Source organism: Panthera pardus, unplaced genomic scaffold (assembly GCF_024362965.1).
Source record: "Panthera pardus isolate Hobbes unplaced genomic scaffold, ASM2436296v1 HiC_scaffold_21, whole genome shotgun sequence".
Classification (NCBI taxonomy): Eukaryota; Metazoa; Chordata; class Mammalia; order Carnivora; family Felidae; genus Panthera; species Panthera pardus.
Genome location: NW_026526777.1, coordinates 36,278,363 through 36,350,451, shown reverse-complemented (window position 1 = coordinate 36,350,451; position 72,089 = coordinate 36,278,363). Strand labels below are relative to the sequence as shown.

The 72,089-nt window shown below is 44.0% G+C and overlaps 1 protein-coding gene and 2 long non-coding RNA genes across 3 annotated transcripts; 2 read left to right on the top strand and 1 right to left on the bottom strand.

The window, feature by feature from the left end:
* The first annotated feature begins 18,274 nt into the window (after positions 1–18,274).
* LOC128778840 (uncharacterized) lies at positions 18,275–19,549 on the top strand. The gene is made up of 3 exons (XR_008424625.1): positions 18,275–18,350; positions 18,744–18,976; positions 19,073–19,549. It is a non-coding gene; the product is annotated as an uncharacterized LOC128778840 (long non-coding RNA).
* Positions 19,550–43,195: 23,646 nt separating this feature from the next.
* On the bottom strand, positions 43,196–54,444 carry SERTAD4 (SERTA domain containing 4). Its single transcript, XM_019429373.2, is given in 7 exon segments — positions 43,196–45,312; positions 45,315–45,494; positions 45,497–45,589; positions 45,592–45,700; positions 47,788–47,903; positions 49,101–49,292; positions 54,330–54,444. Coding segments are annotated over 6 exon segments (1,083 nt in total). The 5' UTR covers positions 49,276–49,292; positions 54,330–54,444; the 3' UTR covers positions 43,196–44,902.
* On the top strand, positions 54,414–55,827 carry LOC109255010 (uncharacterized). Its single transcript, XR_002075060.2, has 2 exons — positions 54,414–54,645; positions 55,599–55,827. It is a non-coding gene; the product is annotated as an uncharacterized LOC109255010 (long non-coding RNA).
* Positions 55,828–72,089: the final 16,262 nt, after the last annotated feature.

Below are 72,089 nucleotides of genomic sequence, written 5' to 3'. Positions count from 1 at the left end.
ACGCACCTGCAGACCTACATTCTATGTGCAAATAACCAGAGATGAGAACATCTGGACCTGGTCACTCCTCAGGGGACACACTTCCAAATGTTCCCTACGTTCCTGTTTCATGGGGACTTAGTAGACAGGAAGGCAGGGCCAACGATCCCAGCTTCACACTCTTGCCTGGGACAGTCCTTTTCAACCCCGCCTATCCCCTCACACTTCACTTTCAGCAAAAATAAAAACAATAAAACACTTCTATGCTCAAGGAACCAGATAAATCCTGGTAATTGATCTCGGGAGAGGGATTATTAAGGGGCTAAGTGCAATGCTTTCCAGAACAGGGGGTGTAATAAGCATGAAGCCCAACAAATGCACAATTTGTTATCTGTATTTCATCACTTGATGCATTGCAAGCAACTGGATTGAAAATGGCTTTTCTCTAGGAAGGGAGAAGGCGCTAAAATAGCTGTAACACATCCAATGACAGTTATGGTCTGTTGCTGAAAAATGTCTGCGCGCTCCATGTCTCACACAGGCAGGCACACTCAGGAAGGTCAGAATGTTCCCACTTGCCTTTTTAAGGGACGGATTCTCCTCCACTTGATGCCAATGTACAATGCAAAAAGAGAAAATTCTTTCGAGGTCTTCCCCTCTCTTACATTCTGCCCGTGAGGAAACAACAACCAGCAAGGGCATCCAAAGTGTCCTGGATCTGTAGATGAGAAAGCCTTTTCCTATTCAGATAAAGAACAGTTAAGAAGGAAAGCTATCTACCAGTTCAGTTAAATGGGACCAAAAACAATCACGACATCCAAAATAATAGCTAATACTTATTGACAGCTTATTATATGCGAGGGACTGTCCTATCTGCACACATACCTTGTGTCATCCAATCCTAAGAATACCCAATAAGGTAAGTGCATTACAATTATGTCCCCAGTTTTTAAATGAAGAAACTGGTTTTCAGGAATGCTGAGTCATCTGCCAAAATGCTGCCAAAGCAGCAGAGCCAACATTCAGAAGTAAGTCTGTCCGATTCCAAAGTCTGTTTCAAACAACCTCTTACACTTGATCTAAGCCAAAGGGCCAAGAAGCAAGCAGCCTCTTGATTTACCCTGATGGATCACGAAAGTGTATCCTGAATCGTGGGCAAATCTGAACTGTGTCATCCTTTCAGCAAAACTTTTTTTCAGGCAGAACGCAGAGTCTTAAAGTCCAGAATAAATTAACAAAATGCTGTCCTGTAGAAGTTAACGGCACAGATGAAACTAGGAATGGAGGAAGCTACTAGGGACCAGGAATCAAATCTTGGCTCTGAGCCCTGGCTTTAGCTCTTACTGGCCATGAAATCAAAGCAATTAGTCTTGGCTTCAGTTTCTGTACCTTTAAGATTGACATGATGATACTTGCCCTATTTGTGAAGATTATGTGAAATAATGACTATCCAAATTTTCATCAAGCACAGAGTAGTTAGCTGTGTGATCTTAGGCACCTTCCTTTACTTTTCTGATCCTCATTTGTCTCAACTGTGAAACTATGTGATTGAATGAAACAACATGTATCGTGATTCACCTTCAGTGCTGAAACTGTAGATTTCAAGGATTCCTTGTGGCATAGTTCAAAGGAGCAGAAGCCAGGAAACGCAAGGAATGTCTTCCAAGAGAGAATAGTTGAATAAAATTATTGCCCATCCACACCTTGAAACAGTATGTAAGCAATGAACAATGAAAAATCAGAGCTATGCCAGATAGCGTGGCGGAATTTCTATGCAGTGTTGTTGGAGACGAAAAATGTGGAAAAAGGTGTACAAGTGATCTCACATTTGTAAAACAACAAATGGCACTCCCTCCAATGTGTGTATGTGCATGTATTCTACATAGAATTATCTGAGCAAAGAGAAAAATATGAGAATATGTACTTTTTATTAAAGGCGTTAAAGGGGGAAAGCGCCTGGGTGGCTCAGTCGGTTGATTGTCTGGCTTCAGCTTAGGTCATGGTCTCCTGGTTCGTGAGTTCCAGCCCCGCGTCGGGCTGTGTGCTGACAGCTCGGAGCCTGGAGCCTGCTTCGGATTCTGTGTCTCCCTCTCTCTCTGCCCCTCCCGTGCTAACACTCTGTGTGTGTGTGTCTCTCTCAAAAATAAATAAACATTAAAAAAATTTTTTTTAAGGCATTAAAGGGAATACAAAACAGGGATAGGGCTGACCATAAAAAAAAATGGGAAAGAAGACTGGATTTAAAAACAATGGGGTACCTGGGTGGCTCAGTTGGTTAAGCATCCAGCTCTTGGTTTTAGCTCAGGTCATAATCTCACAGTTCGTGAGTTTGAGCCCTGTGCACTGTCAGTGCAGAGCCTGCTTGGAATTCTCTCTCTCTCTCTCTCTCTCTCTCTCTCTCTTTCTTTCTCTCTCTCTTAAAGTAAATAAACTTTAATAAATAAATTAATTTAATTAAATTAATGAAAGAGCGTGTATACGCTCAAATCCATGCATTTGTGTGAAGATATATATTTGTGGATATGTGTTATTTTAAGAAGATGAGTCAGTCATAAGTTATTTTAAATAAATAAAATGTGGAGTGCCTGGGTGGCTCAGTTGGTTAAACATCTAAATTTGGCTCAGGTCATGATCTCACAGTTTGTGGGTTTGAGCCCCATGTCGGCCTGTGCTGACAGCGTGGAGCCTGCTTGGGATTCTCTCTCTTTCCCTCTCTCTCTGCCCCTCCCCCGCTGGCGCTTTCTCTCTCTCTCTCAAAAATAAAAAAATAGGGGCACCTGGGTGGCTCAGTCGGTTTAGCGGCTGACTTCGGCTCAGGTCATGATCTCGCGGTCCGTGAGTTCAAGCCCCGCGTCGGGCTCTGTGCTGACAGCTCAGAGCCTGGAGCCCGTTTCAGATTCTGTGTCTCCCTCTCTCTGACCCTCCCCCGTTCATGCTCTGTCTCTCTCTGTCTCAAAAATAAATAAACGTTAAAAAAAATTTTTTTAATAAAAATAAATAAATAAATAAATAAACTTTAAATAAATAAATAAGTAAAGAAATAAAGAAAATGTTTCATTTAAACTCGTATCAACATGCAAGAGATTTTTCCCATACAAGTTCGTACCCACCTAAGGTGCTTCAATCACAAGTTGGTTGTATGTCACTGGGTATTTAAAATACAAAGTTCCCTAAAGTAGTCTGAATATTCCCCCTGCCCCTTAATCATGTCTATACTACAAATTTGCATAATAAAATGTCTTCACACATGAAGAAAACCTTCCCAGCACTTCCACAAGTGCTTCATTTGTGTTAAAGGAAGACCTGCTGAGGTTCTCTGTGCAGGTACCAGTGGAGGGGCCATGATGTAGCAGAGAGCAAAGCCAAGCCCCTGCCCTCATGGAGTTTACCTCCTAGTGGGAGAGACAGATGATAAATACAAGTAAATAAAACCTAGAACAGGGAGTGATACCGACTATGAATAAAAACAAAGCAGAGAAAGAGATGGAGACAGAAGAGGAGTATCTGGCACCAAATTCAAGGTGTTGAGAAGAGACCTCCAAGGAGGTGATATTCGGACAGAGATCTGGATGAAATGAGGCAGTGAGTAAAGCACAGTCCAGCTGGAGGAATTAGACCGGAGGACGTGAGTTTGGCACATCTCAGAAGGAGCAAATTTGCAAGCAGAAGGGAGACCATCAGATTTGTCTCATTCCCTCCACAGCTACCAGCCTGGTCCAAGCCACCACTGTCTCCCACCTGGTCCGCCCGTATAACCTCTAGCTGGTCTCCCAGATTCTGTTTCTTGTTTTCTATGGTCAATTTTCCACACTTGCAGCCCGAGTGATCCCTTTAAAATGCAAATCAGATCATGTTACAACATGGTGCAAAAGCCTCCGGGAGTTTCCCATCGCCTAAAACAACCCTCAAAGTCTTTGCCTTGGCTGATGAGCTCCCCAGGATCTGGTTCCAATACCTCTCTGACCTCAGCTCACCATGTTCCCCTTTGCTCACTCACTGGCCTCCTTGTTCTTCCTTAACAGGCCAAGCACACACCTGCCTAGGCTTGGAGTTCCCATAAACGGACCATGAATCATCCAGTTGCTCCGGCCATGGGTTTAAGAGTCACTCTTGACTCCTTTCGTTTCTCACACTCCGCAGCCAATCCATTAGCAAGTTCTGACAGGTTTACATCTAAAGAGATCCCAAATCAGACTACTTATTATCACTTCCATCAACAACCCTAATCCCAGCCACCACCACCTCTCATCTGGATTACCACATCAACCTGCTAACAGTCGTCCTGATTTCCATCTTGTCCCCCACAGCCTATCCTTTACCCAGTAGCCAGAGGATCCTTTCCCAACAATTATTCAACATTCAAAAAGTATTTATTGAGCCCAGCTATGTGCTAGAGTGTGTTTTAGTGGCTGGGTATTCAGCCCTAAACAAGATTTAAATTTAAAAGCTTCCTGCCCTCCAGGAGGGAAGATGTAAAGAAAAAAATGAAAAAGAGTTTTGTTTTGTGCATGTTAAAACAAGCAATCGGTGTAACTGATTAATATTATCAAAAACGTTTGGATATGTGGATACAGCATGAGCCAGTGGCACTTTATTGTTGTTTCTTAAAATTTTAGTTTAACAAATTCAGCACTCAGGATGCTCTATTTTTTCCAGAATTGGAATGTTTTGCACCCAGCTGGTGGTAGATGCCTTGATATCACATTCCAACTTCAGTGTATGTGTTGTACCTAAGATCTAGTTTGGAATGATAAAATTTTCAGACATTTAAAAAATGAAAAATAGAATTCTCTGCTAAAGCATATGAACCCAGGCATTTCATTTGGATAAGATACTCAGGAAGCAAGCTTTTCAATAAAGCACATAGGCAAGGATATCTATCTACCGACTTGTGTCAGTTCCAAAAAGGATTTGGGGGAAAAAAAACATACAGAATTGATTAATTTTGACTGTCATCAATCGCAATTTAAGCTTGGTCTTATTCTCAAACTTTTATTAAAATGCTTCTTCCAAATTACCTTTAACTTTTTTTTTTTAATTAGGATATTTGCCCCAGGTACCTGGAGGGCAAAGATTATCAGTTTATTCTCCATTTGACCCCAGTGTCTGATATGATCCCTGGTGCAGAATAAATGTTTGTTGAATGAATGAATTAAACTTTCCTAGGGCAAGCTTTAAGTCTAAGTCCTCTATCCAAATTGGAATAAATACTGGCATAAGGAAATACCTTTTCAGCTTTTTATGAACATTTCAGCAAGAAGAATATTATGACTGCCGTTTTCCACTGGCAAATTCTAAAAAAAAATAATAAAAAATAAATAAAAATTTAAAAAAATTCCATGTTTTTCAGCTCTTTTTCTTCCAAAGCCCCTTGTTTCAAGAGGGTTTAGCTGTAAGGAACAGAAACCATTATAACCATGCTAAATACAAATGTTTAGGCATTAAGTACCTGAAAAATTATTGCAGGAGGTGAAGCAGCAGATTGTAGAAGGTCTCCTGGAATGACTCCCAGAACAACACCCCGGAAATGGCCTGCTGAGAGAGCTGCCAGATGGGTGAATCTGAAGCTGATGAATTTAAAAACCCACATGCCATTGCTAGATTCAGGGATTGGTAATCTGTCACCAAAGCTACCACAGCCACTACCTCTCGACATCTACAAAGCTAGTGACAAAACACTGAAGGATGTTGTAGAAAAACACAGTGTCTCCACAGTCATGCTTACGGCTGGTTCCAGATGACTCTGGGCAAGACCCTGGGGTAGGATAAGCTGGGATGCTTGGTTCTCAGGTGGTTGCTTAACAACCACAGCTGCAAGAAGAGAGCCTTTGCCTACCTGCATCGAGTACATCTCATCGGCAGAACCTAATCCTCATCCAGAACCTTAGCTGCAAGGGAGTCGGAAACAATTCAGTTTACCAGCCTGCAGTATAACAAATCGTAGTGGGGAGTGTGGAATAGATACTGAGTGCCAAGCAACCATAACCAGTCCTTTCCCCCATTTGGAAGAATAACAATACAGCTAACATATGGCATTTACTCTATGCCAGTTTAAAGAAGAACCAACTATCTGTGGCATCCCTAGTATGAGAGTGTTAAACTCCATGAACAAACAACTACCCACTTTAATGGGAAGAGGAATTTCAACCCAGTTAATGTGAAGGCAAACACCATCCTTGTTGAAGCTGGCAGAGGGAGCAAGGAACAGTGAGACATTTTAGATGGTAAAAGGAAGAATGAGGGAGGGAGAAGAGTTGCCCATTTTGAATACATATCTTTGATTTCATACTCACTTCCCTGTGGATATACTGAATGTCTTTCAGCAGGTCAGTGTGTGGGGTGGGGAAGAGACACAACTGTCCCCAGGCTGAGGGGAGAGACCCAGTTCTTCCTTCTAGGGTCCCCTGGGGGTCTGGCTTGGTTCTAATAATACACAAAGCTTAATGTGGTTCTAATTAAACACAAAGCTTGACAAAGAAAAAAAATGAGATAAAATGGAGAGGGCCTGAGGGTGGGATTTGGAAGATTCTGGGGGGCCACTGAAGAGAACAACAATGGAACAATGAGTATTTTGGTGCCAGGGAGAGAAGACAGTGCAGAGGAGTGTGTAAGTAACAGCAGAACCCTGACAGTAGTGGAGCAGCTCCTTAAGAACCAGAAGCATAGGAAGAGGCCCCCAAGCTACTCAGCTTGTTTCCACACCCCCATTAGGGTTCTACCCAGAGCCATCCCTGGCACCAGAACAAGCTAGTCTCTGGATGCCTCTCCCCTGGTTAGAGCTGGTGAATCAATGGCAGGACTCCCTTGTTGGAGTAAGCCCACCTATTGAGTTAAGAGCCACTCAAGAACACTGCCCAAAGACCTGGTCCTTGGAGAGTAAGACCGATTTGGTCAATGACCAAATGAGGTCTAGCCAGGAGGAGCTATGGAGATGGTGATAAGAGAGAAAAGGGTGGGGGTGGTAATAAATGGAATTGCACATTGAGGAAAGTCCACCTGGAGGACCCTTTAGCTTGTCCTATAAAGCTCAAGAGCCTGGAATAACAAGAAGAGACAACCAGGACTCTGCTTCTTTACCTTGTGCTGTTCCTCTGAAGCAGCTTGGACAAGAGGCTGCCCTCTGCTGGTAGGCTTGCAGGGCCATCAGAGAAGAGCCAGCAGCTGCCCCTGGGACCTTCCTGGTCACATGCAGCCTGACTCTCATACTCTTCAGTGACCTCAAGGATTTCTCTTTCCTTGCTTATGTCTGCTCAGGATTTCTAGAGTTAGGATCCCTGTCAGATTAGTGGTAAGAGCATTCCCTTGCCTCTCTGTACCTCAGATTCCTCATCTCTAAAATAGAGGGAATAAAACTACTCACCTCAAAGTGTTGTTGAAAGGTTAAATGGAAATCTAATTTGTTTAGACATTACATTAACATGCAATTAGTTTCTAACAGAAACTGGCTCATCGTAAGCGCTGAGTAACCATTGTCAGCATTTGTTGTCTTATTCCAATGGGTTCTTTCCAGAAGTTGGAGATCCCAGATTATTTAGAGACAGCCCATGGTGGAGAAGGTGAGAATGGACGGGAAGGAGGTTGGGTGGGGAAGCGATGCAAGCTGCAGCAAGGGACAGTGACTGAGGAAACTCTGGCAATGGATCAGAGGTTGACCAGTAAGATGGAATGGAGCATCCAAGAGAATAAAAGTAACTAGGACCAGGAAGAAACTTGGCCGAGGCCGATATGGGTTAGAATACATATGTGGCTGTTCTACTAGAGGCCAAATAATGATGTCTCTAAAAAAGTATATTTCTTACATAAAAATCAGGGTAGATAATTCAGGACTGAGAGGGGTGGTTCTGTGGTGTTTGGAGATCCAGGTTTCTCTCTTATTGGAGAGGAAGGTTTCTTCTATCTTGTGACACGTGACTCTACCTCCTCCTCTAGGATGAGTGCTTCAGTCCCTGCCACAACTTCTACCTTCCAGCCAGTGGAAAGGGAAGAAGAGGTGATGGTGGGCACGTCCATTTCCTAAAAGAGTGATCTAGAAGAACTACATGTCACTTCTGCTTACATCACATTAGTCAAGACTCAGTCATGTGTACATACTGAAATGCAAGAGGCTAGAAATCTGGGCTTTTGCCAAGTAGTCATGTGCCCAGCTAAATTTTGTGATTTTTTTCTTAAAGAAAGGAAGGGAAAATGGCTACTGGGGAGTGACCAGTACTGTTGGCTACCGGACTTGTGCATATTTTGGGATTCTGATAGAATTTTTATTCCTAATGATTTCTGAAAACACCGGCAAACTTATGCCATATTCAAAAGGCCAACCTGTACATGGAGTTCAAAACTGGAAGCTTCCTACAGTGACCCTCACTACCACCTGAGTACCAAAGCCACTTCTTTTACCACTGTCGATGGAAAAAGACTTGAATTGTCCAATTCCTTTCCCAGAAAATGTTTAGAAGATGAAGTCAAATGAGTATTAAATAAACTCTTCCTCTTGAGTGATTCCATCCATTGCCACCGAGATTTATTAAGCAGCTTACCTTTTTCTGGGAAAGGATTATTAAAGGACAGAACATGCCAAGCTTTTTAAGTTTGACAAAAATACTCACTTAGATTATTATTAGATTTTGAGATAGGCTCGGAAGGTGATGAAGGAGCTTTTTGGAATAGAGCCAAATGCTAATGCTGATTTCAACAGCTGAGCAAGATCTGTGCAAGCACTCCAAGATCACTCCCATGTTCTCTGTCCTGCTGTTAAATGTCTAAGACACAGCTTTGCATACGTTCACATGTTTTTATTTGCCCCAAGGCCTTTCTGGAGGGAACTGGGATACAAATAAACCACAGGATGGATACCTTCCCAACTAGAAAGTGGGAATGATCCAGCTCCTTTGTTTCTCTCCATTACTCTCCTGATAGGGATGCATCATTTTTAAACAAACATCAAAAGTATGCTATGAAAAGGGATCAGTGTTAGCATCAGGGGGCTTTTTTTGTTGTCTTGCAATTGCCCGGCTATGAAAACTGAGAAAGGAGATAAAAGAGAAGACAAGAGAGGAGAGAGAGGCACTTAACCTTTTGATTTGTTTTCCTACCATAGACTATTTTGACAGACTAGTGAAGCCAGTGGACCCCCTTCTCCATGATAGTGTTTTCAAATACATAAAATAAATACATAGCATTACCCAGGAAAGCAATTATGTTGTGATAGAGTTCTACTCAGGGAAGTCTAATTTAGAGGTCTGTGGACCCATTGGAAGGACTCTCTTGGTTTCCTCCCATGCCTAGATCGTCAACTTTCTTCAAATCAAGCCCAAGTCTCAACTATTCAGGCTTTAAATGCCTTAGCTGAGCATTTAAACGCACCCCTTCACATGAAGTCACTACAAAATAGGTCCACACTCTTTCCCAGACATATAGTCACTTGTGTCCTGTGGACACGTACCTGGCATTTGAAGGCTGTTGCCATAAAGCTCAAAGCACAGGTGTCTTTACTACAGGTCAGCTTGGCCCCATAGGAACAGATCGCTAGGGGCTCTGCCAAGATGCCCCTTCCTGTCTTATAGCACTGAGCAGAGATTCAATATTGGGATCCATTCCCCAAAAGTAAAAACTTCATGATAAATATATGAGTTGTACTCTTGATAACATATTCAGTGAGCAGGGCTATTTTCATAATAGCAGAAGCTTCTGGCCTTTGAAAGAACTCTTTGGGGAAAGAGAGGCAGAGGAGAGATAGACTGATAGGGAAGGATGGGAGGGGGTCAACCTCTCACCCCTCGGTTAATTCTACCTCAACAATGGATCTAGACTAGGGGAACTACAAAGGCCAGATACACCTCAACTTTGGTCTTTGGGTGCTTCCTCACACAGACAAACTTAGAATAGGGTAGATGATACTGGCTAGGGCCCTGAGACTGCTATCAGTCCAGAATCTCAGAAGCCTTATTGATAACTACAGTGGTACCTTGTCATGTGTCCTCAGGAATCCCCAGGAGACAATCCTTTCTTAGGTTGCCTTCACTGGGACCCTACATCTGAGGGGAGCTATTTTAATGGCTCAAAAGGAGACTCAGCTGATAAAAATCTTAGGAACCCAGGCCCTTCTCTACCCATCATCAGGGACTATGGTGGGGGAAGAGCCATCTACAAATTCCACCCTGAGATACAAGATCCCCTCTGAATTACCACTTAGAATAGGGTTATTTTAATTATTTCCACTGTGGATGAACCAAAAGAATCCTTCATCTATTTAAACCCCATATGAGACCCCCACCATTGGACTGCACTTAGCGTATGTCTGGTTACTGCTCACAAAGTGCTTGGGCCACTTAGGGAGAATCTGCTGTTTCCCTACCTCTAGGAACACTTGAACCCCTGTCCCACAAAAGAGAGAGAACTCATCCCAGGAGTGCAATGTTTTTTGGAATTTCTCATGTTGTGGATTTCGTGCTTTCCTAGAACTATACACTACTAAAAAAGTCAAATTTACTATATGTACAGTTAAACAATATTTATTATTATTTACTATTGTCCTAAGTTACCATAAGACAAAATTAGAGCTAAGTGTTAATAGTGATTTGTTTCCAGGTGGTGGGATTGGTGGTGAATTTTAGTTTCTTCTTTAGGCTTGCATATATTTTCAAAATTGTCTTCAATAAGCTGGTATTGCTGTTGTAATCAGAAGAAAAAAAGAAAACATACCTTGTGGGCAACTACTGCATTGAAGCCAGAGGCAGTTACTGAATCTTAACCACTTCAAGGCAAAGACAAAGGGAAAGATGTTTGTGTTTGTTAAAACAAGGGGTCTTTCACAACTGAGGTGACATGGACGAAATTCACTGAAAGATACAAATTATAAAAATAGATAAAAGAGGGGCGCCTGGGTGGCTCAGTTTGTTAAGCATCCAACTCTTGATTTTGGCTCAGGTCATGAACTCACAGTGGATTCAAGCCCCTGTGTAGGGCTCTGTGCTGACAGTGTGGAGCCTGCTTGGGATTCTCTCTCTCCCTTTCTCTCTCTCTCTCTCTTTCTGCCCCTCCCCCGATCTCTCTCTCTCTCTCAAAATAAATAAATAAACATTTTAAAGTAAATACAAGAAGGAATAGAAAAATCTTAGTAGTCTTATCTCTTTTGAAGAATTCAAATTCATAACTTAAAATCTTTCAAAAAACAGCAACAGCAAAACAAACCTCTAGGCCCAGATAGCTTCTTTAGTAAATTCTGTAAAACACTTAAGGAAGAAATAATGCCAACGTTACCAAAGCTCTTTCAAAAACTAAATGAGGGGCAGATATTGCCCAACTGATAGTATAAAACTACTTTATAACTAAAACCAAAATTAGACAAAGACAAGGACATTACAAGAAAAGAAACCTGTAGACCAATATCTCTCATAAACAAAGATACAAAAATTTTTAATACAATATTGGCAAACGGAATCCACAAAACATAGAAAAGGAATAGTCTTCCTTTTCAGGACTATTCTAGCTATTCTAGGTCCTTGGCATTTTCATATAAAGTTTTGAATCACCTTGTCTAGCTCTACAAAAAAAGAAAAAAAAAAAGCTTGTTAATCTTAGAATGTAGTTAAGAAAGTGAATAGACAAGCCATGAATTTGCAGAAATATTTGATATAAATGCACGTGCATGCACGCATGCACATATACTCTGGTAGACATACAGTGGGTCTCCCAAAGATGTCTATATCTTACCCCCTGGTATCTGTGACTTCATTACTTTAAATGGGAGAAGGGAATTTGCAGAAACGACTAAATTAAGAGTCTTGAGTGCCTCGGTGGCTCAATCAGTTAAGCGTCCGATTTGGTTTTGGCTCAGGTCATGATCTTGAGGCTTCATGAGTTCAAGACCCACATTGGGCTCTGCACTGACAGTGTGGAGCCTGCTCGGGATTTTCTCTCTCTCCCTCTTTCTGCGCCCCCCCCCCCAACTCATGTTGTCTCTGTCTCACTCAAATAAATACACTTAAAAAAAAGAATCTTGAAATGGGGAGGTTACCTTGGATAATTCAAGTGGGTTCCATGTAGTCACAATGGTCCTCATAAGAGGGAGGGACAAGGGTGAGAGTCACAGAGAGGAGATGTGAGGACAGAGGCAGAGGATGCAGTGAAGCATTGCCAACATGGAGGAAGTCACTCTGCAGGTAGTCTCTAGAAGCTGAAACAGGAATGGAAAGGGACTCTCTCCTAGCTTCTGGAGGAAGAATGGCCCTGCCAACATTTTTATTTCAGCACAGTGAAACCCATTTGGATTTCTGACCTCCATAACTATAATATAACAAACTTGTATTGTTTTAAGCCACTAAGCTTTTTGGTAATTTGTTACAGCAGCAGTAGGAAACTAATACTAAAGTCACCCACACAAAAACTTATACTCCTATATCAGCAAAGGATTATTATTTTAACAGCATGATTGAGATATAATTCACATACCACATAGTATATTTGCAGATATGTAAAACTACCACCACAAGCAATTTTAAAACATTTTTATCACCTCAACTAAACAAAACAAAACAAAACAAAACCCTGTACTCTTTAGCTATCACTCCCTGTCCTCTAAACCACCGAGCCCTAAGCAAACAAGATTTCACTATTCTGGATTATTTAATACAAATATATGCATGCAACATATGATCATATAATACATAATATATGCCTAGCTTCTTTCACTTAGTATAGAGTTTTCAAATTTCATCTATGTTGTACTTCTCTCCCTTTTATGGCTAAATAATGTTCCATTGTATGGATATACCACCTTCTGTTTATCTATTTGTCAGTCAATGAACATTTGGGTTGTTTCAATCTTTTAGCTATTATGAGTAAAGGTATAAACATTTGTGTACAAGTTTTTATGTTAGCATATGTCATCATTGCTCTTGGATAGGATTCTTATGTTACTGCCAGACTACTTTCCAAAGTGTTGCACCAGTTGACTTTCCCACCAGCAATATAGGAGGGTTCCAATTTATCTACATCTTCAACAACCCTTGTTATACATAACTTTCTGGTTGATTCATGCCATCCCAGAGGGTATAAACTAGTATCTCATTGTGGTTTTGATTTATATTTCCTTGATGACAAATGATGTCCAGCAACTTTTCATGTACTTATGGGCCATTAGTTTATTTTCCTCGGAGAAATGTTCATTCAGATCCTTTGCCCATTTTTAAATTGAATCATTTGTTGTAACCTGAGTTGTAAGAATTCTTATGTTCTAGATACAATTCCCTTTCAGATCTATGATTTGCAAGTATTTTTTCCTGTTCTATGGGTTGTCTTTTTACTTTCTCAAGGGTGTCATTTGAATTAGGAAGTTTTTCATTTTGATGGAGTCCAAATTATCTAATTTTTGTTTTGTTACGGATGGTTTTGGTATCATACATAAGACTCCTTTGCCAAGTCCAAGGTTATGAATGCTATTCTATTTTTTTTTTTCCAAAAGTTTTATACTCTGAGGTCTTACCTATGGATCACTGATCCATTTTGAGTGAATTTTTGTATATGTTGTGAAATAAGGATCCAACTTCCTTCTTTTGCACGTACCTATTCACATTTCAACTCTTTGTTGAAAAGACTATTATGTCCTTATTAAATGGTGTTGGCACCTTTGTCAAAAATTAGTTGACCATAGACAGATGGTTTTTGTTTCCGGACTCTCAATTGTATTCTGTTGATTATGTCTTTCCTGTGCCAGTACAACAATGTTTACTGTTGCTTTTTGGTAAGTTTTTAAATTGAAAATTTGAGTACTAGTTTGTCTTTTTTTTTTTTTCAAAATTGTTTTGAATATTCTAGGTCCACTGAAAATTCATATGAATTTTTGAATCAGCTTATCAATTTCTATGAAAAACTAGTGGTTCAAATACCACAGACTGTCACTTTCATTTTTACTAGATATTTGTAGATTTTCTTCAATAAATATTTCTCTTTTTTTAATTCTCTAAATTTTTTTAACTCTTATTTATTTTGAGAGAGAGAAGCGGTGCAAGAGCAGGAGAGGGGCAGAGACAGAGGGAGACATACAATCCAAAACAGGCTCCAGGCTCTGAGCTGTCAGCACAGAGCCCAACACAGGGCTCAGACCCACAAACTGTGAGATCCTGATCACAGCTGAAATCAGAAGCTTAACTTATTGGGCAACCCAGGCACCCCTTCAATAAATATTTCTTTGTTTGTTATATGTCCTTATTCCCAGCGTCCGACTTTGGCTCAGATCATTATCTCGTGGTTTATGAGTTCGAGCCTCACATCAGGCTCTGTGCTGACAGCTCAGAGCCTGGAGCCTGCTTTGGATCCTGTATCTCCCTCTCTCTCTCCCCTCCCCTGCTCGTGCTCTGTCTGTCTGTCTCACTTTCTCTCTCAAAAATAAATAAAACATTTAAAAATGTATATGTCCTTACTCCCATTTCCAGAGCCTTTAAGTATCGTGTTTTTTAAAAAATGCTTTTCACCAATTTCACTGGGGGGTGGTTCTGCAGAGCTCCTCACACCATCATGCCAGAAACCAACCTCTCAAACATAAGATTTATATTAAAAACCCCAACAACTCAATATCAAAGAGACAACCCCATGTGGATGCAGATATCATACAATCAAAAGTCTCATTCATCGCTGGTGGGGTATAAAAGAGTACAAAAACTACTGGAAAATAGTTTGGCACTTTCTTATAAAACTCAGCATTCCACATACCCTATTACTCATCAGTTCTGCTCCTAGATATTTAGCAAAGAGAATTTGGAGCTTATGTCCACACAAAGACTTGCATGAGAATGCTCATGGTGGCTTTATTCATAATAACCTGGAGACAACACAGATGTCCATCAATGAGAAAATGGATAAAAAAACACTGATATATGCATTCAATGAAATACTGCTCAAGAATAGAAGGGAATGGGGCACCTGGGCGGCTCAGCCGGTTGAGCGTCTGACTTTGGCTCAGGTCATGAGCTCACAGTTCGTGAGTTCGAGCCCCGCGTCAGGCTCTGTGCTGACAGCTCGGAGCCTGGAGCCTGCTTCGGATTCTGTGTCTCCCTCTCTCTCTGCTCTTCCCCTGCTCACATGCTGTCTCTCTCTCAAAAATAAATAAAGATTTTTAAAAAAAAAGAATAGAAGGGAATAAACTATGGACACAAGCAGCAATGTGGCTGAATCTCGAAAACATCAGGCTGAGCCAAAGAAACCAGGCAGACAGAAATGTATATTCCTTTTATATGAAATTCTAGAAAAGTCAAAAAAAAATTGATGAAAATTGGTGGAAAAAGTTGGGACAACAGTTGCCTGGGGGTCAGGGTAGGGATGGAAATAGGATTGGCAAGGAAGGAGCATGGGAAAACTTTTTAGAGTGATGGAAGTGGCCTGTGTCTTGACCAAAGTATGACTTATACCAGTGTGTGTCAAAATTCATAGAGCTTTTACCCTTAAAATCTGTGTATTTCACTAAATGTGAGTCAAGCCAATATTAGAAAATGAAGGAAAAACCAGACAAAGTGCATAATGCAAGGACAGAAGACAGCCTGGATCCTCTTAAAGGAAGAGACCAGGGGAGACAACCAACCGTGTCAGTGGGATAAATATATACAAACAGCATAAGTAGAGAAAGACATGGACTTAGAAGGGGAAAAAAAGGACCAAGATAAGAAGAAATGTCTTATTTGTGGAGGAGTGTCAAGAATCTAATCAGATGTCTGAAGATTGGATAGGATATAGAGAACATAAAAGAATACTCTGCAAAACTTAATGAAAGTCAATGTGGGTGATTCTTCCTCATCTGAGAAATATGTTTAGCCAAACAACCCCTTGCCTACTTACTTCAGTGACTACGGTTGTCCTGGGTCTGCCCTGTGGCCACTGCAGACCTACAGCTTGGTGGTCAGTTGTTGAAACTCAGTCTCATGGGGCAGGGCCTGTCCCTGTGGGGCTGTGGCTAAAGCGGTCCTGGGAAAGCCCTCCTCTGTCTCAGCAGTTGTTCTCTCGGGACCTGGTGACTTTTTTCGGGCACTTAGGATGAAACCTGTTCTTCTGAGAGGACACTTAAGTAAGGGAGAGGAGGGAGAAGCTGGGGGTGAGAAGGACTGAAAGAGGTAGTGTGCAGTGGGCTACAAGACAATTCCTAATGGGTAGGGCAGTCAGTGGAGGAGACAGCATCCTTCTTTTGAAAGTTATCACATTTCTAGTGGCCAAAGAAATGGCCAAGCTGGTGTTTAGTTATTACTTTAAAGATTGTCCATAGAGAAGCCTTTAATTATAAAGCTCCCTGAAACTATTATCTTTGATTTTCTTTTTTCTTTTTTTTTTTTTAACGTTTATTTATTTTTGAGACAGAGAGAGACAAAGCATGAACGGGGGAGGGTCAGAGAGAGGGAGACACAGAATCTGAAACAGGCTCCACGCTCTGAGCTGTCAGCACAGAGCCCGACGCGGGGCTCGAACTCACGGACCGCGAGATCATGACCTGAGCCGAAGTCGGCCGCCCAACCGACTGAGCCACCCAGGCGCCCCTATTATCTTTGATTTTCAAAAAAGGCTGTGATTTTCCCGCGATGAACAAACTACCTCCAAGAGATTAAGAGCAGGGGCTTTGGAGTTAGGCATTCAAATTACTGTGTGAACTTGGGTAGATAACCTGGCCCCTCAGAGTCTCTGTTATGTTTTCTGTAGGTGGAAATGTGTGGCTGAGCTGTCCTCCCCAGAAATTCCTGTGTTGGAGTCCTGACCCCTAGCACCTCAGAATGTGACTGGAGATAGGGTCTTTTAGGGGGTAATGAAGGTACAATGAGGTCATATGGGTGGGCCCTGATCCAATACGATCGGTGTCCTTAAAGAAAAGGAGACTAGGGCAAAGACAAGCAGAAAGTGAAGACCATGAGAAGGAGAAGGTGGCCATCTACAAGACCAGGAAAGAGGTCCCAGAAGAAACCCACCCTGCTAACACTGTGATCTTGGACTTCTAGCCTGTAGACCTGTAAGAAAATAAATTTCCATTGTTTAAGCCATCCCATCTGTGGTACTCTGTTATGGTAGACCTAAAACATTAATACAGGGATCATAATTCCTACTGAATTGAGATAATGTATAAGAAAGCATTAAGTACAGTGCCTGGGACTCAGTGGATGCCCAGTAAATGTCCTTCTGGACGTACGAACTGCCAAACAATGTGTAAAAGAGACCTTTGGCTTGTGCAATGGACTAAGGGTGGGGAGCACTGTGTGTGTGTGTGTGTGTGTGTGTGTGTGTGTGTGTGTGTATACATGTTTTGTATATTTTGCATGTTCACAGATGGAATAGATCAGTCACAGCCATGGAGCTCATGACGAAGCCTGGAGCAGAGTGTAAGCTCTCTGAAGGTAGGACCCCAGACTGGATAATCAGATTCTTATAGAGCTAAATAGGCCAGAGGGCCAATGCAGCCCTCTGCCTTTTTGGCTAAATAAAGTTTTATTGAAGCACAACTATGCTTATCTATTCATATGTTGTCAATGGCTGCTTCTATGCTATAAAAGTATAGGTGAGTGGTTGTGACAGAGACTAGATGGACCTCAAAGTCTAACAAACTTAGTCTCTGGCCCTCTATGAGAAACTTTACCAACTCTGCTATAGAACCCAAGGTAGTATGGACTCAATAAATTCTTTTCTCCTTCCTTTTCCTCCTTCCTGGTATAAAAAGAGACAAAAAAAAAAGAAAGAAAGAAAGAAAGAAAGAAAGAAAGAAAGAAAGAAAGAAAGAAAAGAAAAGAAAAGAAAAGAAAAGAAAAAAAGGAAGAAAAGAAAAAAACGGAGATGGGAGGTACTGTATATTCATCTTGTCTAATGCCTCTTTATAGTTATGAGGAAACAGCAGTTCAAAATGGGGAAGTGTTGACATCCTGAAGGTCATACAGTTCTGCCTCAGTTTCCTCATCTGTAAAATAGAGATATGAAAATTAAAGGTGCTAATATGTGTAAAGCAATTCAATCAGTTCCTGGCACATAGTTTTCCTATGATTACTATTACTGTTAACTCCTGTTTTCCTATGAACAACCTGTAAAATGCTTATTTTTTTTAGTTTACATATACATAATCCATGTCCTTCCCTGCAGAGAGCATGAGAGATGGGGGCAAAGACGGATTTGAAGCTGGAAAGGCAGAGACAAGCAAAGGAAGGTGTCTGCTTGGCACCAAGCACTGCTGGATGGCTCCCCTTACTTTCCTGTCCCCCCACCTACCCCCCCCCCCCCCATCCCTTCCCCAGCCAGCGTGTGCTAACGGAATTCAGAAGGTAATACAATCACCAGGCTCTGAATTCCTAGAGGATCCTGGCTGGGGGCTACTAGTTGCTGGCAGGAGGCCGGGAGGCGGAGAGGGCTCAGATAAAGATCAAGTACCCACAGCCCTTCCATTTCACCCGGGGTGGGAGGGGGAGGGCTGCCTCCCTAAGCCTGGCCTCAGCACAGGTTTGCAGATTTTCTCCAATTGGCTGCCTGGGGAGAAAGCGTTCAGCCCGGAGAGCCTCAGGAATGGGACTCTAATCAGACCCAGGTGTAGAGTAAATCTTGCAGCTTCCCATTGTTCTTGCTGCTTCCACCCCCACCTTGGTGGGGGCCAGCAGTGGCCTGATCGGGGAGGGCCTTTCCTATGGGGAGAAACCTGGTGGCCAGAGTCCCTTCACCCTCTCCACACGTCCTGCTCCACCACCTATGCTTAGAGACGCCCTGTCACCCTGCCAGGGAGCCAGGATCCAGACAAGGCTTTGATTGCTTTTTGCTTCCCCCAGGGTCAATGAAAGCAGAAGCAGCAAATACAAGCTAGTCGGGACAGAGAGAAAAGGAGGGCAGAAAACACCCAGAGAGGAGGAGACGAGACCCCCTTCAGACCCCTCAGGCTGCGAGGAGACACCGGCTCAGCCTAGAGCTCCCTCTCTGGGGGCAGAAACGTGAGGCACCCACAGGGCAGAAGAGGAGTAAGAAACTTATTAACAAGAGCACATTATTCGTGGCAGTGACTGAGGTATAAGGGGTGGTTACAACCCATTGTTGTTATACTGTATTTGACAGGAGAGCATGGTGTGGGGATATGTGAAAATTCCTTTTTGACTCTTTTCAGAACCAAATTCCTGGCAAAGCTTGAACAACTGTGGCAAAAACCTGCCCGGAGTGCTTCCTGCCTTCTCACTGAGATTCAGAATAAACACTTCCTGAAGCCTTGTCGTCACCACACAATGTGTAGGAGCTTCTATATACAGTGGATTCTCATTAGTCCCAGTAGTTATGTTCTATACAGTCACTGCAAACACTCACTGAGCTAGCAAATACCGAACCATTGTTTCTGGGGGAATTGCAGGGTTAAGTTCCTGAGAGCCCCTGCTTACATTTTCATCAACCCATCAATACACAACCTCCTTTTATGTATGCGTGCTTGTGTTTACTTAATAGATACTGCTGATCCATTAACATCAAATTCACGGCTGAGGGGCACTATAACTCACACCTGAACCAAACCTACCTTACACCTGTATTTTCTCTCAAGGCACATCACAGCACTCTTGTGCTTAGAACAGTAGACGGCACTTCAGCACTCTGCTTAGGCCCATTTGAAACAGCAAAATCAGGGGCGCCTGGGTGGCTCAGTCGGTTGAGTGGCCGACTTCGGCTCAGGTCACGATCTCGCGGTCCGTGAGTTCGAGCCCCGCGTCAGGCTCTGTGCTGACAGCTTGGAGCCTGGAGCCTGTTTTGGATTCTGTGTCTCCCTCTCTCTGACCCTCCCCCGTTCATGCTCTGTCTCTCTCTGTCTCAAAAATAAATAAACGTTAAAAAGAATTTTAAACAGAAAAATCATCAGTGAAAGAAAAAAACACAAAAATGCCAAAAATATGGCAATAAATTGGTCACAAAAAGGACACTGGTTTACAGTATGAGAGCTGAAACGAGAAGGTGTTGTACCTTGTTCGGCTTCAGCTGGAAACGTGTGTCAGATGACTCAAATTTTCCACCTCTTTGTATGTGTTCCAGAATGATCCTGAGAGTCCTGCAAAGATTGATTTGGGGGTTACAAATAAATTTTAGTGAGTTGGTGAATTTGCAACTTATGGAGTCTGCAAATAATACAAACCAACAGTACATTGTCTCATTCACTTCTTCTAATGATCCCATGTAGTGGGATTATTATTGCCCTGGTAAAAATGGGAAAACTGAGCATCAGATGGGTTATGCAGTTTGCACAAGGTGATACAGCTAACCAGTGGTGTTTGTATTTCTCCCACAGCAAATTTAAGGCATTTCACTTAGAAAAAATATTGCCAGAGAAGAGAGGACCATCCTGCCTTAGTCAGTCCTTTATTCTGTATCTATGTACTGTAACTAAATGGACTTGTTCAGCTGTTGCTGTGAATTGATGTGTTCTGCTACCTGGTTTGGGCACTCTTCTGGGAATGAGGGACCGGGTCCCTTTTCCTCCTTCCCCATATTGAAGCTTCCTGAGTATAGAGAGGTTCTCTCCTGCTGTTTATTTCCCAAAAGATTCACAAGCAGACTCTTGAAAAGTCAGACCCATTCCTTTCCCGGATCCAGCTACTGGACATGAGGGGCATGTAGTCTGGGGCAAGTGTGGGAGGCCACGGACAGGCTTTGCATTGATTCGTTTGGTAGATGCAACAAATATCAGCCCCTTGCTATTAGTTTAGCCCAATGCTGAGCTCTGCTCAGTCACTGTGAAGACATAGGAAACATCTCAATCCTGGTCCTCTTTAGGAAGGTTACGTGTGATATGAAGAGACTAAATAGGACACATAGATTATGGGCCCATAATGGGTCAGATCCATGCCAGGTGCAGGGCCAAGCTTGGGGCAGGATTTCGGTGGGGGAGGGGATCCATGAGGACTGGAGCGTGTACTTCTTCATGGAGAAGGAGTCTTGAAGTGGGCTTCAAGAGGTGAAGGGAGTAGAAAGAAGGAGGGAAGGAAGGATGGAAGTCATCAGGAAGGTAGGAACAGGCATAGCCTGTGATAGGCCAGTATGGCTGGGTTTGGAGGCTGGGTCTATACAAGGCAGCACATTCTCTTAGTTCGCTCTCAAATAACACTGAATGGAGCCAAGGGAAAATTCATCCAGGTTCCTTACCAATTACAACGGGGCTTCAGCCTCTTCCAACTTCTGAGCCCCTGGGCATGAAGAACCAATGCAGACATGCACCCTGACAACAGGTCATGGTACACAGGAGATGGAATGCCCAGGGTGGCGTTCTGTGGCAGACATCTTTACCTTCAGGAAACCAGAGATATCTTTGCCTTCCCAACCCGTTTACTACACTCATTCCTCAATCCACTCCAATCTGCATTCCACCCCATCACTCTAAATAAAGTCATTCTTACAAAGGTCACCAGTGACCTTCCTGTGACTATCTCCAAAGCACATCTTTGCAGTTCTCAAGTAGCTGGATACTTCTCTCTTGGAAAGTAAGCATCACAAAATCAGGAAATTTTGCATTCACTCCTATATTTCCAACACCTAGAGCAGCTGGTGTAGAAAGTGCTGAATGAATGAATGAACTTTCTTCCAAAGGTTTCTGTAAGGTCATACTCTCCAATTTTCCCCCTACCTCCTTCCCTGCTCCTATCTATCTCCTTTGTAGACTCATTTTTTTTTAATTTTTTTTAACGTTTATTTATTTTTGAGACAGGGAGAGACAGCATGAACGGGGGAGGGTCAGAGCAAGAGGGAGACACAGAATCTGAAACAGGCTCCAGGCTCTGAGCTGTCAGCACAGAGCCTGATGTGGGGCTCGAACTCACGGACCGCGAGATCATGACCTGAGCCGAAGTCGGATGCTTAACCCACTGAGCCACCCAGGCGCCCCTCCTTTGTAGACTCATTTTCATCCTGCCATGTGAGATCACTCCAAGTGTCCATTGTAGGCTCTTTTCTCTATATTCTCTTTCCTTGGGAGGTCTTATCCATTACCTCCCAATTACCATCTGTGGCAGAGTATAAGGATAAGGATAAGTATAAGGATAAGTACATCTATGTATCTATCTCATCCCACATACCCCCTCTGCAATGTAACTGACACTCTGCCACCAAAAAGTGGGATCTGAGTTCCCGCCCCTTGAGTCTGAGTGGCACCTTATGACTTCCTTGGCCAATGAAGTATGGTGGAAGTGACACTATATGACCTCTGAGGTTAGGTCATATAAAAAATACAGTTTCCATTTGGATCTCTCTCTTAAGAGTTTCACTTTTGGAACCAATCCATCCTATTGTGAGAAAGCCCAGGCCCCATGGAGAGGCCACATGTGGGTGTTGTAGCCAACAGCTAAGCAGCTAAACTAAGGTCTCAACCAACAGCCAATATCAACATCAGATAATTCCAGCTCCCAGCCATTGAGTCTTCCAGCTGAGATGTCAGACATTGTAGAGCAGAGTTAAGTCATCTTCTCTGTACCCTGTCCAAAGTCCCAATACACCAAAACCATAAGAGATAAATAAATGATAATAAATGATCATTGCTGTTTTAAGCCTCTAAGTGTTGAGGTCATTGTTACTCAGCAATAGATAACACTATACCATGTATGCTGGTATCTCCCACATTTATATTTCCACCCCAGTCTTCTCCTTTGATCACTAGATCCATGTATCTAAATGCCTACTCATCATCACCACTTGGATGTCTTAATGGAACTACAATCTCACCATGTCCAAAACTAAACTCTAATTTCTCCACAAGTCTGCTCCTTTTCCAGTGTTTTCTTTCTCAGTGAATGGCTCTACCTTCCTAACCATTTTCACAGTCCAGAATTGTACAACCCATCCTTAACACTTTCTTGTCTCCCCTGATCCACAACAAATCCTTCTGTAAATTCTGTCAGTTTTATCTCTTAAATGTCTCTTTGATCTAACAACCTGTCCTCATTGTCACTACCATCCTGGTCCAAACCACCATCACTTCTCACCTGCCTTCATCCCTGCAGTGGTTCCCTGTCTTCTCAAATCCCACTTGATTCTCTCCAATTTGTTCTTCATGCTACAACCAATGTGATCCTTTTGTCGAGCATTTGAATGCCTTTTCCTTGCTGTGAAGGTCAAGAGCAAAATCTTTAGCATGCACTGCAGGACCCTGGGAGATCTAGCCTTTGCCTAACCTCTCAATATTTGTGCTAGCTTCCCCTAGACCTGTGCTTTGCTCTAGGATATTTCCTGGATTGAGCTGTGCTCTTCTCAACAGAGGGATGTGCAGATGTGGTCACCCTCCCAGAAAATCTCCTCTGCCCCCATCTTTCATGTAGCTAGTTTTTTCCATTCTTCAGATCTTAGCCCAACCAAGAACACCTCTCCTGATTCTCTTTCACTCCCCATGTAAGGTCTCCTGTTATATGCTGTCATAGCTCCAGCTACTTTTTTTCTTTGTGTGTGTGTGTGTGTGTGTGTGTGTGTGAGAGAGAGAGAGAGAGAGAGAGAGAGAGAGAGAAAGAGAGAGAGAGAGACAGAGAGACAGAGAAAGAGAGGGAATTTTAAGCACGCTTCGTGCTTGACATGGATCCCATGACTCTGGGATCATGACCTGAGCTGAAATCAGGAGTCAGATGCTCAACTGGCCGAGCCACCCAGGCGCCCTTCTGGCTACTTTTTAATCACAGCATATTTCTGTCTATAATTACATATCACGTGTGAGATTATTTGATTAATATGTCCCCTACAAGACCACAAGCTCCAAGCCAGTAGCACTCGTGTTTGTTTTGTCACTAGCATGCTCAGAAGGCATTCTGTAAGTATCTATTTTTTTCTGGAATAAATGATTTGGTTGAGGTGGGGGAGGATGCAAAGTGAATGACTGAGCAGCAAGCTCCAGCTTTGAGGGCCAGCAGCTCATTGCTCAGTTTTATGAACCTAGTAAGTTGGGGGAGATTTTGACATGAACTATGCAGCCCCTTTCCCCTCTCCATAAGACACTTTTTCTTTCTAACAAAATATCATTTTTCTTCAGGTTTCAGACCCCAGCACCAGTTCCAGGGGTGGAGGTGAACGATTTCAATTAGTTTAAACCAATCAGGGCAATCCTCTTGCCCAGGACTGACTTAGTAAAAGGCATGAAACACAAGGCTAGGGAGATGACAAGGGAAGTTGAGCTTTAACCAGGGACAGGAAGATGCTCTTGAATGAAGATGTGACATTTGGAGCCACGGTAGTGTCTTGTGGCCCTGAGAGGATACAGGCCCTGTAAATGGCAGAGGTAAAGCCTACCGATGGAGAGAACCCACCTTTTCAATGAGTGGACAAAATCACCAACTTGAAACTGTGATATGCGACAAAACTGTTTCCAATTGGTTTAAGCCAGGGTTTCTCAACAACACCGCTGCTGACATTTGGGGAAGCATAATTCTTCGTTGTGGGGGCTGTTCTGGGCTCTGTAGGATACTAAGCAGCACCCCTGGCCTCTGCCCTCTGGATTTGAGCAGCATCCCAAAGCCAAGTTTTGACAACTAAAATTGTCTCCCTTTATTGCCAAATGTCCTCTAGAGGATAAAGTCATCCTCGCTTGAGAGCCACTGGTATAAACCAACGGAACTAAACTTTCTGTTATTTGCAACCAAAAACACTGATACAGCACCCCAGTGATCTTTGTTACCCATGAGAGATTAATCTCTTTATACCTTGTCATGCCCACATCTGCCTCTAACCCCAGACCTTCTCACAAACCCATTCACACAATTACACCTCTCTGCCAGCTCTGTTCAATCCTAGCCTTCCTAACCCCTGCTTTGCATGAGCTCTCAATACTCATTCACTGCCCCAGCCACATCCCCACCATCTCTGCCTTCACCATCTATCACTTTCTGTAAGGGCTAATGACCGTGTTTTCAGTGCCATGCTCTTGCTCTGATGCATATCTCTGCCACTCCTCCCACTCATCAGGGTAAAGCCAATAGAAGTTTGCTTTAACCACCCCATACCAACGCTCTTTCCCCATCTACTCCTGCTTCACTCATTTCATCTATCTACCCATCCTTCCTTCCATCCCTCCATCCATCCATCCCCTACTCAACATCGATTGTGCACACCTACTATGTGCTAGGAGTTACAATAGGCACTGGATAGCAAATTGATTAAGAGATGGAATGTGTCCTTGGGATGCCTGGGTGGCTCAGTCAGTTAGGCCTCTGACTTTGGCTCAGGTCATGATCTCACAGTTCGTGAGTTTGAGCCCTGCATCAGGCTCTCTGCTATCAGCACAGAGCCTGTTTCAGATCCTCTGTCTCCCCCACCCCCCACTTCTCTGCCCTCCCCTGCTTGTGCGCTCTGTCTCTCTCAAAATAAATAAATAAACTTAAAAAAAAAGAGAGATGGAATGTGTCCTTAAAGAGCACACAGTCTGGCTAAGAAGCCAGTTCACTAAGCCAATGAGAAGAGTTACTAATGTTGAAGACATCTGACCTATTAAGGAAAAATGTGTTTTCACACCCTGAGTAGCCCTCACATTTAATTAGGTGTTCAAGATGATGCTGAGAACGATTTTCATCTACACGTGAAGCAGGCCTGGCAGGACCGTATCTGCAAATGTAGTTAGTCCAGTTCCAGTGACTGGATGAACTCGGGAGAAATAAGAAGGCCTACGTTTAAGCATACTCTGTTAAGTCAGACTTTTTTCCCTTCCCTTCTGGACTTTTCTCCAACTGGTCTGAATTAGCAAGGTCCAACTGTTTCTATTTAAAGAAAAAGGCAACAAAATCTTCAGGGCGTGCCTCCAAAAATCATGCCAGAAGACTCACACACACACACACACACACACACACACACAGACACCCCCCCACCACCACCACCAACCTCATCATCCACACGCTCTGCCCTAGGGACAGGGACGCACACTGACATACACTGTCAAGCAGTTAAGGGAAAAACAGAAATTGGGCATTAGCTCAAAGGGCTTGAAGCTGAGGAGAGGAACGGCAGCGGGAGGGGCAGACCAAGAGGGGAGTTGGTGAAGAAACTGTTCCAAGCACAACAGAAAAGGTCTCGCCTGAAGATTCTGGATTTCCTCTTTGGTTCTTTCAAAGAATAAGTCTCTGGTTCTATTTGGGGGGAGAGGGGGAGTCGGTGGGGGGGGGGGGACCAGCACTTGTGGGGTGTGGCCTTGGGTTCTCTCTTCCCTTCACAGTAACCCTATTGTTCAGAAACTGCGGCCAATTTATGGAAAGAGGTGGAATGTTTATGTAACTGACTCTGCTTTAGACAAGACGTTTGAAAGGGGGGAAAAAATGACAGATGGAAGGAGGCCAGTCCAAACAGGGTTTTTCTTCCTTTCTGGACACAGATGTTGGAAAAGGGAAGAGAGGGAAGGTGGGAGGGAGAGAAGAAAGTCAGGGACTGACAAGGCATGCCAAAGTCCGAGCTGGCCAGAGACAGCCAGAGTCTGTCTTTGTGGCCAGGGGCAGAGCTTTTGGAGCTGAACCTCCATTTTTGGAAGCTGCTGTTTTAATTAAATAGGTCAACCCAGTCAGAGCAGCTCTGGTGTGAGGTCTGGATCTCATTAGCCTAAAATGGGTGGGGTAGGGCAGGCTGTGGGGGAGTGGATCCCCTGGTGTGTACGTGGGGGGCGGGGGGGGGGGCCAGGGATGAGGGAACTTCTTGACTGCTTTCCCCAAAGCCAGGCCCCAGGCAGCTGGAGCTGCCAGGAGGGCCAGACCACAGATGGAGAATGCGCTTCATTAAGCACGGAGTGTGCTCTGCAGCCTGGAGGCCCAGGCAGACTGGAAAAATCAGAACTGCTTTAAGTAGGGGGGACGGGGGGGGGGGGGACTTGCAGGGACAAACCTTACCCCTCCACCAGCCCAAGTGGGTGAGGAATCAGGAGAAAAAGACTCATACCTATACCTTCCCTTGAACCTTGGGAGCTGACTTCAGGCATAGAAGGCAAAGGTGGGAACGAGGAGGAGATTCAATCTTTGTCTTCCAGATTTCAGGATTCCTGATCTCGGGAGCCCCTGATCGGGGAGGCAGTTCCCTGCCCTGAAGGAGCCCGGTGTGATGCAGGAGTGATGCGGGAGACTCAATCTCTGCTCTTAGGAACCCCCAGTAGATAGCCCTGACCCCGGGGTCTCTAGTCTGATGGGGACGTGGGAGTCCATGTCGGTGGTCAGGGGCAGAGCCTTGGTAAATGAAATGGCTATCAAACTCATACAAAATTAGCATGAAAGCAGGCTTCAGCTAATTTCATGCAAAGTGAGGACAAGGTGTATTAAGGGACTTTATTTACAGTGAGATGAGTTGAGGGATGGTTCCTGGAGGAGGGTAGTTCTGAGCAGCAGGAGGGACATGCTTGGCAAGAACAATAGGACAATAGCCTGTGTGAGAGTCTGTTACACGTTCTTAGTTCGCAGGGAGCAGGACTTAGAAGCCCACAGCCCCAGAGGTCTCAGTTTGGTTGGTTGGAGGTAGTGAGGCAGGGCCTGGATGTCCAACATCTGACAGTAAAATAAAGACGAGTCCACTGACTGCCAAGTTTTCCCGGAGAGATTCAAACTGCAGTGACATTGCTGTCAGCACGTCCCAGAGGCCAGAGACCAGTCACGTCAGGTGTCCCCAAGAATAAGATGACCATATAATTTATCATCTAAATGGGGACACTTTGGAGGCGGATAGGAATGTTATTGGTAATTATGCTGGGCCCACAGGCATAAATTAGGCCTATTCCAGATAAACCAGGACACTTTGCTACTCTCCCTTCCTAAAATCTTTATGAGTCTAGGTGTGTGTGCAGCTGAGGTTTTAAGAAACTGAAGATTAGCTTCAAATATCCTCCTCAATGCCTCAGTTGTGCTCAAAGATTTTTAGACAAATATGATTAGTATACTAAATAAAATATGTGTGTATGTAGCACATGTGTACTTATGAATAGTATGTGTGTATTTATGTATAGACATACATCTCTGTCTATATAGATAGCTAAACAGAGATATATACCCATATAATATAGAAGTTTCATGAATTTTCTTTTTCTTAATTTTTTTACTGTTTATTTTTGAGAGATAGAGAGATAGAGCATGAGTGGGGGAGGGGCAGAGAGAGGGGAGACACAGAATCCAAAGCAGGCTCCAGGCTCTGAGCTCAAACCCACGAACCGTGAAATCATGACCTGAGCTGAAGTCGGCTGCTTAACCAACTGAGCTACCCAGGCACCCCAACGAATTTTCAAAAAGTATTTTTTTTTTCAAAACTTTGTATTTATTTTGAGATAGAGTGTGGGAGAAAGAGCACTTGAACGGGAGAGGGGCAGAGAGAGAAGAGAGATAATCCCAAGCAGGCTCTGCACTGTCAGCACAGAGCCAGATGTGGGATGCGATCTCACAAAGCGTGAGATCATGACCTTAGTCGAAATCAAGAGTCAGACGCTTAACAGACTGAGCCACCCAGGCGCCCCTCAAAGATTGTTTAACTTAAAATGAGAGACCTCGAAAACCTTAGCATCCCACGGGACGCTATCACAGATGTATGTTATTTGTGATTGCCCTAATTGTTTGGATGCCCTCTTGATATTTGAATAATTCTTCAAGATATACCTGCCACCTTCCCAGGGAAAAGTAAGACAAAATGAAACTGCCCACACTTTCCAGTTTTCCTTGCCGTGAGGGGGCAGGTTAGTGATTTCGGTGCCACCAGTCAGATGCACTTTTGGCTCAGAACAGAATTACCTGGAGACAGGGACATGGTAGGGGTCATCCTCTTTGCTGGCACCAGATCACAGCGGCTTCTTGCTCCTGACAGGCAGCATCTCCCTTGGCAGCCAGATCTACAGTGTGACTCTGGGAACGTCCTAAAAACTCAGCCTGGAGTCTAGTTTTTCAGTCCTTCCAATATCCTTACTAAGTCTCTTCATGCTTAAACCAGATGGAAAAGGTTCCAGCTTCTTTGTTTTGCTTTAAAGAAAGACTGATCAATTCAGATGATTCAGAGGCAAAATCTGAGGGGCTCTTTGTAACATACCGGGTGAGGGCTGAGGCTCATCCCACCCCCCCAGGAGAGATTTAGCCCCAGGGGATGAAATGAAACTATAAGACAAACCATCCCATTTATCCAGTGACCAGTCCCTCTTTCCACCTGGGTCTATATCCACTTGCTTCCCTCTGCCCTCCCCACCTTCCCTGCCCCCATCTCTGGAGCTCCATCACATTTCCTGTCCACATGTCCTTACACTGCCCCTCAGATGTAGAGAGTCAGAGGACATGTCTCTCTATCATTCAGGAGGGTAAGATGAGGTCCAGAGAGGGTGAGGTCTTGGCCATGGTTGTGCAGCTGGCTAAGGGTAGACCCGGGATGGTGCCTTTGCTCTCGGCCTCCATCTCTATATTCAGGGGTCCGGTGCTTCCCAAGCCAGGAATCCCTGGAGCCCTGAGCCCCTCAGCCATCTGCATTAGCTTGGTGTACAGTGAAAAGAGCAGTCGGACTCAGATTTCGAGTCCCATCTCTGCCCTGAGGCAGAGTAATCCTTGGTAAGTCACTGATCTTCTTTGGGCTTCAGTTCCCTTTCCTGTTAAATGAAGAAACTGGAACAGCTTGCTAATTCTTAACCTCTTGGATGTCATAGACTCCATTAAAAATCTGATCCTTTTTCTCCTGTCCCTGCCTCCACCCCTCAACAATGCACACAAGATATTTTCTGTAAAATTTCAAAGGGATTGTATCCTCTGACGTAATACCTGCCTGGGCAACCATATAGAATTGTTAGGAGAATTAGGCCAAAACTGAGCTAAAAGGGTTTTGTCAGCTACAAAATGTTTTATAATTTTGAGAGATCAATTAGCCAGCATGCTTTTCCTAACATCTGGGGGATGGCGGTGACATTAAGTCAGAGTTCCCAGTTTCTGGCATGAGAACTGGACCCCTCCGATGTTCTCTTACCAACAGGTGGCCCTCTCCCCACTTGTGGGGCCTCACTGAGGTTGCATCACGTTCCACAGTCCAGGCCCCTGAACATGGTTTCCCTCAAAGCTCTCTGCTCCTTGCAGCCTACCCCCTCCGCTCAACACACTTAGGGTGGCATCTCTCAGACCCTGTCCCTTTGAGGACAGGCACATAATCATTCATCTACTTCTATTCTACAAGATGGCAGAGAGCAGTCAGAGAGTGTGGATGGATGCAGCAAGCATGGTGACATCTGTCTCAGCCTTGTGGTCCTCTCCATCACTCTTATTTCTCAGACCACATGTCTAAACTTGGGGCTCAGAACATATGAACCCAGGACTCATTTCTCCTTGGGATGGTACTCTCAGGTGGGAGGGAGATAGAGACAGGCATGTGCAGCCTGATTAGAGGCTAGGGCACACACACACTCACACACAGACACACGCACACACACACACACAGTCACACTCACCTGGGGAGGGCTGTGTCTGTCACAGGCCTGACCCGGCCTGCACGGCACCAAGGCACTACATCAAAGAAGAGGAGTGGTGGAGTTGGTGGTTACTCGGGCATGTGGCTCACCTTCCTGCCGGTATTTTCCCTGACAAGACTTTACTTGCCACCCACATCCTCCCTCTCTGGTAGCAGAGAGGATTAACAATTGCTCTGCTCCTAACAAAGGCCCTTGCCACCCCAGGGAACATTATTGCCTGCAGCCTCTTCCACTACCTGCCCCCCCACAGTCCTGGTTCCACTCACTCTGGGATGGCTCCACATATCCCCCCTCCCAGGCAGGGTGGATGATGTGAGGAGGGAATGGACCAGAGCCAGGACACCCCAGGATGTTGACTCTCCAGTGCCTGCAAGTTTTCTCTGGATAATCGCTGGGAGTAGCAGCAGCATTCAATACCTTTCTGTGGTTCTGTAGCCTTGAACTAGAGAACGGGGGGATCTTCCCCAAGAAGCAAGATCATGGTGCCCAAGCAGCAGAGAGGAGAAGGGATGTTGTTGTGAGGTGGGGGGGAGGGGTGGGGGAGGTGGGGGGAGTGGGGGGGTGGGGGAGGTGTGGGGAGTCGGGGGGTGGGGGGGCTGCATGTCTCCCTGCACAAGGGATCAAGGGAATCCAACATTAGACCCACAGCCAGGCCTTTGCCCTGGGCCAAGGGTCCAGAACTACACCATCCAATATGGCAGCCACCAGATACATGTGGCTATCGAGCACTTAAAATGTACCTTGTCCAAAGTGATATGTGTTGTAAATGCAAAATACACACTAGATTTAAGACTTAATGTCAAACAAAAAGAATATAAAATATTTCATTCATGATTCTAATATTGATTATATGTTAAAATGATAATTTTTGTATATATTAGGTTAAGTAAATTATATTATTCAAGTTAATGTCACCCACTTCTTTGAATTTATTTTTTTAGATGTGGCTACTAGAAAATTTGAAATTACATATGTGGTTCACATTAAATTTCTACTGAAGAGTGCAGGTCCTACAAAAGCAAAGCAAAAAGCCCACCCAGGACACTCAGTTTTGGAGAGAGGACCAGTAAGGAAAGCCTACCTCACAGTACTCACAGAGTACTCCAGTAAGGAAAGCCTACCTCACAGAACTTCAGCTAGGATCAGAGCCTCTGAAGAGTTTACAAGAGAATGAGCCAGAACTGGAGCTAGAAAGCAGAACACCTGATGCCCATTCCAATGCTCAAATCCCTCAAGACAAGCCTCACTCATTCCCTCACTCTCAGGGCTGAGCTGTTGAACTACTGGCTTGGGGCAGAGGCCAGGGAGAAGGTGTCCCCAGGACTCTGGGGCATTCTGTCTCGTGGACCCACTGAGGTTTCAGGGACCTGGGTGGTGGTGGTACATGTTTCTTCCTGCCAGGAAGGCTGTCACAACCTCCCAACTCAGAAAAGAGAGATAGCCCTTGCAATGCAGGGCGTGTTCTATTATTTATTAACCCCGAGGAGGGCTGCCCACGCTGGCCTTCCAGCTGGTTAATTGGATTTCATGACAACTTTTTTAAAGGGAATTTTCAGAGGAGCAGTGTTGTGTCCTGCCCCAGGGGTCCTGTGAGCTTCCCTCCGTCTCCTTGAAAACACAGCTACTGCTGTATAACATGGAGCTTTAATCAGACATGTCAGGGTAGTCCCGGCCCCATCGGAAGCTGTGGTGGGGCTAACAATCCACTGATGCTCACAGATGGGAAATAAGTCCCTTTCTTGGCTGAGATGAAGAAAATATACACTGTATCTGATATGCAGGGGATTGCTGGTTAATTTGTGTGTCATTTCTGCTTTGATTACAGCCCCTGCTACGTGAAAGTGGACTGCTTATCAAAATCGGAAGGCTATAGGTTTGCATTTCCTTCTGGTGAGGAGGCTAATAAACATAAGGCCTGTGATAATAGTTATTATCAAGATAGAAGTCCCTACTTAAACAATTACTTTGAGAACAGGCAGCTGAACACTAGTATGTCATAGATCTGCTTATTGTCCTTTCTCTGCAGTCAGTTCTGCCATGGTTAAGGCCTCATCCAGAGGTGCTCAGGGGTGGACAGCAGGGGAGCCCTCTGCCAGTTCATGGCCATTCAATGTCCCATGGCCTAAGCAACAGATAAGGAGAGGCACAAGCCCTCCTGTGCAAAATCTATATATTTCCCCAACCTGAGCTTTCAAGGACAGGCAAGAATTCTTGGTGTTGTGGTAGGATTTACTGGAGATCTCTTTTAATTTTTTTTTAATGTTTATCTATTTGAGAGAGAGAGAGAGAGAGAGAGAGAGAGAGCGGGGGAGGGGCAGATAGAGAGGGAGACACAGAATCCAATACAGGCTCCAGGCTCTGAGCCATCAGCACAGAGCCGGACGCAGGGCTTGAGCTCACAAGCTGCGAAATCAGGACCTGAACTGAAGTCGGATGCTTAATCAATTAATCGGTTAGTCAACTGAGCCACTTTGGTGCCCCAACTGGAAAGCTCTTTTAAACTGTTAGATTCCTGCCAGAAAAGGTTCATTTATTGCGAGGGTTGCTGAGGATGGCTGTTGACAAGCTTAAAGCAAGAAGGCAAGGAACTGAGCCTCTACCCAGTGTCCTTCTTGTGCTGAGTTCTGACAATAGACACTGAGATTAGGTATATGCCCATAAACCACTGTCCCAAGGATGGCTGGGGAGAGTCCTGTCCTAGGGTTTGGAAGGGACCCCACAGAGAAGGAATGCAGGGCAGGCACTGAGGCACCCAAACCTCTGGAGACTGAGGCTGACAGTAGGGCAGGCAGCCAGGGAATCCCTGACTGTGGTCTATCTCTCCCTCATGGATGTGCTCCCTGAATTGTGCCCATATCAACAAGGACAAGAATCACAGAGCTATTAGTATTGTATGGCTATATTGTGTAAAGTGACTTCTATCCTTTATCTGTTTACACATCCCAACAACCTAGGGGTGTAGGTTTTATCATGAGCTTCATTCTACTCATGAGGAAACCAGAGCTTAGTGAAGTCATTTGCTAGACACAAGACATTTATAGAAAGGGTACATTTATGTACCCATAAACCATTGTCCTGTGGTCACAAATTTATGTGAAACCAGGCTAGTAACTAAGATCTCTGATTCCAAAAACCCACGATTAATTCCTACTTTTAATGCCTTTCTAAAAACAAAAGAAAACCCAAAAACCTATGAGTCTCATTGAAAACTCATTATAGTGAGGGGGGAATCTTACATAGTAAGATTAGTAGTACATTTTCAAGTTAAAGGTAACTAGAGGGAGGGAAGTGACCAATTGTGGAAACACAGGGGATTGAAGTTCTGGTGACTCTGATTTGGCTTCAAAGATGTGACCAGAGGATGTCTCCCAGTAGCTGCCCCCCAGAAGGGCATAGGCTTCATCTGAGTCTGGAGGCTCCAACCCACCCACCGGGCACTCCTGCCCTACAGAGCAGGACCTGGGTTTGGGCTTTCCCTTCCCAGCTCCTCCCCACCTCCTCTGCAGAAAGCTGGAGACATCCCTCACTTCTCCAGCTTCTTGTTTCTCTAATTTTATGATTGTATGAAAATAAGGTTCCCAAATTGCCTTTAATTAGCTTTAATAAGACAGCCTTTTTGCTAATTAAAATGATTATTAAGAAACCATTTATTGAGAATGAACACAGTTGTTAGAACCTAGGAGAATTCTGCACTCTTAATAATAATAACAGCAGCCATCAGCAGCCCTGTGGGCCACCAGTTCACCTGCCCCATTCCTAAATTCAAATGGGGTGGTACTCTGCCTGGGGGCCCAGGGTTTCAAACCCCTCCCTCTCCAGGCGCCTCCAGGACCACATGCTGCCTGCGTTGCTAGGGATGCTCATTTCCCACCCACCCCCCTCCCGCACTAGGGTTCTTACCGTAGAGTCTGGGCCGAGTATGCAAGCAGGGCGGTTTGCCTGTCAGAGAGCCTGGTGCGCACCGAGCATAGCTGGGCAGGCAGGCTGTGAAACCTCAGGCCTCACTCCATCTCCCTGGGTCTCGGCCTCCCAGACTATGTGTCAAAAAGGTGGGTGGGCTGCATGGCCTCAGAGGTCCCTACCCCTCTTGGAGCTCGATGCTAAGGCATCTGATGGAGCCTTCACTCCCGGAAAGGCACACCTCTGGGTAATGCGGGAGCTTGGGACCGGCAGAGCCACGCAGCTCCTTGCGGTTCTCCTCCCCTCCCTCTTCGGGAGGGCTGTGCAGGCAGCCGAGGCAAGGCACTCTTGTCGCGAAACGCATGAGGAGCCTCAGAGACGCCCTGCCTCCCGCAAGGAAGAAGCGGGGCGCTGTGCAGCGAGGCGAGACCCAGGCGCCGGGCCCGAGGCGTGTAGGTGTAGCTCTGCGATCCCCCATCTCCGGGTCCCTGGGTCCCCGACCGAGGCTCTCTCCCCTACCCCTCCCCACCCCGCCCCCGGCTGCACAGTTGCCGACAACTCCCGGGTGAGGGCGAACGGCTGTCATCTTTTCCTGCAGGGAGCCTGGGAGCCAGAGCCTGGAGAGGATTGGACCGCTACCTAAAGCAATACCCGGGACGGGGGCGCGGAAGGGGACAACTCAGATCGAAGGTGGTGCAGCAATGCGGGAGTGAAGAGAGGCCCCGGGGAATTTTTAGGGACGTCGTCTGGGCTGTGTATGTCTTCAGGGGCCGTGAGTCCACGTGCTCTGACTCCCCCTTCCCCACTGTCCTCCCCGGGTCCTTTCAGGAACCTGGTCCACAGCTTATTAAAAAGATTTTAAAGTGTTACAGTGGAAAGAACGTGGGCTTTTGAGTCCCACAGCCCTGGGCTCCAGGCTGGTCGGCCGAATTACTAGCTTTGTGACCTTTTGTGGCTCTATTGAGCCTTAGTTTCTTCCCACGGAGCAACTGTAAGGATTGTATGCAACCAGGGCGGTGAGGTCGCCCAGTCAGAAGCTGGTGACCCAAGCGCCAGGGTCAGTGGACTGTACACTCAGGTGCAGGTGCAGAAGCTTCAAGGCCAGACCTCAAGGCTCAGACGGCTCCTCCCTGCACGGGGGCTCTCGGGCAGGCAGGTCAGCGCCCCAAGATGAATCTGAGACCTTAGCGGGGGGCGACTACCCGCTTGTCTCCCGGGTGGGGCTGGGGCCTGGGTGTCTCGTCAGAGCTCCCCAGGGGGTTCCTCGGTGCTCCCAGACTTGAGAACCAGTTTCGCGGAAGGAATAAACAAAGAGGCTTTGGTGGGGAGGGAGGGAAGGGAGCAGGTGGGTCCTCTCCCCGCTGCAGGTGGCCCCTTCGCACCACACTCACATGCCCGCGGACACAACCACATGCACGCTCATGCACACACGCACGCTCACTCGGAGGGACCCACGCTCACACACACACACACACACACACACTCGCACACGCACGCCCATTCGCGCCGTCACGGACACTCACACCCACACCGCCTGTCTTCTCTCGGAGAGCCCTGCGGCCGGGACCCCGGCAGACCTCCGGCTGGCGCGGATACCCTGGCGCTCCGAGGGTCTCCGGCCCCGCGGCCCAGGGCGCGCTGCTGCCGGTGACAGCGCGGCTCCTCTGGGCCCGGGGCGCTCCGCAGAGCCCCCGCCGGGCCGCGCCGCGCTCGCTCCGGCTCTTTGTTATGCTAATTCCCCTTCCCAGCTGGTGCCAGCTGCCTGCACAATGAGCGCCGGGAGCCCTCGCCAGCCCTCGCCAGCCAGGGAGTGGGGGCGGGGTGGGGGTGGGGGCTCCGCGCCCTGCACGCGGGATCCTAGCCTGGCCCAGCCTGGCGAGGTGGTGAGCGGCCCAATAAGCATCCTTGCCTGCGTCCTCCCCTCCCCCACGCTCGCAGGGCCGCGCCCCTCGGGGCCTGTAGGGCATCCACTGATTCATTCCAGTCGCCCCGGCTGCCCGCCCTCCAGGTGCCAGGGCTTGATGAAAAGTAAAAGGCTCCTCGGCGGCTCGAGAGCAGTGCGGATGAAAGAGAAGCAGCCGCCTCCCAGACCACACAGCTAATCCTCCCATAAACCTCGAGCAAATAAGGGGAGAGGAAGAACAGGCCGGCTACAGATGTGGAGTGCAGCCTCCGGGGATCCCCAAATTAAAACTCGTGCAGGGGAAGCACTTGGACCACCACCAAATGACACTAATTGGGTTATGGGACCATAATCTTGGCTCGTATGAAAAAACCCAACAGTTATAGTCACAGCTGCAAGGACTGTCTTCATAAAAAGAAGGGGGAAAGTCCGCTATTTTATTACTCATAAACAGGAGAGAAAAGAGGGTTCGCGGATCTCCTGCCTGCGTAGGGCAGGCAGGCTGGTTGCTTGAAGGGGAGGATAACTTTGTGTCAGGAGGAACAGTGCTGTCTGTGGCTGGCTGGCTCGGGATGTGTGGAGCTAATGGGCTAATGGGATGGGGTGGGGGGGAGAGATACTCTCCGGGGAGGGGGGGGAGAGCGAGGGGGCTGTACTGAGACACCGCGGGGGGAGCATGGCATATCTGGAGGAATGTATTTCAGACAATAGGTTAGCAGCCATATGCAGAAAATCATTCTGGACAGGAAAACTCAGAGATTCATTCCTTTTAAGTAACATCCAGAAGCAGTTTCCCGGTTTGACTGGTGGCGGGGGTGTAGGGGTGGTGGGGAGGCATCCTGGGGAAGGAAAGGATGGGGTGACGTGTAGAAAATGAGGGTGAAAAATCTTCAGGAAGATCCACTGGTTGTTAGAATCACAAATGTTAGTTCCCAAGGAGAGAGATCTTAGATGCCCTTTGAGTCCAGCCTCACCATTTGACAGATGGGATATTAAGACCCAGAGATGTTAAGGGGTTTGTCATGGTTAGACAGCTAGTGGGTGGCAGGAATGGGCAAGAACCTGTCTCCTAACTCCTACTCTCATGCGCGACATTAACTTGGTAATAATTTTGTTGTTAAGAAACAGCAGTCATTTGATGAGAAATCAGTACAATAGACCTCAAGAAAATAAAAAGTTAGAAAATCTTAGAGATTGAGTTATTATAAACCTTGTTTGATCTGTAATGAGAATAAGAGTTGGAAACCGGTCGGTTCTTACAAATTCCATCCCAGGGTTCTTTCTAGCATGTATTTATTTATTCATCCATTACAACACCCAGATGGACTGATGGCCCCAGGATTTCTTTATGGGTCCTTTCGGTGCAGGGACTGATCCTGTTTTCTGACAGAGAGATGCCCCCCAGCCCCCAGCCCCCACTGCCCTTCTACATTAAGTCATCTTGGCTAAAACCAGCTTGGGTTAAGGCTGGACTGGTTGAGAATTTTTTTTAATATAATTTCTTTAAGTTTACTTATTTATTTTGAGAGAGAGAGAGAATCCCAAGTAGGCTCTGCACTGTCATGGGGTTCCCACGAACCATGAGATCATGACCTGAGTCAAAATCAAGAGTCTGATGCCTAACCAACTGAGCCACCCAGGCACCCCTGGACTGGTTGAGAATTCTAATCAATCATCCTTGCTGGTAGGTATTTATTCTACTCACAGGAAAATAAAAGTATCTATCCTAGCTGCTGAGTTTCCAAATACAGGAGGACAAGGGTCTGGAGATGGCCAGCCTAGATCTCCCTGGGCACAATGAGGTATCCTGGCTTCGCAGTGCCTCTCTCAGCTGAAATGGCAACTAGTGGTGCCAATCAGGAGATCTAAGAGCCTGGTAGTGTAGGAGGAGAACCTGCTGTGGAGCAGTCTTGGAATGGTCATGGCACAGCACTGCCATTGTCTTTCACTATATTCAGGTGCCTGTTTCTCATTCGCAAACTGTATGGTTCAGTTTGGTTGTCTTTGAAGACTTACCAGTCAGCAAGCATCACTACAAGTGTACTTTGCCCCATGGAAAAACAAACGCTTACGAAAAGTTGAGAGAGTGGAAATTTCATTTGTTAAAGGGAATCTTATGTTGAAGCCATCAGTTGGGCTCTGAGCTGAAAGGCGACATAGGTAAAGATGAAATTTTGAAGTGGGAATAACTACTCCCTAGCTGATCTGCTTTTTAAACTTCTATCTTCTAGGTGGAAACTGTATCCTACTTATTTTATGATAGGCCATGTCCCCCAAAATTAGGATTGTCCAGAAAATACTGCTTTGGCCTCCATTACCAGATGTAAGAACACTAGGAATCATTTTGGGTCTAAATTATCCACATTATATACATACTCAAAACTGTATTTTTTCTGAGTAAAAACTAACTTTAAGAGAATCATTTAATACAGCAATTGAATTAACTTGAACTTGGACAAATCCTAGGGATGAGTCAGAGGTTAGCAGTTTTTCATCTTTTCACTTATAAGGGGTACCTCTTATTCCCTTAATATAGTCCATGTTCTCAGAGATTCTATGAAACCAATTGTAATTACTAAGGATAACGCTTTCATTTTCCCAGAGTTTCTTCTCAGTTTGTGCTGTGTTAACCCAGAGCTGGTTTAATTCCAAGTAACAGTAAAGAAATCTGCCATGGGTTAGTCTATGCAACTGCTTTCAAGAAATTTTGATTTCCAGTAAACCTTTTGAAATGTTAAAAATATCTCAAGGACACCAAGGACTATTTTATAGGTGTTTAAGGGTCTTGGTTCCCCAGGTTTGACAACACCTCTATTTGTTTCAAGCTTGTTATACGGAACCCAAAAGGCTGAGCGCTTTCCACAAAAAGGAGAATCTGGTTTTATCAAGGTCCAGCCTTCAGGGCATCCAGGGACATTAGTGAAGAAGTCATGGGGGCTCACTGTCACTGCATACCCATCATGTGCATCTAGGCAAGGGTGCATCACTTCCCTAATATTAAATAAAGCCTTTAATCCTGGCAACCTTGTCAGGTGGGTACATTATGCCACCCCATTGTACAGACAAGGAAATCAAGGCACCAGGAAGTGAAGTGGCTGCAGGCCAAGGTCAAGCTTGCATAGCTACAGATGCATCCAAGCAGCGGGATTCCAAATCCCACTCTTAACCCTCTGCTATAGTCCAGTCTCACGAGAAAACCACAACTGCTGAGCCTGAACTGAATAGGAGAGAGGTACGTTAGGCTAAGAACTATACCTAGTCACAAAGATCATTTGGTGGATTAATTGAAAAGCACAGCATCTATGGACTTGGGAAACAATGAGAAACACACCCAGCTCCCAGAAAGGGCAAACAAACCATTTCTCTCTTCTTGCAAAAACGTAAAGGAAATCCTTTAGTCCCTGAAATAGTTTTCCTATCTCCCTAAAGAGGTTGACTCACCACCCCCCCCCCCCCCGGGAAATTCTTTCTGTTTGGATCTTTACACTTTTCCTTAAAGAAAGTGAGCTCACTCTGCAATGCACATGGGGCACTGTGTTTCTCAGACTTCTCACACTCTACTCCATCAGAGAGCAACTCCTAACCTTTTGCTGAATTCCCTTGCCTTATAATCTGTCATTCTCCATCTTTTCCCAATCACGCACAGAGGTGTTTGTGAGTTTTGAGGAAGCCATAGATGCCTGAGTTCTGGGCCAGGTGCACTGAGAGAGCTCTGCTCACTTCTTGATCACCAGGATACAGGGTTATGTCACATCTGATCGTAGCTCATTGCAGTCACCTCAGAAAACATCTGCAGAAAAAACACTGTGTCTAGAAGTACTCCAGGCTAGTATCAGGGGACAGGGAGCATCACATGCCTGATGTTTGAATCCAGCTGCTGCCATGGAATGACCTGGATGAAGGGAGTGCTTGCTGAAAGCCAAGCCAGTCTGGGCAGTACAGGCCTTCGCGTGGATTGGGCCTCTCCCAAATTTTGCTTTGTCCATTGTCTTGGCATCTTGGCAAGAGGCAAGATCACAACTTCCGTCTCTGCAAGTTCTTTTCTATGTGTGTTCTATCTCCCAAGATCTGGCATTTTGTAAGATTTTATAATTTTAAATCAAGGGAACAGTTATAAAAATGGGGTTGAGAAAAACGTGGGTACTTTCATGAGAAATGACTAATTCATCTCCATACGTTCTATCAGTTTCACTGCGGTCAAAAGCAGGTGTTTCCAGCCTATGAATAAGTAGTTTGCATTTTCAGAATTAACAAATTGGACCAACACCAAGGAAAAAAACCAACAATCATAGACAGCCCACCAGAGAATTGTTTACCAAAGAAGATGAAGCTCGTGGCAATGGTTTGCAAACACCACCAGACGAGCTTGTGTAAATGCCCTTCGTGTAGTCATGGTTCCTCGGCTTGTCACACATACTGAAGGAAAACGCAGAAACAGGAAATTACAGACTATTTTAAACAGCATGTTTTATTAAACTCACTTGCTGATGCACTTTATGGCAGGATGCGAGATTCAAGTGTTCATAACTTACATCTTTGCAAGTGCTTTTCCTAAGTGAATTCCCCCAGCTGAAATGTGGCATGTACACAGGGCTGGAAACAATCTCTCAACTGGTAACTGTTTCACCCTTGGTCATGTAGCTCTCACATCCAATGGAGAAGTTTTAGCCACGTGGAGATAATCTACCTTGCTTACACACTCTAGGAGAGCAATGGAGGCAGTGAGTAGTAACTTGCAAGATCCTGAATGCATTTTATTTTAAACCACAATCAAAACACAGCAATCCTAATGTGAATTCCTAGAAACCATACATTGTCTCTTTTGTTACCGAACTATTGATTTCCTTCCCCTCTTCCTGGGACAGTTCTGCATCTCATTTAAACCATCACTGTTCATGGCCTGCTGACTCCTTGTTTTTGAAAAGGCCTAGCAAAATTGGCATGGATAACCTTCAGTAGAAATGAAGTGGCTTCAAACTTCAGGGGCTGTCACAGAAAATGGATTTGAACAACTAATTATTTTCAAAAACGTTTTCTGCTCACAATTTGTTTGAGGAATATAAAAGCCTGAGCTGCGTTGCATACGAATCCTTATATCCTTGTCTGATGTTTATTGTGAGGTTGACATCTCTTAACGCCCATGTCTGCTGCCAAGTTGTTCCCAGCTCTTCTCTAGATATACAGAAAGGAAACCATTCAGTGGAGCTGTAATACAAGTTCATGATTGGAGGGGTGGGTAGCCCTGCTTTGATGGAGTTAACTATGATCTCCAAAACTAAATGTTCATTCGCTGACTTCACCATTTACGAAACAAAATGTTCTAAATCACCACTGTCTTAAAAGATCGTGCCAAAGATGCTTGACCCTAATTACTAATTGGTCAGCAGTCACTTCCTCAAGTTTTTGAGTGTTTCTACCTTCCTCCCACATCCTGGCTGCTGTAATCCTGTCCTGGGGACCCCTTCAAGGTGAAGCACAGAATAATAGGACTTTTGAGAGTGGAAGCTAGGAGAACTACGGTATCTTTGCTCTTTTAAAGGGCCTTCCCTCCACTTTTAGAGAGGAACGACCAGAGGCAAAGGTGAATGATTTGGTTAACGAGATGCACCTAGATGCCTCAGGGAGTAGCAATTAATGGCTTCTTGGGGGAGTTGGGTCATTTTCTTAAGTGAGTATTTCCCTTCATTTAACTTTTAAAAGTCCAGAATCTTGCCCTATCAGGTTTTCCTTAAAGCAAAGCACAGCAGTGAGAAAAGGTGCTCCTTCCAGGTGGACAGACACAGTGTGTGGGGTGAAGAGTGTCTTAGCTTTACCAGTCTCTGAGGATGCAGCTATAGAACCCAGTCCCTAGATTTACCTGTCTTGGCCACTCTGGAAAAATCTGAGTATCTTCTGAGTAGACATGGCAGTCTAGGCACACAGGAGGCCCTAACGCTCTCACACCAACAAAAGGAACATTTTCATTCCGATGGGTGTTTAGTAGGAGTTTTTTGGGGAGGTAGGGGAAAGAGAAAGCAGGTCTTTTGGTATGCTGGAAATATCCTAGAAACAAAAACTTGATGACTAAAAATTACAAATTTTAATGCTGCTGAATTCAAAGGCACCGATCTTCCAGCAGAGAAGCTCTGGTGGGTTCTAGAGAGTGGAAGCCTGAACCCCAGCCCAGGTGAGTGCTGTGGGAAATCATCAACTCAGTCATTTTATAGCTTTGGCCATCAAGAGAAACATTAATAATGCTGGGGGATTTTAAAAAGCAAAAGGATGTTATTTCTTTCATATTTAAATCTCTATGATGTAGGACAGAGTAAGAATGCTATGTTCGACAAATTAATTAGCTTTCAACTAGCCTTCTCTTATCAAATGAAATATTAGCCTCTAAGAATAACATTAATACAGAGTCGTACGGAGTAACACTAGCAATGATCTATGGCGGTTTCAACCATTGACACGAGTCATCTTTTTGACAATTTGGCATTTCATAATGGAAATCAGCTAGGATTTACTCAGGGTTTACATTATGCTATGTTTTCGTCAGAAACTTTGCAAAAATGGAAAATGTTTAGATTCTTTAAGATGAAGCCTTGACAACCAACCACATCATTTATTAACACTGTCCTCTTGGGGCGCCTGGGTGGCTCAGTCGGTTAAGCGTCCGACTTTGGCTCAGGTCATGATCTCGTGGTCCATGAGTTCGAGCCTCGCGTCAGGCTCTGTGCTGGCCGCTCAGAGCCTGGAGCCTGTTTCAGATTCTGTGTCTCCCACTCTCTCTGACCCTCCCCTGTTCATGCTCTGTCTCTGTCTCAAAAATAAATAAACGTTAAAAAAAAATAAAAAAAAAACACTGTCCTCTTAATCCACAGGAATCTAAACTTACAAACTAGCATCATTCTAAAATACCTGTCCGATTGACCTCTTAAAGTAGTCTTTCATTTTGAAGACACCTGCATGGCCACTGTCCACTAGACATTTAGAATTTTTTAAAGGAGAAAGAGCAATGGAAAAGAGAAACACTGCTGAGGATTATTAAAATAACAAAATCTTAATGAATTTTGATCATTTTAATAAATATATATCAAGAAAACCTCACTTTATTACAACAACACAGTCATATACAAGCATCTATCATCTAAGTTTTCAACATCAAATGTTTATCAAATATTGAAAATAAAGGACAAAACATTACTAGACTATTTAGCCATAACACAAGAACATGTTTTAAAAATTGGTCCTTGTGGACATTGTCCAAATGATCCTACTCATACACTGTATGAATGAGACCTATATTTAATATTAATAGCAATAATAAAAAAGCTTTATCTTGGAGAAACTGGGAGGACGTACTTATTTCCTCCATTTGGCATTTGGTTCCTGTGAAGTATTGTTTAAGGAGGCCCAAGTCAATTAGCAACCTTGGAAACTGCAATACAGTGTGGAAGAAGTTGGCTGGAGAAGGGCAGACGGTCAGAGGGGCACTCTGAACACGCTCTTGCAAACGTACAAATTAAAGAAATCACTGAGAAACATGTTGACCAAATACATGGTAGCTATTGCCAGCCGAGTCCCATTTCTCCAAAATAACTTTCCAAAAACTAAAATCTTTACATTCTTTAAGATAAAACCTTATTGATCACCACATCATTTATTAACATTGTGCTTCTTAATCAACAGCAAAAGTCATATATAAAAAACCACATGCTTTCATAATCTAAACGAGTGAAATGATGCAAAACAGATTAAAGTATAATGCATGCCACTGGTTCATGAACTTCATTGGACAAGAAAACAAAACAAAACTAAACAACCCAAAACCCAAAAAACCCAAACCCCAGCAACAGACCGTTGCCATAGAAAAAGCTCAAGCAGCTTAGTGCTGGCTTCTAACAGCTCTATTGTTGCCCCCATCCCTTTCTAAAAATGCCAAATCCAAAAGCAATTGGGCATCAAAAACAAAGAAAGGATAGAGATGTTGAATCAAAAGTTGAACGCAATAGTTTCAAAGTTAACGGTTTCCAAACGATATTGATCCACCCTGTGTATTTTTTTTTTCCTGTTTGTTAAATCCCTGCTGTAACTCTGATTTATCCTTAATTTGCACATTGGCAAAAATTAAGATAAAGTAAGGCACCAAAAATCGCCCTGTATAACACCTCTCTTTAACAGACGAATCACCCATCACAGGCAAGCCAGGAACTTGCAGGGATCACCCCTCTATACATATTGTTGATTGCCACCCCAAGACTGGTGTTTCATTACGTTCCATCCTCTTTTCATCTGTCACGCAAGACTGTTAAATATAAATACTTAACGGCACCACGAGGCCACTTCATCTAGCTCCCTGTCTTCAGTCTTTTATTCAGAAAAAAAATAGTCACGTAGAAGCAGGCATCTTTTGCTGGTTGTTTTGGTTTGCTTACCAAATAACTACCTAATTAGTTGGCGAACATATTGGAAGTTTCTTAGCTAGTGACAGATTCCTTGGGGGTAGTGGAAAGATCAAAGGGCACACTGCCCCCAGGCTAATCTACTGACCTTTTCCATAAGAAAACTAAGGTCTACTTTTAAGCATCAAGTCAGCTGGTTTTTGGGCAAAATCACCACATTTATAAGTAGCTCGCTGATGCCTACTATACAGATGTTTTATGCAATCTGCTCTCCAGGCATTAAAACGACACGGCATGTTCATGGCATAATTTTATCAGTTGTACAAAACTATAAAATCCATTCAAAATAAATTTATGAGAGCTAATTGATCATGCTGTGCATGCTTCAGAGTTTCGGTGAAAAGATGGCTCATATTTTACTCCTTTGCTGCAGCACAGTTTGTTACTTGGTGAAGGCTCCTTTTTCCTTAAGGATTTTTTCCAAGACTCGCTCACATTGCTTTTTTCATTATATGCAGTCTCAAAATAATCATAAAATTGGCCTTTGCACTCAAAAGCCAGGTCATTTCCCACAGGTTCATGGCTTATGGGGCCACCATCCCTGTTGGTGTCATGATTTGCTTTCTCATCACTTACGGTGGCCTTTTCCTGAACACCTAGCGACCTGACATTAGTAACAAAGATTTCATTGGCAGGTATCTGGCCATCACCCTTGTAAATAGGTGCGCTGCCTACGTCAAAATCCACCTGGTGGGAACAACTCGGTAAAGGTAGAGGGGAGAGGAAGAGGAGGATGAGGAGGAAGAGGGGACAGTGGTGGAGGCACTTCCAACGCTAGCATGGACAGAAAGGGGTACATTTAGGTAGTGACCACCACATTCTTGGTAAAAGCAGCAGGCATGGAATTTTTCACACTCCTCTTTGGCCATCCGTGGTCGTTTTCGGTAGGGACAGTCTTGAGCATGAACCACTCTTGAGCAGAGGTGCCATTGAAAGAGCAGGCAGGAAAGCACCAGTTACTCTGCGTGATGATTTCTCCATGGATCCTTTTCATCAATTGTTTATAAGGACAGATCTTCGCAGGTATACCTCAGGATCATCGATAAACTTTAGCTTTTCTAATGACATATAAAGGATGTGGGCTCGTTCCTCAAAAATTGAGATGGTCTAAAAGTCAAAAGAGGAGAGAAAACTTAGGTCATGGGCTACAGGAAAATGTCGTCACAGTACATTTCTTTCTTGGTAGTCTCTGGATCTGGGAATACTGGGCTCCTGTTTCTCCCAAATTCATTTAGGGATGCCGTCCCTGGTGTTACTGATGTCTCCCCCCCCCACACCCCCATTCCTGAATCCCTGTGTGGTCTAGCGCCTGGGAATCCAGTCACAATGGAGACCTCAGCAGGGGAGGTCAGGTTGTTCGCTCTTATATGGCCCCCGTGAGGGAGATGCTGAAACACACAAATCTACACTGCTAAAAATCAGGAGAGCAGTTTCTTGGGGGGGGGGGGGGGGGGGTGAGGGGCAGAAAGGTAGTAACAAGAGGCCCGAAGAGAGAGGTTCTCAGTTGCTATGTTGTTTCTTGATCTGGGTGCTAGTTACATGGGTATGTTCACTGTGTGAAATCCATCAAGCTGTACCCTTAAGACACTTGTGCTTTTATGTGAGTGTATACAAACACATGCATACGCGCACACATATACTCATACATTACATGGGAATAAAATGTCTTTTGAAAGATGGCAAAATGCAGGTCATCATAAGTATACTTCAAAACCCTGGCCAGGAGCATGAGAACTGCTTTCAGGGCTGTCCCTGTGGGTTTAACACTTGCAATTATCTTTGCTTGAACGAGGGACAACAGCCTTTCCCTGAAGGATCTGTCAGTTGAAGGGCCAAAGTAGGCTTCCTTCTGGAGCCAGGCAGGAGAAGAGATGCAAGGAAGAAATGAGAAAGACTCACTTCTGAGCAGTGTGCTACCATCACCATGTGATGATTGGGTACAGATCCAGAGGCAACTAGAAATTCGCTGCAACCAGAACACAAAAAACGAAAGAGGAAATAAACAGCTTGTGTCCTGGGGGCCACCTCTTCCAGGCCATAAAAAAAAAAAAAAGGAACTGTTAGCATGACCTGAGGAGCTATGAACAAAGCCAGCCCAGGATCAAAGGCAGGAACTATACATTCAGAGAAAAGCTCAGCACCTACCAATGCATGCCCAGGTCATTATGAGCAAGGCCAAAGCCAACACCTTGAAGGATAAGCTTGTGGGGTGATGGGGAGATGGGGTAAGAGGAGACAGAGAGGAAGTGCATCAAAAAATTAAAAATCCTCTCCGTGTTTCAGACAACTATGCTTTGGCTTATACCCTCCCTTTTCTTATTTTTAAGTTCATGCACTTATTTTGAGTGAGCGAGCAGGGGAGGGGCAGAGAGAGAAAACCCTAAGCAGGCTCTGCACTATAAGCTCGAAGCCTGAAGTAGGGCTCGAACTTGAACTTTATGGAACCTTGAGATCATGACCTGAGCCAAAATCAAGAGTCAGACGCTTAACCGGGGCCACCCAGAAGCCCTGGGGTTATACCCTCCCTCGATTAAATCTGTAGATAGTTTTTAAAGGAGGATAACCATAAAGAAAAAGAAATGGTATTTGAAAAGCTTAGTGGCCAGTTTCCTACTTCTTCTTATGTATGCAAAAGAGTTAGCTGTGGTCTTTTCTTGGGAATGAATTACATATTTTAACAAAGTAAACATATGCAGCCAGTGTACAAGTGCATGTTTCTACTTCCACGCATGCTTTCAACAGATGGGGAGTCCACCTGTAAAGGGTCCTGAGAAGCCCTGGGGAACCGCTCCCAGGTGGGCACCCACAGAAGTGGCACTGGCCATTGGAGCTAGAGCTTGGGGAAGGGGAATGTCAGGAAAGAACAAGTGCTTTTCTGTGCACACGTGAAAGCACACACCATTCATAACCATTAATGCAACTTAAGAAAAATCAAATCATTTGTAAAAAAGATGTTCCTTGGATTATGTAATTTTGTTATTTCTGGGTAGAGGAGCTCCTGCTGGCTCTTTCCTCAATTCCTTGTGAAAATAACACAGGACCCAAAAAAGGGACAACGATTAATATGGCTCTGCTGAGAAGTGGCTCATTTTCATTGCTTGGGTGGAACAATTTAATTTCTGGAAATGGATCAAGCAACTGTTACTAAGTATCTTAAACTCTTAATAAAAAGAATGACTATTAAAAAAACATACTTTATGGCTACAGCTGCTGAGTGGTGGGTGAAAATCCTCTTCTTCCACATACTTCCTCTTAAAGTATGTGATCTTGGATGTTGTTATAGGATTTGAAATTCCCCTGTAATGTGATCCTGTGGTAATAAATCAGATATGACAAATGACATGCGGTTTGCCAGACTCTCCAAACAAAATACTTTCCTTTAATTTCCTTATAGAAGATAAGTTGGCTACGTATCTGTCTGTACATGTGGTGATTAAAAATAAACATTTGTCTTAATGGTTGCTATCATACAGAATTGTGACCCAGGCTAGGCAAGGATTTCGAGGTAATTATAAAGGAAAATGACCTATTTCAGCATTTACTAAATACTCAGAATCTTAACTGTATGCACAAACAGCGAAATTCATAAAAGGAAAGAACAGTATTTGTTCAAAGTGTTTAATTAAATCCATGATAACATAACACGACTGCTCAAATGTATACATCTTTAACTGTCAGCACTAACAACCAAATAACTTTAAAATGTTATCGGCTGTAGGTAAGGAAGCAAATGACTACCTGCATATTAGAGTTATAATTTTCCTTCTTTCAATATATGAAATTAAAAACTTTTTAATTTAAAAGTAAAATTTGGGCTATCCAAAGTCCTTTTTCTTCTCAAAAACGTAGTATGTCAGCCATGAATAAAAGTAGGGTTTAAATTTTAAAGAACAGAGCTTTTAATCCAAAACAAACTTCAAAGAGTACTTATTTTACATTATAGGTTTTTTTTTTTTTAAGGGGTACTACACAAAAACCCAAGGAACTTACCTTAAAATATAAGAATAAAGAATCAGGAAGAACATATATCTAGATTTCAAAAATTCTCCCCCTGAATATGAAAGCCAGTTGTGTGCTTAATAAAAAGAAGAGACACACAGCTTCTGGCCCAAAGTGTAGATTCCTTTATGTCTCATGGGATAAAGATTTCATTGTCAAGCTCACCAGGACTTGTGTAGCTCTGAGAGCCATGCAGTCCTACAGGGTGAAAAACCAAAATCCAAACTCAAGAGTTTCAAAATCTGGTTTGGTTCTTTTAAAAATATAGGTGCATGACTTATATACGCAGCAGCAGCTTGCGTAGCCTCAGGTCTGAATGCAACTTGAGTATCACGTCTGGTCCCCTTCCCAGGAGCCCTGGGCTCACTTATGAGAGGTGTACAGGCAGCCTGGGAAGTCCCTGGAACATGAGCTCTCTCAGCTCAGAAGGGCGCCCCAGACACCACCCCCGCCCACTAGTCTGGCAGCTGAGCTGCAGAGGGCAGCAGGGGAAGGTCAAGGGCAGTACCTGCCAGTGGGGGACCGGCTCCCCGGTCTCCCTGCAGAGGAGCCTGTGCTGGCCCAGGGGGGCTTGGGCCTCCGTAGCTGTCAGCCTCCCATAGTGTCTGGTACCCAGCAATTTCAGCAGCTCCTTCCGAGACAATGGGCTCGCAGAATCTATTCATGGACAGAACCAGAGTCATCTCTGACAGCCTCAGATCTAAAAAAAAAAAAGAAAGAAAGAAAGAAAAAGAAAAAGAAAAAAAAAAAAAAAAAAAGAGAAAAGAAAAAAGAAAGAAAGAAAGAAAACAGCCCTAATCAAGAATAAGCCAGGGAATGGCCTTGGCATTTTCATTCCTTTGCTTTGGGAAACTTTTACTTCTCAGTCCTCCCCTTCACCCTGAAACATTTGATTATTTTTTCAAAGAAAACCTCAGCAAACTCTCTTGCTGCTATTAGCTCAGCCTCTGTGTTCGGCAATCTGCATTTCATGGGCGGATCTTTAAAATCCCATTTCTTATTGTTCTCAGATTCCCCTCAGCCCTCTTTGAGACAGCTGCTTTGCCTCCTAACACATTTTCCCCCTGACCTTCCCGCACAAAATGTACCCCTAAGAGGCAAGTCCTGGACCCTTGCGCTTCCTTTCTATTAATAAGGCAAAATCAATTTTCTAGTCAGTCCCCAGAGAGTCTCCTTTGATGAAATCCGCTAATCAATCAAAAGGAAAGGGTGGGGAGGCAGAAATCTCCACCATTAATCCCTACTGATGCGCTCAGGTTTGGTCTGTGTGGCTGGCCCTCTTGTCTCCTTTCGGCTGGGCCAGCTCCTCTACAACATTCCGGGGCTCCCTCCACTTTCTTTTCCCAAAACGAAGCAGACAGAGACACACTTGGTAGTTGTTTCCACCAGCCCTGATCGGCCTGAACTGGATCTGCCTCCAGTCAAAACACTGTGAGATGAAGACAGAAAATTGGCTCCAGTTTCAAGCCGGGAGTTGCAGCCCCACAGGAGCCAAGCACAACATCAACGGAGCAGGCAGAATATTAAACAGGAGCCAGGGCTTCAGGGCCAGAGGCAGCCGGCAACTCTTTCCTCGGTGAGGCCCAGACACAAGGCAGAACTTTCCAGGAGGCACCACACCACTGCCCTCCTCTCCAGTTCGCACCCCTGCCCGGGGCCTGCGGGGAGACTGGGAGCCTCTCTGCTCTGTGATGCAGCGCTGGGCCCCTGCTTAACTCAGGTGGACCAGGCCACTTCCAGGGGGGCTCAGTGTCTCCACTTGGTCCTGAGCAAGGCTCGAGGCAGGGTGAAGAGTGAGTTCAAGGGGGAAAAGGGTTTGATACTAAAGCAAAAAGACCTATGGGCCAGAGATCAGTGGTGAAGGCAGAGAGGCCTCAGCACCTTTATTAGCTGCCAATTCCTTTACAAGACCTGAACCTCCACTATCCCACTTTGCCATTTAAAGAACTGTCACAAGGAGTGATGTCAGGTCTGCTTTCTGAAGACTGACTGTCTTTCAAACATACGCCAAAGGTCTACTTCACGTTTTCCTTCTCCAAATTATACAGCTTGTAATGTTTTGGGGAAAGGGTGAATCTCCTGCTGTCTAGGAGACTGTGATTACCTACATGTTTTACGGAGGGTCTACTTCCAGGTAACAGAAGGAAAAACACCAGGGGAAGGGGAAATAGCTTCACTGAAGAGACAATGTCCTCTGGCTAACAGAGCGGCTCTTGGCAGCCAGGACTCCATTCTTTGTTCGGGCTTCTCTTGGAGATCCTAAATTCTGTCCCAACCTCACTGAACAATGAAGCCAGGCCTTCTGACAGACAGGGGGAAGTGTCCACGTCAGTGGCTGGAAGGAGGACCCAAATGATTTGGGCTGCTAAATGACCTACCACTTCTCTTTTACACTGTCCTCCCTGCAAAGAGGCAGCAGCAAGGACTTATTAAACATTATCAGAAGAAAAAAAAAAAAAAAAAGAGGTGTTTGATTAATTCTCTAAAAGGCAATAGTGGGACATACCATTTATTTTGCTCTTGAGTCATCAAAAAATTTAGGGCTACCCTGATTTAACAAACAAAGCTGTTCTATCACCCCTCAAACTCGGCAACCAAACAAGCTATCAAGCCTCACGATGACAGATTCCCTGGGAGACTCTCATAAATGATCTAATTTCTTAACCTATGATAAAAGACAGTTGTTTCAGTAAATGCTACTCCAGGAGCATGCGAGTTATCTAGCTTTTTTTCGGTCAGTAGCCCTTTCTCGTTGACTGCAGTGGTGGTTTCCAGCTTGAAATTCACATTCACTTTTGTGCTGGATTCTGGGAATAAGACCCAAGCTTTTTGTCTGTTGAACTTTTATTACATAAAACCAGAGGAGGGTTGACAAATCCACTCCTCTTAAGAAAGCATTTGTAGGCCCCTAGAAGCAATTACCTTTGTTTAATAGGACATTATATGGGCCCTGTGCTGTTTTATGTTCCTAAGAGTTTGTTTATATATTAATAACTTATTGTTGTAGCTTTTTTGGTTAAGGATTTCAGTGTTTCTACTTGTTAGTATTGATTCCAACACATGAAATTCTATCAGTTACACATTTGAACTTGAAACACGGCATAGTTGTCTTATCTTGGCTCTTTCCTTCGTGAAATCTAATTTCTGTAAGTTTTTCTTTTTTGAACTGGAAACCTGTACACACAAATATGCTGGAGAAGCTGAGTTCCTTCCATAAGTGATTTATGTAAGTCTGAATAAAATATGAGTGACTTTGGATTATTTGGGGGCTGGGAGAAGATTCTGCAATGGAGTCTTCCTAGGAAGTCTATTTAGAATTTACACCAGGATGTTAACAAATTAAGAAGGCAAGTTCAATGTTCAGGAAGAATTGGGAGTGTGCGGTGCTAAGCACTAATGTTTCACATGACTATTTGTATTATATGTGCAGATCCAAACTGTCACTATTCTCTGTACGATGAGATTTACATTGTAATTCTGCTACTGAGTTCAGAAGTTTAAATCCACAAATTCATGTGCTGTTATTATTAGATATAACCACAAAGATGTACATTTATGGTAAGATTTGTATTTTTTAACATCAGAGGTGAGTGGATTCAAAAGAAGGTTGTTAAAGTGTGTTTTGTCTACACATGGGTTTAAAAAATAAAAAGGTCCTAACCTCTTATTCCCAGGTTCCTGCAGGTCAGTTTTGTCATCCAACTGGACGCAGCGGAATGACACCTCACGCATTCCCAGAAGGCTAACGACTAAAATGTCATGCTTTTTCAGGAAATATTCATAGTAAAGTTACCAGGCATTGCTATACAGTTTGGTTTTTCCAGATGACTTACGCATGTTTTTTCCTCAGAGCCATTATAACGCTAATAGGAAAGGTAGGCACATAGAAAAGGGTGGCTACAGGTTCAGCGGCACCTTGAATCTAAGAGGGGCTCCTGGTCATTCTTTGCCTCCCCCTCCCCCTCCCCAGCATTGGAAATTAGAGAACATTAAAAGCATCACAGCAGTTAGAGATCTGATTCCAACACTGAAACGCAGAGAAGGGCTGGTATGTTCAATGCTGCCAGTCTTAAAATGTGTTGCCCAGGTGGACCAAGACCCCACCCCCACCCCCAACCCGACCTCCTCCTTGTCCTTAACAAGATCCCAACAGCTTGTCCAGCTGCCGCTGCTGCTGGTGGTGGTGGAAGGGGCTGAATGGGTGGAATAAAATCCTTCAACCCTTCCGAATAGACAGATGTCGCTTTTCTGCCAGTCGCTGCAGTACACCTGTCTGCCCTAGAAGTGCATTTCTCAGCTGTAGCTTCGAGAGATCAGGAGCTTTAGGTCAGGTCCTAGGGCGAGAAGGGCCGGTGCTGGGCCTGAGGGGGAAGATGAGGTGTCCGGGTGTCCGAGCCCTGGCGCCAGGTCTCCCCATCCCAGGGCCAAGACTGGGGTCGCGACGTTTGGAGAACCGACCCCCCTGCAGGCACCACGTCCGGGAGACTCCGGCACAGACACACCCCAAGGGGTCGGTGCCTGGGCCCCTGAGTCCCTTCTCACGTAGGGAGCAGAGCCCTGCCGGCCGGCGGCCGCAGGAGAAAGTAAACAACACCCCAAGTGTCTGGGAACAAAGGCAAGTTGTCTTTCCACGGTGCGCGAGCCGTGCGCCTCTCCTGAAGAATAAGAGCTATTATTACTCTTTCTTTCTTTTCTTTCTTTCTTTCTTCTTCTTTTTTTTTTTTTTAACAAGTTTCCTTCTAAGGGAAATAAACACCAAAGGTAGGATTCCAAGGAAATGACTCACAGCGGCTGGCAGGGCTCTGGCGAGGCTGGCCCCGTCCCCGCGCTCCAGCCCGCAGCAGATGCCTGCCCGGCCCTCCCTCCCTCCCTCGCCGGCCAAGCCCGCTCGGAGCCCGCGGCTGCGGGAGCGCCCGGCGCGGCCGTGGGACCCGGGCGGCGGGGACAGCGCCCGCACCTCCCGCAAGCGTCCGCTCTGTCCGCGCCACCCTGGGCCGGGGGGGCCGCCTCTCCCCCCGCCTCCACGGCCCCAGCCGGGCACTCCGGAAAGTTGCTAGGGCCCAGGAGGCGGGAGGGGAGGAAGGGAGGAGAGAGAGGCGGAGGCGTGGACCAGGCGGGCAGCAGCCGAGTCCGCCGGGGAGGTGAGCTGAGGACAGAGGAGCCGCCGCCGCCCGCAGCGAGGCTCGGCTGCCGGGGAGGAGAGTGCGGGGGCGGAGGTGGCGGAGGACAGAAGGTGTCAGCTCCTGCAGCTCTTCCCTTTTCTCGAAGACGCGCGCTCCTGACATCCACAACCCCTCCCTCTCCACCTGCCCAGCGTCGCGGGGACCAGACCCGGGGGCATCCCTCCTACTCACCCCCCCGTTCCCTAGGGAAAGGGAGGGAGCGGCCGCCGCGGGCCCTGGGGGCTCACCAGGGCTGCCATCCCCACCCGCCCGCGGAGTCGGCTGGGTGCGCGCGGGCGGCAGCGGTTCCCGCCCCGGTGAAGGCCCCGCGGCGCAAGCCAGCCCCGGGGAAAGCCCGCGCCGCCTCGGCGCCCGGCGGCGTCCCGGCCCCCGCGCTGCCCGGGTCCCGCTCCGGCCGGTGCGCGTCCGCTCGGCGCCCCCGGCGCGGCCCCGGTGCCGGGAGGCCGCGCGGGTGCCACTCGGCGCGCGAAGACTCTGCCCGCGGGGACCGGCCCTCGCCCTCCACCCGCCCGGGCCTCGCCGCCCCCGCCGCCCGCGCCCGGCCCGGCTCTTACCGCGGGGTCAGCCGGGAGGCGGCGGCCGGAGCGCTCGCGCTGCCGCTGGTCCGCTCCGGGCTCGGCGCCAGCCCGGCCGCCGGTGCACAGTCGCGCGGGGCCCGGCCCGGCGGCCCGGTCGACGGTGGACGCTGGTGCGCGGCGGGCGAGGGTCCCGGCAGGTCCCGCCGCCGCGACTGGGGCGCCGCGCCGCCGTCGCTGCAGACGGTTATGGTAATGAGCGGCTCTGTCTAGCGAGGAGCGTGTGAAACCCGTCAATCCTGTTTGCCATTTCCCCGTGGATTTCCGAGGAGAGGTTCTGCAGGATGCCCCCAGGGTGAGAGAGGGAACATGACAAGCGCGCCCGCTCTCCCGCCCTCCCTCTGCTCCCGCCGCCGCCGCCGCCGCCGCTCCTCAGGCAGCACACGGGGCGCCTTCCCCTCACCCCCACCCCAGCCCGCCCCCTGCCTCCTTCCCTCCTTCCCGCCCTCCCTCCTCCCTCTCCTCCCCTCTCTCCCCTCCCCTCCCCTCCCCTCCCGGTGCCCGGGGACACGCGGGCCCAGCTCCAGCCCGCAGCCCAGACCCCACGCGCTCCCCGGCTCCCGCCCTAGCCCTGGGGGCCCGGCTCCAGCCGGATAACGTATTCACTCTGCAACCTTCTGAGATGTCTTCTCTTTTTTTTATTTGGTTTGGTTCTGTTGTTGTTGTGTGTGCGTGTGATTAAAAAAAAAAAAAAAAATCTGTGCCTTTCCCACCCTTTGAAAAGACTTTCTTCTCCTTTGCCACGGCAAACGGAGATGAGAAACAGATGTCTTTGCAGGACCAAGCAGTTATTCTCCCCTCGCCGCCCGCCCCCGCCCGTTCCCCTCCGGAGCTGCATGTGTATAAAAAAGCAACATGGGTCCTACTGCAACTTGAATTGGCAACTCTTTCTGGGTGGGGAGCCTCGAGGGAATACCTCCAGGAAATAAAAAAGTAATAAAGGACGTTGTCCTTGGTCAAGGGAATGTAATTTAAGCCCCGGAATCACATTATTCTGCAAATAGTAATTTTCCCCTGTATTAGTCTCAATTGGAGTTTGTTTTTTGAAACATTAATTCATAACTTCTGTCTAGGGACTCCTCCATAGTCGAGATGGGTCATTTCAGGTGTAATGAACACAGAGGCTTGGAAGGCATAGACCTAATAAAATCCGGGGGAAGGCACCTGCACAAAAGTGTTACAAAGACTATAATGTTTGTTTACTGCTACTATGCCAGATGTGCTAAATATAACACTTCTTTAAAACAGTGATCCTCCGACTGTGAAAAACCAAACCTCTTGCTGCCTGGCTCCCTAGGAATCAAGGAGAGGCACAGACTGAAAATCAGAGAGGGAAGGAGTAAGATCAAGGACGACGATTAGCATCTGCAAATTGAACTCTATCTAATTTGCATGTTTATTTCTTAGAATTGTAATTAAATTTGTGTAATAAATGTTTTCCATTTCATTTGTACACTTAAAATTTGGGTGACTGACATGCAGTTAAGTGAATTTCTTTTCTTTTTTAAACAAATGTAGTTTATTCAATAAAGCAGCAAACAAATATTAGACATAATTAGAACTAATCTACTTTGAAGGTATTTTTGTTGAACTTTGTACACTTAAAGTCTCTCAGAGGTTTTAAGGGTATTAGGAAGCTGAGAGAAGGCAATTATGCTGAAAACAGCCTAACTCCACAGATTTCCAGGAGCATGATTTCATTTTTTCCAAAAAGACATTTCAGGGTTGCATGCCTAAAGTTGGGAATTGGGCAGCCATCTTGGCTTTATTCTGAACCATATTAAAACCATATTAAATTGCATTGGCTCTGAGCACCTAGGTGGCTCAGTCAGTTAAGCATTTGACTTCAGCCCACGTCAGGATCTCAGGGCTCACGAGATCTCATGAGTTCGACCCCTGCATTGGGCTCTGTGCTGACAGCCCAGAGCCTGGAGCCTGCTTCGGGGTCTGTCTTTCTGTCTCTCTCTCACTTTGCCCCTCCCCCACTCATGCTCTGTCTCTGTCTCTCCCTGTCAAAAATATACACTGAAAAGTTTTATAAAAATTGCATCCGCTCACATAGGACACTGGCCATTATGAGAATAACTTAATTGTAAAGGTGAGGGGGCCCCTGGGTGGCTCAGTCGTTAAACATCTGACTCTGGATTTCAACTCAGGTCATGATCTCACGGTTCCTGAGTTCGAACCCTGCACTGGGCTCTGTGCTGACAGTGTGGAGTCTGCTTGGGATTCTCTCCCTCTCTCTGTCCCTCCCCTGCTCATGCTCTCTTTTCTTTTTTTTTCTCCCTTAAATAAATGCACATTAAAAAAAAAAAGAATTGTAAAGATGCCATTTTGTGCAATCATTGGGTGTTGCATGCCCAGCTTATGGGCAGAATATAATTTTCATTCGGGTAGAGGGAAGAGGGCAAGGAAACGCACAGGGCATTTAAAGCAGTGTGAGTACTTGAAAATCTGTATCAGTACCTACAACTAGTTAGTGTCTAACTCAAATGAAGAACTAAATGTGAGGGCTTGGAGGCATGGCTTATTATTGTTTTTATCTTCCTATATTAAAGTTTTATAGCATTTAAAGGACTGTGGGGAAATCCCCACATACACTTGGCTCTGTCAAAATACATAAAACCAAAAGGAGCAAATTAAGCATAAAATTGAGAAATAACATGAGACTAAGTATCAGCATGGGTTGCTTTGGCATCTTCTGGAGCTTTGGCTCTGAGAAATGAGCCTTCTGGGAAATTGGCATTGCCCTTGGGTGGGGAGGGCTCTTGGCTTTAATGTTACAACAAAATGACCTCACAACACAAGTATGAAATCATTGTACTTCACAGCACCCTTGTGGTTTTGAGTATGAACTTGATCGTGTCCTGTTCAGATATGTTAGGTTAGCATGTTTTACTAACAGCTTTCCCTGCCCTAATTTTTAATCTCAAGCTTAATGTTTTCTGAGATTCAATGCCCAACTGTTGACAACATGAAATAATGTCTACAAGTAGAAAAGTCAGTCAAACCTCCATGGAAGGAGAAATATCACTTAAAAGTTTAAAGTGAGTTTCTTGTTGAAGATGGCAAAATGGGAAGATCCTGAACTCACCACCTCCCACAGACACAAGGAATCCACAGCTAAGTGTGGAACAATCTCCTCTGAAAAGAAATCTAAAAACTGGTGGAGTAACTCCTTTCCATGGGGCCAAAGAAGAGGGAAACCACATCGAAGTGGTAGACCAGAAGCCCCATCCCTGGTACAGTGACCCACAGTCAGGAGAGAACTCAACCCAGAGCTTCTCCTGGAGGGTTGAAGTGTTTGTGCTGCACATCGGGCCTGAGTGGGGAAGGAGCAGAGAGAGTGGGAGAGAGAAAATCCCATGCAGACTCCATGCTCAGCACAGCACCGATGCGGGACTTGATCTCATGGTTCATGAGCTCATGACCTGAGCAGAAATCAAGAGTCAGACACTTACCGACTGAGCCATCCGGATGCCCTCATCCCAGCTTCTAAGGCTGGCGTCTGAGAGATGACCCCCAAAACGTCTGGCTCATTGCCACCAGACCTAGTTGGCCATGGTGAGCTGAGAAGCAGCTCTTAAAGGGCCATTGCACAGACTCACTCACCCCAGGGCCCAAGGCAGAAGCAACCCTTTGAAAAACAGCCCGACTGTATGTGAGTGGGACACATTTCCTAATTTTAAAGCATTGATCTGGGGGGGAAGGGGCCTGCTGAGATATTGTCTAGGGTTGGAAGCTGGTGGGTTCCACCTTCTTCCTCTCCTTCTGCCTTGCTAAAGCCTGCCCCTGCCACTTGTTTTTCCCTTTCCCATGGGTGCCGTCTTTATGCTCCAGCCAGCGGGCACCATTTTGCATGATCTCCCTCTGCCTTGCTAAAGCTGGCAAGCGCCATCACTTTTTCCCTTCTTTCTTTCCCTTTTTTCATTTTTCTTCTTCCTCCCTCTGTAATTCTTTTCCTTTTTCCCTTTTCCTTCCTTTTCTTCCTTTTCTTTAGCAGGTGCTGTCTTCTCACTCCCCCTACGCTTTGCTCCAGCCAGTGAGCACCATCTTTCCGCTCTCCCTCTTGCTGCACTTACAGAGCCCCAGTATCTCCCGGAGGGGAGCTTCTACATCTGGTGCTCCAGTTTTACATTTGGTACCCCAGTTGTTGTGGCTACCACCCGGAGAATGGCCGTTGATTGCCTGGTCCTGGTGGCCCAGGGGTCTTGCGTTCTTGGGTCCCATGGGGCTGCAGCAATTGGAGTGAGAGTTCCTGGCAGACTGTCATTCCCAGCACACTGCACAAATCGTAGATAGAAACACTCCCAGTCTTTCTTAGCAAGAGGCCTATTTAAGCAAATAGGTCACAAGAACTGTGACCTGAGGGGCAGGCTTCTGGTTTGCATACTTACAGTAGCCTATGGAGGTGCCCTCAGGAAACAGAGGCCAGTGGAACACAAACTTTGCCCTCTCCCTCTGCCTCATTCCATCTTGCTGATATCATCTAGAAAGGAGTTTATACCCTGTCTAGTGCCTTGATTTTTGTGGCTGCTGCCAGGGGACATTTCTCCAGGGCCTGGCTCTGGTGAACAGTGGAGCTTATACTTGCTTCATGTCCCACAGGAATGGAACCAACCAAGAGTTCTTAAACAGCTACCACACCCAGGGCCCAGCAAGAGGCCACAGACCCAGGAGCTCAATCTTTCCATAAAAGAGGCCTATTAGCTCATCATTGTTGTAGCACGAAGGGCAGGCTTCAAATTAAACACACCTCTAAGGGAGGACTATAAATATTTCCAGAGACTTCAGAGATGTGAGCATCATCTTTGCATTCTCCTTCTGCTGTGTTCCAGAGCTCGAGCGTCTCTTGGAGGGAAGCTCGTACACATGTCTGGCACCCCAATTTTTATTACTTGTGCCCTGGTTTTTCTGACTGCTGCTCACAGGATACCCCTGGATTGCTGAGCTCTGGTGGGCAGGGGATTTGCATTCCTGGGTCCCAGGGGATTGTAACAACCAGAAAGACGGTTCTCGGCAGACTTCCACCTCCAGGACACAGCACAGACAGCAGACTGAACCAGACACCCAGTCTTTCTGTGAAGGAAGACTAGTTGCTAGTCCTGGAGCTTTGGCTGTAGGGGCAGGCTTCAGGTTGGGCACACATCTAGAGACTTTGGAGGTGTTCTTAGGGCACATAGGCCATGGGACGCCATCTTTGTGATTCCCTACTCCCTCACTACAAGTCATTAGTCTCTCCCAGAAAGGAGCTTGTACACTTGTTTGGAGCCCTGATTTTTGTAACTGCTGACCAGGGGACGCCTTCAGATTGCTTGGTTCGGGGGGCCCATGGGGCTTATATGCTTATGGTCCCACAGGCCTGCATACATGAACATTCTTTAAAAGCTGCTGCCCAACAGCCTAGCTTCCAATAAGCCTGAATCTGGATGCTGACTGACACGCTCTCCTTTGGGACACTGACTAGCCTTGGCACCCCCTCAACTACTGGGACCTATTAAAAATAAAATAGGTGGCTTCAAAAATCACAAAGGTTTGGGGTGCCTGGGTGGCTCAGTCCATTAAGTGTCTGACTTTGGCTCAGGTCATGATCTCACGGTTCGTGAATTCAAGCCCCGCATCGGGCTCTATGCTGACAGCTCAGAGCCTGGAACCTGCTTAGGATTCTGTGTCTCCCTCCCTCTCTGCCCTTCCCCCACTCCCTCTCTCTCTGTCTCTCAAAAATAAATAAACATTAAAATTTTTTTTTTTAAATCACAAAGGTTTGAGAGACAACCAAGAGCTAGGGCAGGGTTGAACAATGTTTCATCTCTATACGAGGCCAATCCTTCAAGACTAGGAGAGGTGACTGTTTCATCTAATGCATAGAAACCAACATAGTCGAACAAAATGAAAAAACAGAAAAATATGTTCCAAAAGATAGATAAAACCTCAGAAAACAAACTTAGTGAAATGGAAATAAGTAATTTACCTGACAAGGAGTTCAAAGTAATGGTTATAAAGATGTTCACTGAACTCAAGAAAAGAATGTATGAACACAGTGAGAACTTCAGCAAAAAGATAGAAAAGATAAGAAAGTTCCAAAAAGAAGTCACAGAACTGAAAATACAATAACTGAACTAAATACACTGGAAGGATTCAACAGGAGACTAGATGAAGCAGAAGAAAGGACCAATGAACTCAAAGATGGCAGAGGAACGGACCCAAATAGTGTAACAAAAAGAAAAAGTGAAAAAAAAGGTGAAGATAGCTTAAGGGATCTATGGGACAACATCAGGGGGACTAATATTCACATTGTAGGGGTCCAAGAAGAAGAGAGAGAAAGAAGTGGGAAACGTATTTAAAGAACTAATGGCTGAAAATTTTTCTAACCTGGATAAGGAAACAGACATTAAGATCCAGGAAGCCAAAAAAAGATGAAACCAAAGAGACCTGCACCAGGACACATTACAATTAAAATATCAAAATTAAATAGGAGAGAATCTCAAAAGCAGCAAGAGGAAAACATCTTGCTATATACAAGGGAACCCCCATGGGACTATCAGCAGGTTTTTTTAGCTAGAACTTCACAGGCCAGAAGGGAGTGGCACAATATATTTAAAGTGCTGAAAGAAAAACATTTCCAACCAAAAATGCACTACCCAGGAGTATTATTATTCAGAATTTAAAGAGGGATAAAGAGTTTTCCAGACAAGCAAAAGCTAAGGGAGTTTATCACCACTAAATCAGAGAAGAAATGTTAAGGGACTTCTTTAAGTTGAAGAAAAGGGGGTGCTAATTAATAACAAGAAAACATATGAAAGTATGAATTTCACTGTAAAGGTAAATATATAGGAAAGATAGTGGATTAGACACATATCAAGCTAGTTAGAGGTTAAAATAGAAGACAAAAGCAGTAATAACTGTAGCTACAATAATTAGTTAAGGGATATATAAGATAAAAGGATGTAAAATATGACATCAGAAACAAAATCATGGGAGGCTACGTAGTAAAAATGTATGACTTTAGAATGCATCTGGGCCTAGGGATATGCAGTAAGATCCACTCTCATGAGGCTGGACAGCGAGCTGCAGCTCCCAATCAGCCATGTTATCATGAGGGTAAACAACTGACATATTTACAACCATTCTGTACCCAACCACCTTTTATACAGTAGTCAATCAATTACATAAACTATGCAACATTTTATTATAAAATCAGCTTTGTGTTAGATGATTTTGCCCAACTGTAGGCTAATGGAGGTGTTCTCAACATGTTTAAGGTAGGCTAGGCTAAGCTATGATATTTGGTAGGTTAGGTGTATGAAATGCATTTTCAACTAACAATACTTTCAACTTAATATTGGGTTATTGAGATGTAACCCTACTATAATTTGAGAAAGATCTATACACTGTTATGAGTCTAAGTGAAGCAAAAAACTATAGTAGATACACAAAAGATAATGAGAAAAGAATCTAAGCATAACACTAAAGAAAATCATCAAACCATCAAACCAAATTATCAATCTCTTGATAAAGAGATCAAGAGAAGAAGAAAGGAAGAGAGAAACTACAAAACAGCCAGAAATCAACAAAATGCAATAAGTACAAACCTATCAAAAAGTACTTTAAATGTAAATGGACTAAATTCTCCAGTCAAAAGACATGGAGTGGCTGAATGGATAAAAAACCAAACTCATCTATATACTGCCTATAAGAAACTTCAGATCTAAAGACACACACAGACTGAAAGTGAACAGATGGAAAAATAAATTCCATGCAATGAAAACCAAAAGAAAGCTGGGGTAGCTGAATTTACATCAGACTAAATAGACTTTAAAGCAAAGACAACAAGAAGCAAAAAGAAGGGCATTACGTAATGATAAAGAGATCAATCCAACAAAAGATGTAATAATTGTAAATATCTATGTAAACAAAAGAGCACCTAAATATATAAATTAATCTTAACATACCTAAAGGGAGAAATAAGCAGCAATACAATAATAGTAAGGAAATTTAATACCCCACTTACATCAATGGATAGATCATCCAGCCAGAAAATCAGTAAGGAAACATTGGTTTTAAATGACACATTAGACCAGAGAGACTTAACAGATACATACAGAAAACTCTATCCAAAAGTAGCAGAATACACAGTCTTCTCAAGTGCACATGGAACATTCTCCATGATAGAACATATGTTAAGCCACAAAACAAGCCTGACAAATTTAAGAAGATTAAAATCATATCAAGTATCTTTTCTGACCACAATGGTTTGAAACTAGGGGGTTTCTCAGTTATAAGAAGAAAATTGGAAAATTCACAAATATGTAAAGAATAAACAACATGCTATTGAAAAACCAGTGGGTCAATAAAGAAATCAAAAGCAAAATCAAAAAGTACCTTGTGACAAATGAAAACGAAAATACAACATACCAAAATGTATAGAAGAGAGGCAATTTCACAGCGATAAATGCTTACCTCAAAAAATAAGAAAAATATCAAATCAACAAGCTACCTTTATATCTACCTCAAGAAACTAGAAAAAGAAGAACAAATGAAGCCCAAAGATGGAAGAAGAAAAGAAATAACAAAAGACCAGAGCAAAAATAAATGAAATAGAGACAAAAAGACAATAAAAAACATCAATGAAACCAAGAGCTGTTTCTTTGAAAAGATAAAAAAGAAAAAAAAAGGCAAACATTTTGCTAGATTCACCAAGAAAAAAAGAGAGAGGGCCCAAATAAATAAAATCAGAAATGAAAAGGAGACATTACAATTGATACCACAGAAATACAAAGGATCAAAAGAGACTATTATGAAAAATGTATGCCAACAAATTGGACAACCTAGAAGAAATGGATAAATTCCTAGAAACTTACCATCTTCCAAGACTAAATCATGAAGAATTAGAAAGTGTGGATGTACCAATTACTATTAAGGAGATTGAATCAGTAATTTAAACACTCCCTACAGATAAAAAAAGTCCTGGACCAGATGGCTTCATCAGTGAATTATACCAAACATTCAAAGGACTAACATAAGGGGTGCCTGGTTGGCTCAGTCAGTTGAGCGTCTGACTTCAGCTCAGGTCATCATCTCATGGTTTGTGAGTTTGAGCCCCATGTTGGGCTCTGTGCTGACAGCTTAGGGCCTGGAACCTGCTTCAGATTCTGTGTCTCCCTCTGTCTTTGCCCCTCCCCCACTCATGCTCTGTCTCTCTCTCAAAAAAGTAAACAAAAAAATTTTTAAAACAACCAAACAAAGAACTAACATAAATCTTTCTCAAACTGTACTGAAAAATAAGAGGAAAAAACACTTACAAGCCCATTTTACAAGGACAGTATTACCCTGATACCAAACCACACAAGGACACCACAAGAAAGGAAAATTACAAGTCAATATTCCTGATGAACATAGATGAAAAAAATCCTCAACAAAATATCAGTAAACAAAATTCAACAATGCAATAAATGGATCATACATCATGATCAAATGAGGTTTATTCCAGGGATGCAAGGATGGTTCAATATCCACAAATCAATCAACATGATATACCACATTAACAAAATGAAGGATGAAATCATATGATCATTTCAATAGATGCAAAAAAGCATTTGAGAAAATGAAATATCCATTTATGACAAAAATTATTAACAAAATGGGTATAGAGTGAATGTACCTCAATGCAGTATGAGACCATATATGAGAAGCCATTGATAACATCATACTCTAAGGTCAGGAACAAGACAAGGATGCTCATTCTCACCAATTTATTCAACATAGAATTGGAAATCCTAGCCACAGCAATTAGGTAAGTAAAAGAAAGAAAAGACATCCAAATTGGAAAAGAGGAAGTAAAACTCACTATTTGCAGATGACATGATATTATATATAGAAAACCTCAAAGATGTCACCAAAAAATTATAGGAATTAATAAATGAATTCAGTAAAGTTGAAGGATAATCAACATACAGAAATTGGGCACATTTCTATGCACTAATAACAAACTTTCAGAAAGAGAAATTAAGAAAACAATCTGATTTATAACTGCATCAAAAGGAATAAAATACTTAGGAATAAATGTAGCCAAAGAGGTGAAAGATCACTGAAAACTATAACATATTGATAAAGGAAACTGAAGAACACCCAAATTAATGGAAAGATATTCTGTGCTCATGGATTGGAAGAATCAGTATTGTTAAAATGTCTGTACTACCCAAAGGAATCAACAGATTCAATGCAATCCTTATCAAAATTCCAGTGGCATTTTTTAAATAGAACTGAAACAAACAATTCTAAAATTCATATGGAACTACAAAAGAACCGAAATAGTCAAAACAATCTTGAGAAAGAACAAAGCTGGAGGCACCATGTTCCCTGATTTCAAACTATATTACAAAGCTATAGTAATCAAAACAGTATGGTATTGGCATTAAAAACAGACACATAGATTAATGGAACAGAATAGAGGGCCCAGAAATAAACCCACACCTATATAGTCAATTAATTTACAACAAAGGAGCCAAGAATATACAATGTAGAAAGTAGTCTTTTTAATAAACGATTTTGGAAAAATAGGACAGCAAAATGCAAAAGAATGAAACTGGATCACTATCTTACACCATATACAAATTGAATATGGATTAAGTATTTGAATGTAAGACCTGAAACCATAAATTTCTAGAAGAAAACACAGGTGGCAATCTCCTTTACATTGGTCTTGGCAATGATTTTTTTTGGATTTGATACCAAGAGCAGAGGCAACAAAAGCAAAAATCAACAAGTGGGACTACCTTAAATTAAAAAGCTTCTTCAAAGCAAAAGAAACCATCAACAAAATGAAAGGCAACCTACTGAGTGGAAGAAATTATTTGCAAATCCTATACCTGATAAGGGATTAATATCCAAAATATATAAAGAACTCCTACAACTCAATAGCAAAAAACAGTTTGATTAAAATATGGACAGAGGGTCTGAATAGACATTTTTCCAAAGAAGACATACAAATGGCTAATGCGTACATGAAACACCACTCATCACTAATAATCAGGGAAATGCAAATCAAAACCACAATGAGATGTCACCTCACACTTGTTAGAATGACTTATCAGAAAGACAAGAAATAAAAAGTATTGGCAAGAACGTGGAGAAAAGGGAACCCTTGTACAACGCTGGTGTAAATGCAAATTAGCGCAGCCACTATGAAAAAGAGTATGGTGATTCCTCCAAAAAAAAAAATTTAAAAAATAGGACTACTATATGATCCAGCAATTCCACTTCTGGGTATTTATCCAAAGAAAATGAAAATATTAACTTGAAAAGATATAGACACACCCATGTTCATTGCAGCATTATTTCTAATAGCCAAGATGTGGAAACAATGTAAGTGCACATGAATGGATAAATGGATTAAAAAAACTGTGACATAGGGGTACCTGGCTGGCTCAGTGGGTAGAGTATGCAATTCTTCATCTTAGGGTCATGAATTCAAGCATCCATGTTGTGTGTAGAGATTACTTAACATAAATAAATAAATAAATAAATAAATAAATAAATAAATAAACAAACAAACAAATAAATAAAACTGTTATAAATCTCTACATCTATTTAGGAAAAAACCTGGATATACACACATACTGGACTATTATTCAGACAAAAAAGATGAAATCTTGCCATTCACAACAATATGCATGAATCTTGATTTTATGATAACTAAAATAAATCAGAGAGAGAAAGAGAGATACTGTGTGGTCTCATTTATATGTGGAATAAGCAAAAAAAACCAATCTCATAGATGTAGAGAACTGATTGGTGGTTGTCAGAATTAGGGGCTGGGGGTGGGTGAAATGGGTAAAGGGAATCAAAGTATGCAAACTTCCAGTTATAAAATAAAAAGTCATGGGGAAGTAATGTACAGCATAGTGACTATAGTTAATAATAATGCATTACATATTTGAAAGTTGCTTAGAGAGTAAATCTTAAAGGTTCTCATCTATAAGAAAAACATTTCTGTAATTATGTATGGTGACAGATATTAACTAGACATATTGTGGTGATCATTTCATAATATATACAAATATCAGGTTATTATGTTGTACACCTGAAAGCAATGTAATGTTGTATGTCAGTGATACCTCAATAAAAAATAAATAAAAATAAAAATTTTAAGTGAGTAAGTGGTGGCTATGGCATAAGAAAAGAACTAACTATAAATCAATAATGAAATATTTGAAATGAGTAAATGTAACTTATGAGTTGCAATATCCAACCCAAAAACTATGATGTCATTAATTTTTAGATATGTGTGTATGAAGTCCCAAGACAGAAATCGGATTATAAACCTTAAGATATCTTGAACTGCAAATTCACTGAAGACAGTGAACAGAGTCAACAGAGTGCCAGACTTAAAACTACTGAAACCCATTCATGAAAACTTTTTGTCATTTTTTTTAAGTTTATTTATTTTGAGAGAGAGAGAGAGAGCATGAGCAGGGGAGAGGAGCAGAGAAAGGGACAGAGAATCTCAAGCAGGCCCTGTGCTGTCAGCCCTGATCTGGGGTTCGGTTCCACAAACTGTGAGACCATGACCTGAGCTGAAATCAAGAGTCAGACATTTAACCAACTAAGCCACCCAGGTGCCCCAACTTTTTATCATTTGAAAGGGAGATTTCCCAAGTAAAATCTGACTCTTTCAGACTACTGTGGACACTGCCCAATTGGATTAATAAAAAGTCAAAATTACTGGATTTAACAAAAAGTGTAACATTTTTTTACAACAAAAAGGGGTCTATATTCAATCTCTCCAATTCCCCTTCTCTCATTCTCAAACTTTCTCTAATTATGCTTTTCCATTCCATCCATTGAAACTGTTATTGTCCATGTCATTAATGACCTCCATGTTGCTGAATCCAAAACCTTTTTCTTGGTTCTCATTTTCCTTGACCTGTGTGCATTTGACCGAGCTGATCACTCTCTCTTCCTTGAAATACATTTTACCCTGCTTGCTTGGCAAACATACACACCTGTTTGCCTCCCACGTTATTCGTGACCTTCTCTATGACCTCTGAATGTTAGAAAGCTTTAGGCTCAGTCCCTTGAAAGTTGTCAATATCTTTTAGCCACTCTCTTGTAGACCTCATCCAGTCTCATGGCTTGAAATACTGTTTATACTCCGATGATCCCCAAATTTAGTTCTCCAGTCCTAACCTCACTCTTGATCTCCAGACTCCTCTTAAATGTATAATGGACATCACAAGATTTGCAGATCCAAAACGGAACCCCTGATTGTCTATGCTCCTTCAACTCTGCCATCCTTAATATTCCCCATTCCAGCTAATAAACCATACTATTTTATTAGTTGCTCGTGCAAAAAATGTTGGAGTCATCCTTGACTCTTTTTTTTCCCTTTATGCCCTACATCTAATACATCAAAAATATCCTCCAGGTTCTATCTTTATTTTATTTTTATTTTTATTTTTATTTTTTTATGGAGCAAGGGTTTGAACTCTTTGAAGATTTATTTATTTTTTTCAGGTTTTTATTTAAATTCCTGTTAGTTAACATACAGCATAATATTAGTTTCAGGTGTACAATACAGCGATTCAACACCTCCACACACAACCCTGTGCTTCTCACAGCAAGTGCACTCCTTAATCCCCATTACCTATTTTACACATCCCCCTACCCACCTCCTGTCTGGTAACCTTAACGCTTTTCTAGAATGATCGTTTTTTACCATCCCTGGTCCAATCCACCGTGACCATCTCTCACCTGGGATATTCCAACAGCCTCCTAACTGGCCTCCCTACTTCAGTCTTTGGCTCTTTCTGTCTCAACAGAAAACAATGTCACTTTTGCTAAGATTTTTCCTAAGACCTTCCATTTCATTCAGTGTAAAAGCCAAATCCTTACAATGGCCTCCATAGGCTGGAAGTATCTCTTTACTTTTCTTTTTTTTTTTTCTTTTCAGAACTATTTTTTTAAGTTTATTTATTTATTTTGTGAGAGAGATTGAGAGAGCGCACGTGTGTGCGAGCGGGGGAGGGACAAAGAGGGAAAGGAAGAGAAAGAATCCCAAGCAGGCTCTGCACTGTTAGCAAGAAGCCCAGTGCAGAGCTCAATCCCATGAACCATGAGATCATGACCTGAGCCTAAATCAAGGGTCTGACGTTTAACCGACTGAGCCATCCACATGCCCCTCCCTTTGCTTTTCTGATCTCACTCTGTCTCCAGCTACTCTGGCTCCAATGCGTCAGGCCTGTGCTTATTGCCACAGGACACTTGCACTGGCTATTCCTTCTTCCTGGAATTCTCTTTCTCCAGATAGTGGCACAGATCAGTATTCCACCTTTTCCAAGTCTTTGCTCAAAAACCACCCTCTTAACAAAACCTGACCACTTTGCTTAAAATTCTAATCATCTCTATATCTTATTTTTGGCCACAAGATTTATCACCTTCTAATAGGCTCTATATTTTATATATTTATTCTATTTATTACTATCTCTGCCTACTAGAAATTAAGGCCCGCGAAGGCAGGGATTTTGTCTTTTTTATTCACCCCTCTATCTCCAGCACAGAGACTGACACACTGAAAACACTCAACAAATATGTGTTGATTGAGCATTATTGACTGACAAGTTAGTTTCACATTTGTACAGAATCCCAAAGGCTAAAATAGAGCCACTAGAGTCTATAGTATATAGAATGGTGAAGCAGGCAGTTTGTTTTCTCACTAACTCCTTTGTGTCTTTTAGTGTCTTCTAGAATTCTCTGGTCCAGTGCTTTTACCTGCTTTGCAGCAGTCCAGGACCTGAAGATGTTCCAAGATCTTCAAGCATCCAAATGGTTTTGTGCTGATTTGCCTGCCTGAGGGTCCCCAGTACGATACCTCATCCAAGTGGATGGTGGTGCTCTGGACCAACCCTCCTTTCCCCCAGTGCAGATTTTCATTCATTGCCAAGATGCTTGTCCTAAGCTATAGTCTGAAAATTACGAATTGTGTAAAGAATTGCTCTCCAGGATCCTGTAACATCACTTCTTGGCAAAGCCACCCTTTCAGAAGCCAGGAACTCCTCCACTGTCTTTCTAAACCTACTTCAAAATTTGCTCAGAAACACTTCAATGATTATGTGCATTTTATATACAAGCATTGAGCTAGACACTGCAGGTGAAGTATAAATGAATGAGATACTGTTCCTACACTTACAGAGTTGTCAATATTGTGAGTAGCAAAAGATAGGCATAGAAATAATGGCACTATTTAGTAATTCAGGGCATAGTAGATGCCATGGAGTTCAGTGGTGGGACAAATCAAATCCAGCTGAGAGAAGTTGCTGAGAGAAGCCAGAAGACTTACTTAAGAAATTAAAATCTGAAGTTGACTTTGAAGGATAAGTAGGTTCTCAATGGGTGGACATGGGGTATAGACGAAAAGTATTTCAAGTGGAGGAAACCATTTGAGGAACATAGGATGGAAAGCAAAGGGCATCTTTAGTAAGCATTCCAGTTTTACTAGAGTGATAAAGTACGTGAAAGTCAAAGGTAGATGCAGCCATATGAAAACAAGCGTTGAACAATGAGATGAGTTTGATTTTAATTTAATAATCAGTGGGGAAAATTTAAATTTTTGAACTGGAGAATGCCAGGATCAAAGTCAAGTTTTAGGAAGTGTAACGTGCAGTGGAGAGCAGTGTCAGGGAGCTATTCCAACAGTCTAGGTGAGGGAAAACTCTGGTTTGTGTTAGGGTAGTAGCCCTTGATGGGAAGGAGACAGATGAGAGCTATCGCAGAGTTGGAATCTTTAGGGTATAATCACTGACTGGTTGTGGGGAAGGGAAGAGTGAAAGATGACTCTGGGGTTCCTCATTGAGTCACCCTGTGGCTAAGTGAACCCGTAACAAATGAAGGGAATACGACGTGTTGGTTCTGGCTATGCTGAGAATGAGGTGCTTATGGAATAGACAGATGGAGGGGTCTGGGAGACAGCTGAATGTTCTTGTCTAGATGAAGACAGAGTTGAAGAGCAAATTATAAAAATTTAGTATTATTTCAATAACTACTGAGGTTGAAGTCTTAGGACTTAATGAGATAGTTGAAGACGTTACAGAGCATTTAAGAGTAAGGGGTTTAGGTTAGCACCTTGACGAATCTGATAAATGCATTTATTCAGAGATGAAAATAATATTTTGGCTTAGTGTGTGAACTCCTCAGGGATATTTGTATTAATGATATAAAAAGACTTTTGGCAGGGTGCCTGGGTGGCTCATTGGTTAAGCGTCCGACTTTGGCTCAGGTCATGATCTCGGGGTTTCTAGGTTTGAGCCCTGCGTTGGGCTCTGTGCTGACAGCTCGGAGCCTGGAGCCTGATTTGGATTCTGTGTCTCCCTCTCTCTCTGCCCCTCCCCTGCTAGCTCTCTCTCTCTCTTTCTCTCTCAAAAATAAACATTAAAAAAATTTCTTTAAAGACCCTTTGGGCTTAAATTTGAAAGAAGAAATTTGGGATGGAATAGTAGATTTGGGGTAGCAAGCAGTCTCTCCTAGGTGTCCTGACATCATAATACAATCATGCCTGTATGCTGTACTTCTTGGTGTGGTTGAAGCTATGCATTCACCATTACAGGTGGAAAGGGATTTGATAATTCACCAGAAAATCCTGAAATAATCTCTGAAAATATATAAATCATTGATAATGAGCTTGGAGTGTTGTATCTCTCAGAGATAGCTGTGTTTTAATAGGAGTCTCCTAAATATGACATAAACCTTAATTGAAGTGATTAATAATTAATGACAAGATTTCAGATATAGTACAAGCCAACAAATATTATTTCTGAATGGAAATCACACAACGTATATGGTCCCTTGTTCAAGGTACTATTTTGGAGGCCTATATTAGTGAATAGGTAGGAACAGTTTACAGCAAACATACCAATTATTTCTAAAGAGATGTTTTTCTAACATAGTTGGTAATTTTTACAGTTATAAACATTTCTATTGAAATACTTTTAATGCTGTTAATATTGTATTAGCTGAAAGAGTGTGGTAATTGGATGTATATCAACCTCAACATTTATCCCAAGGCTTCAGAGAAAAGATGGTCCATAAGTTTGGTATAAAAGGTGGGTGGGCCTGGATAGCCAGAGAGGAGGAGGGAGGAGCCTTCCATCTGAGCAAGGGATGGTCAAAGTGTGTGTGTGTGTGTGTGTGTGTGTGTGTGCGCGCGCGCGTTGGGGGGGGTGGGTTTAAACTTCTTACAAAATAAATTGAGATGATAAAGAAATAAGAAAAATGGAGATATGAATATTTTCTAGGAATATCACCTGTTTTTGTTCTATTTTCGTTTTCTTCCAAAGAGATTTTCCCCACCCATTTGCTTTCATTGGGAGGAAGGGCCTATACAGTTTTTCCTGACCCCAAATCTAAACACATAGGTCCACACTGTGCCAGAGCACTAGCTCAGAAGTATGATTTGTTAAGGAAGGAGACGTAGTGTTTCATCCAAAACCTGAACACAGATTTTGGTGGAGTCCCAGAGAGGCTATGCAGAGTTGTGCAAGGGGATGCAGACTTAGACAGCAGAGTGTATCCCAGCTAATCTTAAGCCTGCTTTATTGTTTTATTTTATTTTATGTGTTTTTTTAAGTAATCTCTGCGCCCAACATGGGGCTAGAACTCATGATCCCTAGATCAAGAGTTATATGTTCTACCAACTGAGCTTATTTGTAAATTTCACTATATAACAAGGGTGGGCTCCAAAATTCA